At 36.0% G+C, this 60948-nt stretch overlaps 3 protein-coding genes across 10 annotated transcripts in view; 1 reads left to right on the top strand and 2 right to left on the bottom strand.

The window, feature by feature from the left end:
- Positions 1–4397, bottom strand: part of ap3b1a (adaptor related protein complex 3 subunit beta 1a) — a 59852-nt gene extending 55455 nt beyond the window's left edge. For both annotated transcript variants that reach the window (XM_082141578.1, XM_082141577.1), the window contains exon 1: positions 4070–4397. In XM_082141578.1, the coding sequence (XP_081997704.1) occupies positions 4070–4215 (146 nt within the window). In that variant the 5' untranslated portion in view covers positions 4216–4397. The remainder of the gene's footprint in view (positions 1–4069) is intronic.
- Positions 4398–22697: 18300 nt separating this feature from the next.
- On the top strand, positions 22698–39584 carry egfl7 (EGF-like-domain, multiple 7). 6 transcript variants are annotated; one of them, XM_082141784.1, is made up of 10 exons: positions 23342–23646; positions 24426–24532; positions 29337–29512; positions 30465–30590; positions 30672–30784; positions 30893–30988; positions 32058–32249; positions 37582–37658; positions 38901–39087; positions 39166–39584. In XM_082141784.1, exons 3-10 carry the CDS (start codon positions 29433–29435, stop codon positions 39183–39185), a joined length of 891 nt encoding a protein of 296 aa, XP_081997910.1. In that variant the 5' UTR covers positions 23342–23646; positions 24426–24532; positions 29337–29432; the 3' UTR covers positions 39186–39584. The 6 variants fall into 6 exon arrangements, with proteins under 6 accessions (XP_081997912.1, XP_081997910.1, XP_081997911.1 ...); XM_082141786.1 differs by lacking the exons at positions 23342–23646; positions 24426–24532 and adding an exon at positions 22698–23098; XM_082141785.1 differs by lacking the exon at positions 24426–24532 and having other exon boundaries at positions 29341–29512.
- Positions 39585–41078: 1494 nt separating this feature from the next.
- On the bottom strand, positions 41079–60722 carry agpat2 (1-acylglycerol-3-phosphate O-acyltransferase 2 (lysophosphatidic acid acyltransferase, beta)). Of its 2 annotated transcripts, none has more exons than XM_082141795.1 (6): positions 60255–60722; positions 48964–49097; positions 48389–48564; positions 47894–47989; positions 44841–44913; positions 41079–43051 (listed from the first exon to the last, which is right to left on the bottom strand). In XM_082141795.1, exons 1-6 carry the CDS (start codon positions 60431–60433, stop codon positions 42894–42896), a joined length of 816 nt encoding a protein of 271 aa, XP_081997921.1. In that variant the 5' UTR covers positions 60434–60722; the 3' UTR covers positions 41079–42893. The 2 variants fall into 2 exon arrangements, with proteins under 2 accessions (XP_081997921.1, XP_081997922.1); XM_082141796.1 differs by lacking the exon at positions 60255–60722 and adding an exon at positions 54202–54504.
- Positions 60723–60948: the final 226 nt, after the last annotated feature.

Below are 60948 nucleotides of genomic sequence, written 5' to 3' on the forward strand. Positions count from 1 at the left end.
TTGCGTCCTTTTGAGTGCCAGATGTGACTAGCCAAACTAGGAAGAGGGGAAAAGGGAGAAAAAAGTCCAGAGAGGTCAACAAGGCTGGAGGGTGTTCCTGATGTCTGAAACTATCAGGAATGCTCAAACTAAAATGATCAACTAGATCCAGAGGTTACAAGTTGGGTCCCTTTGAGTGCCAGTTGTGAATAGTAGCCAAACTGAGAAGTGGGTAAAATGTAAAGGAAGTCCAGCGAGGTCAAAACAGAAAGGCTGGAGAGCCGACTCCAGCTGTGGTATTTCTTTGCGGGAGCGGTCGTCTCCCGTCAGAGGAAGCATAGAGGCTCTTATCTTCAACCCAAGACTTTCATCACCTCCGCAGAACCGCGTTCTTTGCTTGTGTTTGTAGTTCACGGCAGGTCTGCTTATTCTGATAACGTGAAACTTCCTCTGCCAACCAAGGCAACAAAATATAACAAGTCTGAAACAAAAGTCAAATCCAAATAGTGAACTGGAGGCAGGAACGGGAAGAATATTTTACGCACATGGCCAGGCAATGTGTTTAACTGGCCATATTCAACTGGTTGAAAACGCTGGATAAAATCTGTTGGATTGAAAAAGTAACCACTTTCACACAAGCAGTAATTTAGTAAAAAGTCATTATTTACCCTCATGTCGTTGCAAACCTGTATGCCATTTACACAGGTGATAGTAAACGCAGGCTTTTAAGCTGCAAATTTACACAAGTCATTATTTACTCATAATCTTCCCCTCCAAGTGACTCAATGACTCAGTGAATCAATGAGTTTAACCAGAAAACAGAAGCCGTGAACAAATCATTATTTATTTTGAGCTAAATGTAAGGGGTTTGAGCTAGTTCACAAAATGGATTTAAAGGTGCTCTAAGCGATGTCACGTGTTTTCTATGACGAAACATTTTTTGTCACATACAGCAAACATCTCCTCACTATCTGCTAGCCGCCTGTCCCCTGAACACACTGTAAAAAAACGCGGTCTCTGCAGACAGCTCAGGCTCCACAAACGGCAACAAAAACAAACTGGCCCAGCCTGGACCACGAAACATAAACAGTGTTCCAGCCAATAAATGACAAGAATGATTTGGGGGTGAGGGTGGGGGGTTAGTGCATGTGCACATGAAGGGGGGTGTGGAGGAGAGAGAAGCATGAAGAGGGAAGTTAGCTAGAGGAGAGATGTCCTAGACAACGACAACGACTAACGTTAGAATTATATTCTCTTGAATTTTGGGAGAAGGAACGCGCAAAGTCCCGAATTTACATCGAAAAAGCACGGAAGGGAACGGCATGAGGAGGAGGGAGGGTCGAGCTAGCCTCCGTTTTGTTTGACAATACTTTGAACATTAACAAGAAGTGACGTCACCCAACATCGCTTAGAGCGCCTTTAAATGATTCGTTCATGAACTGATCTGATTTGTTCACAAACTTGAGGTCATCTCACTGACTCACTGAACATGTTTGTGAATGAAAGTGGTCCGTATAATATTTTCCGTCTTCTAAAGTCGTATGAAAGCTTTGTTAGAGGAACAGAAAAAAATTGAAGTTGTTATTTTCGGAAAAAAATTCCATCCAGTGACTAGTTCCATCTCGACTCGAGAACTGATGCAAATGACTTAGTGAATCAAGGAGTTCAACCAGAGAACAAATCATTATTTTGAGATGGTTTTCATTATTGGGCCTGTCCAAATAATACCCTCACTTGAGGTCTGTGCACTTGGCCACTTGTATACTTATGACGTATATCCGGAGTGTGGCCATAGTGTTCAAGTAGGCATGAAGACCGCAAGTGTTTTAAGATTTTTGTTACACAAAACTATCAAATTACTTGAAATACGACGCATGAGTTGTATAGACTACTTTTATTATGTTTTTTGTCCATTTTGGAGCTGAGAGCACAATCAAGCATAATGGAAAAAAGACCCGTATAGATATTTTCTATATCATCACAATTTAAATCTAATATATCTAACGTTTTGTTCCAGAGAAGAAAGTAGCCTAAGTCATACAGGTTTGGCAATTGGCATAATATACGCATATGACACTTTTTATTTTTTTGGTGAACTGTGCCTTTAAGTGTGTGTTCTCGTGTTGTTGTCCCTGTGTCTCATTCTCAAGGCTTCTCTCTCGGTCCACATGACTTCAGTCTCCTGCTTGCAGTCATGTGAGAGAGCCAATTCAGTTAGGCCTAAATAACATTAAGAATTACCGTTATTACCCTCAACATACCAATAACACACACACACACACAAACCCCATCTTAAACATCAGCTATGGCAGAAAACCATGCTCTTGAATTCAGGAAGCAGATATTAGAAAGCAAACAATACCACACACAAACAATGACCCTCTTAACCACAGAAAGAAAGCCATACAATGTAGTAAGAGTGAATAAATAAAGACTAACCAGCAGTGAAGTCTATTTGCGCCATAATAAATGACCCAATTCTCATATGTCTCATCGTATTAAACAATTAACAGGCTCATTAATGCAGGAAACAGTATCAGACTTCCTGTCGAAGGAGGGAAATTTGTCATTCGGTACCATAATCGCAGGAACAGAGCTAAATGGAGTTAAGATCCCATGGGAAGAGGACATAAGGGTTGACGTCAGCCCTGTCTATGGCCTTCACAAAGAGGCTGGAGAAGACAAACACTGAGATAGTCTGGACAAATAGCAAAAACAATACAGTATGTAAATCAATCCAGACAGCACCTTATGAAACACCTCAGTAAAAACAATAATGTTATGACCCAGGCCTAGTTTCACAACTACCTTGATGTGATAGCCTACCCTCACCAGAGGATCAATAGTACTCTAATATTACAGGCATACTGCCCCCTGCTGGAGGAGGACTGCAACAACCAACTGCATGAGTTTGCAAGACAAAACACAAGACTCAAAGGTTATGCTGACCCACCAGAAAATTCAGATATTTTTATTTAGGGATGCACAATATATCGGCCAACATATCGGTATCGGCCGATACAAGTTCGTTTTAATGTTATCGGCCCGATAAGAAAATGTGGCCAATGTATTAAAGCCGATAAATAATGGATTATTTCCTTCAGCTGAGACATTTTTAGATGCGCACTGTTCGCCATGATGGCTTTGAATTGCTTGAAATATGATTGGAATCACTTCAAAAGATGTTCAGCCCAAATTACACAATGAGAACATTTATAATTGTGTGCTTGGGACATGGCTTTTAATGGTGAGAATTTTGTTTTTGTAATCAGGCTCTTCCAAATTGTATAAAAATTTGGATTTAGATTTATCAGCCAATATATCGGTTATCTGCTTTCAAATATAAAGAATGATCTGTATCGGCTGAAATGTTCGTATCGGTGCATCCCTAGTTTTTTAAGCAATATATTTTTACGTTTGTTAGTCTTACTGAAGCAAGACTATCAAACACATAAATTATGTTTGCATATTCCACAAAACCTCATCTATTATGTCAACCAGGTTGATAACAATATTGATGACAACTTTTGCATCAACAATGAAAAATACATGACACAAAAGCAATCATTTAAAGGGATAGTTCACCCCAAAATTAAAATTCTCTCATCATTTACTCATCCTCATCTCGTTTCAAAAAGAGATATTTTGAAGAATGTTGGTAACCAAACATTTCTGGGGTGAACAATCCCTTTAAACTGTATGTACATTTTCAGATGTGAAATTGTTTGTGACGACACAACCCACTGAACCGAAAAAGCAAATGACAGATCTGTCAAACTTACACTGGCCTATCAGTGATGATAACTCTATGAGACTGGCTCCATGCAAATATTAAACAGGCAGTTGATCTTATCTAATAATAATATATATCTGTGGAAACTGAAAACCACAGTAAATAAAGAATTAAATCAACGTTTACCAGTATGTTATTAAGGAGCATACATAAAAACATCAGCTTCAGTAGTGTGAACGACCATGACGTAGACTGCTTCGTGCACATCTGTGGGGGTGTGTGTGTGTGTGTGTGTGTGTGTGTGTGTGTGTGTGTGTGTGTGTGTGTGTGTGTGTGTGTGTGTGTGTGAACTCTTACTTCTTGCAGTCAGCGCTGAAGAGGCTGAACGCGGCCCCTCCACTGCCGCCGCTGCTGATGTTGCTGTTCTCCTGCGCCGCGTCCACGCCGGACTCCACCGAGCCCTGATCGTTATACGACACACTGTTGGCGGACATCCCGAGCATTTACCCCGACTCACAGCGCTCACTACAGCAGCACAATCTTAGTTATCCTCCGGTAAAGGCAGCTGTGTTTAAACAATGTCGCGCTGCTATTTTTCACTGAATGAATCGCACGAAAAAAAACTTTTTGACTCCTGACGTGCAACTTTTTCCTCTCTTCCACGCAGAGTCGGAAGTGAGCTGGAGTCACATGACCGTCACATGACGGCAGCGTGACGTAGATCAAACACACACATCACTCTTCATTCCCTGTTCATTCCCCCTTAACTTTACATTGTGTACAATGTATATTTATGCTTTTTTTTTTATATAATGTACAATTGAGTGTGTGTGGTATATAAAAGGGAGGGAGGAACATTGGAAAAAATAGGGGACTCAAGGCATTTTTCTTTCTTTTTTTTTTCAACCTGAAGAGGGCAACACGTTTTTACACCATATATTGAATTAAAACAATTTATACCCAAATTTCTAAAAAAAATTACTCGAATCAATGAACAGCACTAATAAAGCCCCAGTCTTACAAATCATTAACTAAAAAAAAGTTTTTTTTAGGGTTTAGTTACCCTTTAATATCTGTTGTGAGTTGTAAACGTATGTGTATTTGCTTTTGCATTAATATATATTATTTTTAATTATAAAAAAGAAAATCTTCTCTCCTCGTTCATAAAATGAACATTTTCTCACTTTAAATATTATTTCAAGCTTTATTGTACTGTTTTGCATAATTGCATAAGTAAAAAGGTAATTTGCTTATAACATGGAATGATGTATAAAGTGGCACCCTTTTCCTTTTCTTTATTATAATTTAGCTTTTGTTGTATTGTCGTCTGGGACTGGTTTGTTATATTTTATTCTTTTTATTCTTTACCTCTGAATTAATATTTCTCAGTAGCCTATACTTCTTGGTTTATGGCATTAATAAAGCAATTTCCCTTCTCTCCTGTTCTATGATTATATATATATATATATATAGCCTATATATATAGCTATTTTTATTCCTTTTTTATAGCTATTTTTATTCCTTTGTATACATTTATTTTTCATCGCATTTGTATCGCATGTCATTATCCACATTAGTTATTAATTATGTTATACAAGCTTTCAAACTAAAAACTAAAAGAGCTCTTTCTATTTTTAGATGTTCCTTTTTTATTATTAATAATCTCATTTTATGATCCTAATTAATTATTAAACATAGCCCCTGAACGTTCTCTCTCACTCTTTGTATTTTTATATTTTTCTTTATTAATTATTTAACAGAACATTAACTTTCTTAAAAGACCAGATAATATTTTGTCAGCCCCTTACACACATACAGTACTGTGATGGTACTATGGTATAATGATGTATCAGATGGAAATACCGTGGTACTCTGATGTAGGCTACTGAATGATTGTTTGCCACCATTGCTTTTAGTCAACGAATTTCCATGATTTTTCAAAGACTTTTCCAGATTACTAGTTAAAAAAAATAAAAATAAAAATAATTGAGATAATATCCAGATAATATAATATATAATATATTAATTATGTACGTTCAACGTATGGTTGTTTCGGTAATAACCACAGTGATGCATCATTTTTCTATTATCACTGTAAAGCTGCTTTGAAACAATCTGTATTGTATAAAACACTGTATAAACAGGTGACTTGAGTTGACTTGATGCTCATAATAACCAGCAGAGGACGACAAATCCTTTGTCATGGTCCTGCTTCTGATCCGAAAGTCTGTGTAAGCTATGCTTGTTAAATCCATCTGTACATCAACATAAGTGGCCCATTAACTACTTTCAAACTATGAAAGCTCATTTCTGCCATGCACATATAATCCTTAGACTTCGTATGTCTTAATTATGTCTAAATCAAATCATTATTATGAGATAAAAAGTTGAAGATATAGATATGACATACTAACAACATGCAGGACGGCAAACACCATGCGACACGGAGAGAGAGAGAGAGAGAGAGAGAGAGAGAGAGAGAGAGAGAGAGAGAGAGAGAGAGAGAGAGAGAAATCAAGAAGATTTATGAATTTAGAATACAATGCAGTGACATCACACGCGAGGAGGAAGTCAATTGACATTAAAAGTCATAATTAATATATAACAAGTCAAAATTATGACATAAGGGCCTGGTTGCACAGACAGGGTTTAGATTAAGCCAGGATTAGGCCTTAGTTCAATTAGGACATTTAAGTAGGTTTTATAAACGTGCCTTAGAAAAAAAAAAAAAAAAAAAAACATTTACTGGTGTGAATCTTGAGACAAAACAATGGCACTGATATATTTTAAGATATATCAGTACAAGTTGCTTTCAGTTAAAACAGCTCAAACATGCACTTTAGTCTGGGACTATAAGCCAAATCTGTGAAACTGGGGGGAAAAGTCAAATATTAGAAAGTCATAATTTCAATGTTGTGTCTCATAATTTCACCTGTTTATCTCATAATTATTACTGTCATAATTCCGACCTTATCTCACTTTTTATGTCGACTTTTTAGTCTGATTTTCAACTTTTTATGTTGACTTCTTAATATCATAATTGTGACCTTTTTAAGTCACAATTTTGATTTAGTATGTCATAATTTTGACTTTTTATCTCAGGATTATCACTTATATGCCATAATTATGATTTACCAAAGCATTTGTTTTTCAGCAATGTTTTCTTCTTCTTATGTGGCACAAATGGGCATCCATACAAAACCCTCACCTGCTTATGCAATGTTTTCTTTACATCCCTTTTTCATTTCTCCTCACTTCCACATGTTTGACCCTACACTCACCTTTACACTGTAAAGCTTTTAGAGAAGTCAAGAGTTACTCTTTAAACCAAAGCAATCAGATCACTGTTGACCAGGTCATTGTAAAGGCATATGTTTAAAGTTCTGTGTCTGAGCCTCAGAACATCTGACACAGGAGAGGCGGGATTGGGGGATGTTTCTTCTTTTTCTTGTAATGTTTATAGAGCAGGAGGCTAGAGGTCTAACAGTCTCAGGGTCAGTTAACAGACACATTTACAGTGAGGGAAGACAGCATTGAGACGTACATCAAGCCTTCAGGTTCAGATTTCAGAGTGGGGCATCATGACATCATAGATTACCTCAAAATCAATACTCATGACTGTAAAATATTAGAGTTTTAACTTAAGGGTTCACAAAGACACACACACACACACACACACACACACACACACACACACACACACACACACACACACACACACACACACACACACACACACACAGAGACATAGGGTTTCCATGTTTTATGGGGACTTTTCATAGACATGATTTGTACAAACTGTATATATATATATGAAGAGTTCAGATGCAAAAGTCTCTAAGTGCCATCTGAATTTTTCTTCTAGAATGATAATTTTTATCAAGCTCGTATATTTAAGTTCAATAATTTCACTTAAATTACCTATTAATTGTCATTTAAGTGACATTACTGAACTTAAATATACAATTTGATAAAAATGTATCATTCTAGAAGAAAATTTCAGATGGCAACTTAGAGGCTTTTGCATCTAAACTCTTCATATATAGATAGATAGATAGATAGATAGATAGATAGATAGATAGATAGATAGATAGATAGATAGATAGATAGATAGATAGATAGATAGATAGATAGATAGATAGATAGATAGATAGATAGATAGATAGATAGATAGATCCTAATCACACCTCTAAACCCATATTTTTGATATGCAAAAATATTCCCTGCAGGGTTTCCAGAGTCATGCTTTGAATCTGCATGCTCCTTGTATAGATGAGATAGAAGGGTAGATAAAGAAATACGAGAGAGAGAGAGAGAGAGAGAGAGAGGGAGAGAGAGAGAGAGAGATGGGGGGGGGGGGGGGGGGTGTTTCCTCTGAAAGAAGCAGGAAACTGAGATGCCATTTCCTGATATTCCCGTTCATGCTTGGCAGTTTGTGCCAGAGTGATCTGACTTCAGCACATATAAACACATTGGACATTTTCTTTTCTCTTTCCCTTCAGCAGGGGTTTTCTAGAAAACACGTGAAAGATGATTTCCTGTTGTCAAAGAAATGAAGAACCTTCAATGTTCAGATAGATAAAGTTCACCACTTAATCCCTGGAAATGTTTCATTTTGTTGTCAAGCATGAAAGCCGCCTTTAAAACTTCTGATATGATTTTTGCTGTGTGGTATTTCAGATTCAGTGTTTAATTTGATGATTTATTTAAAAGTCTTGTTTTTGAGAACCACTTAATTTAGATGTTGGATTGATATGTAGGGATTAGATTTCTCTCTCTCTCTCTCTGTGTGTGTGTGTGTGTGTGTGAGGGCTGGTATTGTGTGTGAGCTTGAGTGCGCTGGAGTGTGTTTAAACAGTGATTAGCAGCTGAATGTTGATGAATTCCTGTTCAGAGATGTGGAGAAGAGAGAGCGAGACCTCTTTATCTGTCCCTCTGTCCTCTGACCTCTGTCCTCCCTCTCTTCCTCTGGGGAATCTCAAGATTGTCCCGTCAGTTCATTCATTCTTCGCCAGTCAGTGCTAAAAATCACACTGTGAACACGCAACACTTCATTATGCACACTAATTTTGAATACACAAAACAAACTACTAATCACAACACACTTCACATTAGCGACACTAACAATGACTATAATGAACAATTCTTGCTGCACACTTGCCCTATGCACACTAAAATAAACCACTTTATGCCAAAAAATATATAATTTTCAGTATTTAAATTATTTATTTTTTTAAATACAATTATACATTTAATGGTCAAAAATATATTACTATGATTTTCTCATTTATTTACATAGTGTATTTTCAATAAGTTTTAGTTACTTATATTTGGGCATTTGTATTTAAAAATCGATTCAATCTATTAAATATAAAAATGTTTAAACATATTAATATAGTCCAAAATATTGGGGAAGAAATACTCAAAAAGTATTATGAGAAAGGAAAAGTATATTCATCCTCTTTTTGGCATTTCAAATCAAATAAAACAAACAACATACATTTAGCATGTATATTAAATATAGTTGGCCAAACTTTTTATTTATTTATTGCTGTATTGGTATCTAGAGTAGATGTAGAGTAGAGAAGATGGCAGATTGTTTTTCAAGCTTTTTCTTTGGCAGCCATTCAAAAATGGTAGTTTGTTCTAACGTACGTAATAAATGTTTTTGCAAGCATAAAATAATATAAAATGTAAGGACTTTATTATGTTATAGTAGATGGGTCACCGTTGACATTTTATTGATCTATTTTTGAAGACTCTGTATATTTCCATTTTCTACCAACAGGGGGAGTAATTAATTTAATTATATAAGTATTGAAGGGATAGTTCCACCAAAAATGAAAATTCTGTCATAATTTACTAAACCTCAAGTTGTTCTAAACCTTTATGAGTTTCTTTATTCTGTTGAACTCAAAAGAAGATATTTTTAAGAAATATTGGTAACTAAAGTTTCTGGTTCCCCATTGACTAAAAATTACTGAGGAAGTAAATGGGGACCAGAAACTGAAACATTCTACAAAATATCTTCTTTTGTGTTCAGCAGAAGAAAGAAACTCATACGGGTTTAGAACAACATGAGGGGAGAGTCAATGACGACAGCATTTTTCATTTTGGGGTGAACTTTCCCTTTAAAACTCAACGAGGGAAAAAATCCACGGAAGAAATGTATCATTCAATCTCAAGGAGATTCAAATAGATTTGCACAGAATGAAGTGTGTTTAGTTTAGGAATAACAGCATCTTTTGATCTTAAATCTGCTCCTTAGGGAAAAAGGATTTTCCTTTGGACTCAACCACTGCACCTGTCCTCCCTCTCTTTCACACACAAACTCAGTCTCACACACACACACACACACACACACACACACACACACACACACACACACACACACACACACACACACACACACACACACACACGATCACTGACACTGATTTATTGGGGTCGACTGCTGTGTTTGTAAACACACTGAGGGTCAGGTAACCTCAGTGAGCCAGATTTCTTATCTATACACCACACACACACAGAGAGAGAGAGAGAGAGAAGGAAAGAGAGAAAGAGAAACTCAGTTGTTTTACCATCTCAACGTGGAACACAATCAAAGGGAGTTCACAGCACATGAAGCCTTCAAGACACACATGAATCAGTGAGTCCTGATGATAAATGAAGCTCCGACTGTCGGAAGTGGACATTCGCTACAGATAACCTCACACACCTGTTGGACATATGCACAGAAACACACAGACAACATCATGAAGATCTGCCAAAAAAAAAAAAAAAAGAAGAGAAGTCAAAGACTAAGTTTGGACAAACTGAAACATAACCGATCGAAAACAATGGTTCTCAGTTTTGCTTCAGGACACAATTTCACATTAGACATGAAGTGCTGATCCATCACAGTATCAGGATAGTTCATTAAATCAACATTGAAAGAGAGACTTGGAGGTGGGCTCTGGATCAATAAGAAACCATCAAGCAAACACCCAGAACACAATAAACCACACAGAGTTAAAAGGATAATCCGAGGGAGAGAGATTCAGGGCACTGCAAACTTAATCATTTGGATGTATGTTATGTATTTATATAATGCATTTTTTTATAAATAGCTCTTCGCTCTATTTCTGCTCACTGAGAGAAAATCAAGTTCAAGAGTTCACTTCATTGCAAACTTTGCACTTGGGTACAGCGGTAAAGTTGTTTTTCATACTTCATTTCATTATTATGACTGGTCATGTAGAATCTCATTCTTTGATATTTTGAACAGTTCACTCTTTTTTAAAATTCTGACTGCTAATAGTCCAATAAAATCAGCATGAAATGGAATCTGCGATAGCCTTTTCTTCTCTATACTGACATATATCCGAGTGAACTGGTTCCTTGAACAAGAATAACTGTAGGGCGGGTCTTGATTTTGAGCATCCGGAATTGATTGGATGGTTGTGGTTTGCTATTGGTGGATCTCATGTGATTGACAGGTTGCTCCGCCCTCGCGCCAGTAAACACATCATCAGAGAAGGGAAGAGATGGATTACGAGGGCACATGCATTTCAAATAAATAATGATGTGCACAGATAAATCATTCATAATAAATACTGAAATCTTCTATGAAAAAAATAAGAATTGTCCCTTTTGATTTCATGGTGATTTGCCATATAATTGAAAATAATGCATTTTTGAACACTCAGATCACCTTCGCACATTTCCCCCAGAAAACATACTTAGATCACATCATAAACCAAGACGAGTGATATTAGGATAAATTCCCCCCCAAAAAAAAAAGAAAAAAAAAAAAACTATAGGCTATATAATAGCCTACTCTCTCTGGAAAATCATTAATGAAGCCCATGTCAGTGTTCAGGGCTGACGGATGACTTCAGAACGATGATGTTACAGGAAGAAGTCACACTTCCGCTGACAACATCCATTGTTGCCACGGACAAAAATGAAATACATGCGCATATAAACATACATCCCAGAATGCAGCAGGGAAATGATGTATGGTGCACAGGATGCGAGTAAACCTGCACAGATGCTCCATGAGGAAAACCAGAGGAAACGTTATGGAGATGCCAACCAATAACTACCATCATCAACAGCCACTGGCTAAGTTTACACCTCAGCAGGAAGTGACCTCACGGCCTGCATCCTCTCCTGTCTCGCGGCTCTTCTACCCTGGACAGGAAAGAACCACCCAGCGCACATGACCTTTACGTGACCTCCAGCGGCCTCCGTTCTCTCTCTGTAGACGTCGTGCTCATCCAGGCCTCATGACCACACAATCTCAGGGTCAAGAGAGAGTGTGTGTGTGTGTGTGTGTGTGTGTGTGTGTGTGTGTGTGATTAGTTTTACATCCTGAGGGCCATCAGACAGGATTTCACAGCCCTGTAAATCTTAAGAATGCATTAGGAGTCTCTTTTTCCTCACAATCTCTCGTTTCTCTGTTGCCGCTTTTCAAAATCAGCTGTATGAAAGTCCATGTAGATATTGAATGACAGGCTGATATTAAAACCCTCAGTCACAGTTAGATGGTTTTAACCCTGCAGGCTTAAAAGAAGAAGAAAAAGAAGATGGATGTGACAATGTGTCGAGAGAAGCTCCTAAGCAGCAGCGGGAAACTACAGGGTAAAGAAAGAAAGATTTTTGTATTAAAAATTCAATCTGGTAAACATTAAAAAAGCTGATCGTTCAGGTTCATATCTTTCCTAAGCTGAATTTGCAGGTCGGAGTTTACCAACCATGAACTTTGATACGCAATATGTGAAAGAGCTTGTGTTCATGTTTACATGCTTATCACAGAATCAGAAACATACGTATCATGCTTAATGTATTTGCTTAATAAAATAATTTTTTAATGTTTCCTTAATATGTGTTTATATAATAATAACTAAATATGTAATACAGTTGCTAATATAACAATCATTTTATTTTAATATGAATGTGTATAATAGCTTGCAATAATAAATATTATTAACATCTGTTAAATATGTATTATTATTTAATATAATATGAAAATATAATTAACAGTTTTTTAAAGAAAATTTACATTAAAGGCCGAGAAAGAAAGAAAGAAAGAAAGAAGGAAAGAAAGAAGGAAAGAACGAAATGTATGTAATTTATTTATACATATAAATGTAAAACAAGTGTAAATATAATAAATATACAATAGTAAATATAATTAATATACAATAATATATCATTTTTTTTAGATTATAGTATATGTATCCTTATTTTTATATAAAATAAATATATTTCAAATGTATAAATCTAAACATCTAAATAATATAAATCATTCCACAATTATGCAATGCAAGAGAAAGAAAGAAAGAAAGAAAGAAAGAAAGAAAGAAAAAGAAAGAAAGAAAGAAAGAAAGAAAGAAAGAAAGAAAGAAAGAAAGAAAGAAAGAAAGAAAGAAAGAAAGAAAGAAAGAAAGAAAGAAAGAAAGAAATGTTACACAATGTCACAAATGAAAATAACATAAACGAGGTATTATTCAATATATAATTGTAAGTCGCTTTGGATAAAAAGCATCTTCTAAATGAATAAATAAGCGTCTGCTTAACACACACACACACACACAAACACACAAACACACACACACACACACACATATATATATATATATACACACACACACACACACACACACACACACACACACACACACACACACACACACACACACACACACACACACACTTTATAATCTTACAAATATAATCTTTCAATATAAAATCCTTCACAGTATAACATAATACAACGCTATCTCACGACCAATTCGTACGAATTCGTACGAATGATAAAAAGTTGGCTAATTCGTACTAATTCGTACGACCTCACTCGTACGAATTTGTACGATTTGTCTAAACCCACGTGATGGGTAGGTTTAGGGGCGGGGTCAGGGGTAGGTCATTCGTATGAATTCATACGAATTGGCCAATTCGTCAAATATGTACGATTTTGCAAAAATCGTACTAATTCGTACGAGTCAGGTCGTATTAATTCGTACGAATAAGCCACTTTGTAGAATTTGTACGTTTTCCCGTGAGATCGGGCTGCATAATAACATGAGTAGATAAATCAGTCCACAGTTGCGTAAGAGTCGCTACACTGTAAATGTACATCATGGAGGAGATTTTAGGATGACTGACATCAGGATTGGGTTCAGAGTGTGTATCTGTGGGAATATGTCTGTTTTAAGGTCTTTGCCATCTGGGTCCACATGCTGAGAGCAGGAACAAAAGGCCAAGAGAAGGAAGGACAAGGAGAGGCGACCCAAAATAACGAGTGAAAAGAAAAACAGCAGGAGGGAGTGAAAGACAAATAAATAAATCACAGGTGGAGCTGAGACTGGACGCTACGACATACACCTGACAACACAGAGTCACATGAGAACATGAACACACACTCCTGTAAGTCCAGATCTGTTTTTGTGCTACTGTCACACAGAGTAAATCAACCCACTCCCACACAAACACAAGCGGGACTGTACAGGAACAGAGGTCATTCACCCCAGACAAAGCATTCGGGGTGGTTGTGATCGTGTACAGTGGCCCCAACAAGTATTTGGACACTTGTTATTGTCTGAGTGTCACTGCATTAGATACAAAATATCTGACCAAGTGGCATTTCATTTTAAATAAAGATCGCACAAGTACAGTACGCTATTAGAAAACAAATCGTGGGTTTCTATATACAACCCTAGGGTTCTTGACTCAAACCCTTTATGCCAAAAAGTTTCTGAAAAGTCCCCCTGTAGTCAATAATTCGTCCCCTTAAAACTCATCTTTGATCACCAAAATGACACATTTAAACATTTTTTCCTTAAAAAAAACAAAAAACTTCATGGCTTAAAATAGTTTAAATGTATCTCTACACCTCATTTAGTATATAATGTTCTATGAATATGCAAATTAGCCCCGCCTCCACTCACTCACACCAGCTGAGATCCACTGGTTGGCGATCACACGTTGATCTGATTGGTTACACGGTAGTTTGTGTCAGAAACACCGTGTTTTCAAACCGTGTTTTTGAGACTGTCTTTGCAGTTTTAAGGGGAATATTCTCAGCAATGGTGTTGAATGGTTATGAATTTGCACATGGTTTGTCTTAAAGCATATTAAAAACACCACAGACATAATAAACAACATTAAAAGCTTGATTTTCACCACACAGGGACTTCAAATTATTGCAAAATACTCAGTGCTGGGTAAATTACTTTTGTAGTCTGTTATTGATTCCAAATGTAGGTCCATTACACATGTTAGGTAATATAATCAGACTAGATTACTTACTTTTAGATTACTTTTGACCTAACTCGTTTATCACATTGAATTGAAAAGGTTAACACTATACCATATTAATATAAAAAAGCACAGAGAAAGAAACTATATTCCATTTCTATCAACATTAAGTGCATTAAACATTACAGCAGGGTTTCCCACACTGGGGTTTGTGAAGCAACTGCAGGGGGTTTGTGAGTTTAATGACAAGCTAAATAAATAAATAAATAAATCATAAAAAATGTAATTAAATTATTTTAAAATAATACAAAATTATAATAAATGTGTATACGTGCAACAGAACTTGCAGACTTTCTAAATATTTATAAGTGATATGCTTTCTCAACATTTAAAACATAAAAGTAAGAATTGGGGAGAGTTAATAAATTATAAATGATTTACTGTCATTATGTGAATAATATGTAATCATGCAATCAATTAAAAAGTAAGTATTTTAAAACATAAAATAATTTCATTATAAGAACTTAATTTATGGAACACGATTATGTAATCCAGATTACATGTAATCATTTAATACCTAGCATTGATTAATGTTTAAAAGGATATAAAAAAAATTCTAGTGGTATAATATGTTTACTAACTGCTAAAATGTATAAAAATTTCATTCAAATAAAAAATGAATTAAAAGAAACTTAATAAAAAAATAAATCCATAAAATGATCCCATGATGGGACCCCCTAAAAGGTTATATATGAAGTGACTGACAGAAGCTTTTCAGGTTCTGAATAGAGTGACTTATTTCACACAAAAAATAACTTAATGATGTTTAAAGGTATAAAATGCTGTTCACCTGTGTGAACCTGAGGAAAGATGACTTCAAGCCCTATTCGGACGGGACTAGTTTAACATGGAGAGGTGGGGTAAAGTGATAATTACCAGAGATGTGTCCGAATGTGCCATCTCAGTAATCATTACGGACAATGTCAGTAAAGATTACGGCGACTTTTACCTTCAGTAAAGACGTCCGGAAAAATTACCTCAGGTTATACTAATCCTGTGCGAATAGACTCGCTGTAAACATGTACGTAAATATTTCGTCATTTCCTGTTTAAAAGTAGTTTCCCGCTGTTTTTCAAGTATGGAGACGCTTGAAAAAGCATTCAGTTGCGTTCTAGACGCTGGGATGAGTCTGTGGCAAAACTCAAGTGTTTTACTGAGATATATCGTATCCCGTGCGAATTTACAATTAGTATTACAGACGTCCTGTGGTAAAATGACATCACTCCATCTTCCCTTGTACAGTTAATCCCGTCCGAATAGGGCTTATGAATCACCAAAACACCAGCCGATTCAAAGACATTAAGCACAAATGATGAAGAAAAATTAAGTTAGTGAAGAGAACAGCTGCATTTGAGCAATTTAATTCACACACACACACACACACACACACACACACACACACACACACACACACACACAGTTCAATATGAAGCACATTTTTAGATCTGATTCGTTTTCTCTGCTATGACATCACCATCTTTGTGTGTTTGACAGCAGTGTGTATCACAGTCGTTTACTTTTTGTGTAATGTTAGCTGTGTTTTGCCGTCCTGGCTGAAACTCTAGCCTGTTCACCCTGCTCCATATTACTTCTTCAAATAAACTGCCTACAGCTTCTTCCTCTACGCCTCATTGCTGGCTGGCTTAGCTGGGGACACTTAATATTCAGCGATTTTACAGATTTGACTGCACTGACACTATTGGATGAGAATTGAACTGAGCAGGATGATGACATCACTGTTTTCTACAGAGCTGCTTTATAGCTGAACGAACTCATTTCATATTTGATGCTATTTTACACAGTTATTGAACAGAATCAACACTGACTTCAGCTGAACAATGACACTATTGTCTTTTTAGAGATGCTTTACAGCAGAGTTGAACTCTGTTTACATCATTGAATCATTCCTGTTTATTTCTGTAAAGCTGCTTTGAAACAATCTGTATTCTATAAAGAAAAAAATCCATTGGTTTGGCTGTTCGCAGACGGCGAGAGCTGAGGGATTTGAAATGTTGTAAAAGAGACACAGAGATGAGTAAGGTATTTTATTGAACAGATAAAGCTCTCTAACAGAGTTCATTGTAAAGCATATCTATTGTGAGGGTCATTTCATTATGGTTGTTGTAGCTGTGCTGGAATTAATTTTCAAGGAATAGCGTGTCTATGAATTCATATTAGTTACAGTAACATCTTCAGTCAGCTTGAGATGCTTTCCATCTAAACTGGTTAAATCTCTTACGCCTAATATTGAATGTTTTATGAGCAGTAGGAGAACCATATTCAAGCACACAGTCAAACACAATGTTTTTTTGTTTTTGTTTTTTTTGTTAAACAGCAAATTCCCTCTTCTTACAGTAAACTGATAATGTGGACTAGAAAGCGATTGGCCGCAGATCAGTGTGGGTGTGGTTTAGGGTGCAGGACTGTTGGCCACGCAGGGGAGCAGTAGCCTAATGCTGACCTCACTTCCCATCTTTGTTCCTGACATTATTTTCAGGTTTAGGAATGTAATTCCTCAGAGACTGGATGTGAGACTGGATGAGGAGTCTAAACTCTATGAACATCTTGTTTCATTCTTGTCTACCTCATTCAATACCTCATACAGTTGTCATGTAAATAAAATATGGTGTTTGAAGATGTTTAGGTCAGCATGACTCTTCATAGTCTGCATGTGTGTGTGTATGTGTGTGTGTGTGATGGTTCTTTCTCAGTAGGAAACTACTGTCAGCAGTGAAAGGATTTGTGGGTTTCAGCAAATTTTCCACCCAACATCAAAATCACTGTGTGTGTGTGTGTGTGTGTGTGTGTGTGTGTGTGTGTGTGTGTGTGTGTGTGTGTGTGTGTATCTACTTAACTGTATTGTGGAGAAATTTGTACCCAGAAGACCAAAACCTGACAAAATCCAAAAACCTCCATTTAGGGACGTCCTCACATGAAAATTTGGCATAAAAATAAAGTAAGTAAAGTTTCTAAAAAAAATAAAAAAATGCTTTTTGTGATGGGTATGTTTAGGGGTCAGGTTAGTGTATGGGGGTAACAATATACAGTTTGTACAGTATAAAAACCTTTCTGTCTATGGAATGTCCCCATTTAGATAGCTAATTAAAGGAATACTTCACTGATTAACATTAAGCTTTGTATCAGTAGAAACCCGGTAGTATTTTCGAATGTCCGTGCTTCCTTCCCTCATGTCCCCCTGAGACGAGAGATTTTCTGTATTGTGTGTCTGGAAAAAAACCTCAGATGACGCAAAAAAATCGACATTTTGCGTCATCAGAGGCTTTTTTGGCCAGAGGCGAGAGATTACAGTCATTTCTTCCGATACTGCCCTCTGTAACCGGTAGGCGCGGCCTGGGAGTGGCCTCGTAAAGGCAGCGAAGCAAGTGCATTCTGGGAGTTACATTACAAAATTACATTTTCTGGCTTTTCTCAGTCTAGAAGGCACCAACTTCTAAAATAATTTCACATTTCTACTATACAGAAATGACCCAATTTAAATACACATTCATCTTTCCAGCGGTGAAATATCCATTTAAATGTGTGTGTGTGTGTGTGTGTGTGTGTGTTTCCTCCTGGTAAACCCTACGTCACGGGGACATTTCCCCACAAGAGGACAATATGAAAATGAATGAAAAAATGCAGAAAGTTTTCTGAGAGTATTGGGGGTAGGGTTAGGATTAGGATTAGGGAACAGAATATACTGTACACTACCGTATGAAAATCTTTATTTACTGTATATATACAGGGCTTCACATTAACTTTTTTTTTTTGCTCACCGGCCACTGTGTTTAGTGGTTTTCCAAAGTTACTAGCCACTCAGCATTTTTACTGGCCACAATTTTGACATTGATACCATGGGAAAAAGCTGCTAAATAGATATTTAAATATTATCTCATAATTTGGAAGCAGGTATATTAGGCTGCTGTCACTTTAAGACCTGACACACATATCCATTATACTGTTACACATGTTTTCTTTCTCAACTGTTTATGTTCACTTAAAACATAACTGACTGTGTTTGCATAAATACCCGACAAGATCTTTTTTTTTTTTTTTTTACATTATTATGTGTGTATTTGACAGTTTAAGTGCAATAAGCCACGAAAAAGAATATACAACTTTAAACAATTTTAATAATATATATTTTATGTATTACTATATTGTAATTAAAATTTTTCATTGTTGGTTTGTTAACTGATGTAGTTACCAAATGCAACCTTATTTAAAACAAAAAAGGGTTTAATAATTCTGTCACACACACACACACACACACACACACACACACACACACACACACACACACACAAAAACACCAGAAGAGTGATTGAAAAATAAGTATGCATTCCCCTAGCATGAGCTAACTTGTTAAAACTACATGTTATTTGCTATGTTTCTTCATATAGTTGGACTGATGTAGTAATTCAACACTGGCAGCGCAAACTGAACGCAACTGAAGACCATCAATACTAATGTCCCTCAAAAACACATTCACACACTGTGCACCTCATGAAGTCACATCCAGGGTGCGAGGTTCATTAAAAACGTGTCAGAGCTGTCACCATGTGTGACTTTCTGTCAGCAGAACTATTAACTAAAATAACACGCGTGCACTCACACCTGGGGTTAATTATGGTAATACATAACATACATCACAAACGCAAATACACAAATGTTAATATCAGTTGTTTAACTGAATAAAATGAATGACATTACAAGTCCAGTCAAGCAGATATTTGCATAAGAACACTGATGAACCTCTGATTGGTTCTTTTTAGAACTCACAATAGTGCAGTCAGCCAATAATCTGTGAGAGTTGCTGTTGAGATGAAATGCCTGACCTCTGATTGGCTGTGTCAATGAAAAATTGCCATTCTCACCCTTTATTCAAATATTATAAAACAAATCTTAAAGATTTTGTATTGTAAGCATATTATGGAGTTGTGCTTGAAGTCAATTGTTTTCTTTATGATAATGCAATGACACATAATTATAGTGCGGACATATTTTTTCAAAGAAAAAACGAATAGATGCAAAAACGAGAGAACCAACAAAATATTAATAAGTGATATGTTGTAGTCATTGTATGCTTTTTCCTGTGAACGTTTTGTTTTTCTATGCATTTATTTTGCATTGTAAAATAAAACCTGTATCTGTCGTTTGCCTTTTGTCAGATAAATATATATTTTGTCAGATAAAATACCTTAACCAAGTTTAGTGTTTTGTTCTTTTCTCGTATGTAAAAAATTTGTAAACTATTTTCTTTTTTTAAATCTGCATATTTTGATGGTTTAATCGAACTTGTAAACACTCCAGACATCCCTTTTGGCCACTACTGGACTCAAGGGATGAAAACTGAACTAAACATGTGAGATCATGTGACAACAATTCAGCATACTGTCAAAAAAACTTCTATACTAAGTACTGTTTTATATAGTATTTAGTAGGCAGCATAGCCACAATGTAGTATAAAGTACAGTAAATATGATGCCCGTTTTTACTTCAGAACAAGTGAAAGAAACATTGAGAGAGTTCAAAAACCACACTTTAATGGAAAAATTGTGTGTGTGTGTTTGTTTTTGAAGGGAGTTAGTGTTTAAACAATATTCAATGTCTCTAATGTCCAGGAGTCAATATGAGTTCAGGAACAGCCGACACATGTTCTACTGTATTTAACATAGTTTGTTTCTCTTGTCTCCATCTCTCATTTTCTACCGTCCTCTCCCAGAGGATCATTACTCAGATGTTGCTCTTTAGTTTAGATAATGACATTGAGGAAAGTTCTCTATTCCTCTCTGAAAATCAAAACTGAGACAGATTTTCAGGTCATAATTTGAGGGTATCAGCCCAGATGACTGTGAAGTATTATAAGTGTATTTTTGATGTGTGTGTGTGTGTGTGTGTGTGTGTGTGTGTGTGTGTGTGTGTGTGTGTGTGTGTGTGTGTGTGTGTGTGTGTGTGTGTGTGTGTGTGTGTGTGTGTGTGTGTGTGTGTGTGTGTGTGTGTGTGTGTCTGGTGTTCCACTGCTTCCCTCAGCACTGAGGAATTTTTGTTGCTACAATAAATGAGCCAATTTGACATCTTTCCACAAACACACTTACACATGTAAAACCATATGTGCCATCACACACACACACACACACACGCACACACACACACACACACACACACACACACACACACACAGATTTCTCTTTTCCAGCAGTGACACATGACAGCAAGTTCCTGTTTTTTTTCTGTTTTACGGGATTGTGCAAAACTGCTGAATCCTGGAGGATATGTAAGGAGTTTAAACAGTCAGATAATAATAAATCACTAAAACGAGATCTTAATTATATCTGAATGCAGTCCAAGATCTATAAACATCATTTATAAACTATACCGTTCAAATGTTTGGGGTCGGTAAGGATTTTTTAAAACGTTTTGGAAGTCTCATATGCTCACCAAGGCTGTTTTTATTTGATCATAAATATAGTAAAAACTGTAATATTGTGAAATATTATTACAATTTAAAACAACGGTTGTCGATTTGAATATATTTCAAAATGTAATTTTTTCCTGTGATCAAAGCTGAATTTTCAGCATCATTCCTCCAGTCTTCAGTGTCACATGATGCTTAATATTTTTTTGTGGACACCGTGAAACTTTTTTTCAGGATTGTTTGATGAATAGAACGTTTAAAAGTACATAATTTATTTTAAATATAAATCTTTTGTAACATTATAAATATCTTTGCTGTCACTTTTGATACATTTTTGCATCCTTGTTGCATAAAAGTATAAATCTTTTTTTAAAACATTGACTTTTGAATGGTAGTGTAGATAGAAAGAAAATATTTGATTAAATACTTATTTCATTAATAATACTCTGATTATTTTAACAAAATGAATTGCATATAACAGTATATATTTAAATTTGCTAAGAGAAGACCTCAAATGAAAATCACTGAAGACATTGTGGCAATATAAGTAAATCACTGAAAAGATTTTGGCATTCTGACAAAAAACGAGCTATTATCTGTAGTTATTATAATTAACCATATTAACATTTAGCCCAAGTGAGCATCTATAGCATGATCACACTGAACATTAAAACCATACAAAATCTTTCTTTTCAGCTCTCGCTCTCTAAATCCCAGTCCGCCACTTTCCCGCCCTTCTCTCACGTTGACGCATGACTCTTTCCTTTAAGTTCTTACTCTCATTGTTCCCTGTGACCCAAAGCACAATCTTCCTCTTCCACACACTTCCTGCTTCCTGATTCACAGGAAGAGCTGTGCAGAGCCATTTCCTCAACTTATTTGGACTAATATATTCACAATCAGTCTTTCGTTCTCTAACACGCACTTACTCACACATAATGTGGATCAAATAAAAGCTGAAATCTTTTTAATACGGTCTAATGCTGTCACACATAAAATACTCATTTTGTGTGTGTGTGTGTGTATCAAAACACACACTTAACAAACATTGCACTACTATGTCAATATGTCAGGACTGGAAGCATGAATGCAATGTCTACTAGACCCCTTTTCTGGTCGGATTTAATCTGATGGTTCAAATCACCAACCCATAACTCATAACCCCCACCCACATCCATTAAACCAGCCTGAAAAGAATAGCTCGCACAAAAATGGAAATGCTGTCATCAATTACTCACTCCTTCAGGTCGGTATGACTTTCTTTCTTCTTTGGAACACAAAAGAAGAAATTGAGCAGAATCATGGGGACTTCGCGGGGAATGATGTGGTCAAGAAAAAAAGAAGACAAAATAGCATCATAAAACAGTCTAAAAGACTTGTACATTATTCTCTGAAGCCATAAAATATAGCTTTGTGTATGAAGCTAAGATTTTTGGAAAGCTGTATCTGTTCATCACACAAAGCGGTCGAGTCTCTTCAGAAAATTTGGACTAAACCACTCAAATATGGATTAGTTTTATGATCTCTTTATTAACTTTTTGAAGTGGTCAAAGTGGTAGTTGCGTAGCTGTCAATGGAGGGATAGAAAGATCTCAGATTTCAACAAAAAGAAATTCATTTGTGTTCTGAAGAAGGAAAGTCTTACGGGTTTGGAATGACATGAGGTGAGTAAATGATGACAGAATTTTAATTTTTGGGTGAACTATCCCTTTAAGGTTACACCTGCACCGTTTCACTTTCCATTTTTGAGTAAATAATCCTAGTATATATTTCTAATATAATGGGAGCCTAGTTGAAATCACAGGGCCAAACTCTCGCTGTTTCTACAGTTCATCACAGTGTGTTTGCGGTCCTAGATAGAGACGTGATTACCCGTATTGGGACTTGAGGGGCACGAGGGGAGTGTTTGTGCAGGCCAGAGAGGTTTATCAGCTCCAAACACTTGCAGGATTTCCGGTTTGGGATTGTCCGTCCAATTCCTGAGTTCCACAGGAAGCGCAGAATAAAAAGCAGGAGAAAAACGCCCAAAAGCATCTCATTCCTCGCCAGTCGGTTCACGGGGAGCATCGAGACGTTGACCACACGCCGCTCTTTATCAGAGAGAAGAAGAGTTTATAAGAAATGCAGGCGATGGAGAAGCGCGTCAGAGCGCGCGACAGGTGGATCGAATGGCCTCGAGCTCAGCGCGAGATCACGTGATTTTATTAACTGGGTGAGTGTGAGGACATTACTTACATTACTTGGCATGGCGATTTTCTTTGGTTACACTTCAGTAATAAGCCATTCAACATTATATATAGAGTATTTCACTTACAATCAAATGAGGAGATTAAAATTGCTTGACATAATGAACGATGTAAAATAAAAAAAATGGGGAAAAATGAAGGTGCAGAGTGTTCTGTCTTTCTGGCAAAACTTTATAATAATTAATTGTATATAAATAATGTTTAAATTCACGACAAAAACGATAAAGTTTTTCCGGCCTTTTTACTGGTAGTAATGTAACGTTAGCCTACTGATTTATTAACAGTAAATAATATTTGGATCAGGATGTGATTTTAATTTGAACTACTGCGTTGAAATACGCGTTAAACAGACAGGGTTTAGCTTCATAGCATTTCTATTTTTTTCCCCCTGCGTTCTTACACGTTTCCCTTTATTTCTGTGTTTTACGTGACCCGGTAAACTGAGCCGTTGCGCTTGAATTCCTGCAGCGATGACGTCACGCGGAGCGAGGGAGAGCTCTTGCGTGAGTGTTTCTCTCGGGACGTCCCGGTGAAGGAGGGGCAGTAGTGGTGTGGTTACCCCCCTGCACGCTTTGACAGTTGTGAGGGAACTCAACTGAGTGCGCAAAAAAAAAAAAAAAAATAGACTCCTAAACACGGAGAGCTGAGCTACGGGAAGCGCGCGCAGGAGTTTCGTGCCAGTGCAAATTTGGGCATATGCGTGTTTTTTGGACTATTTATAAAATTATTCCACGTCTGTCCTCAGAGTTTGCTGGGAAACTTCGTTTTTGGGAACCGCTGGGGGACCACTCTCTTTCTTTCCTCTTTTGCATCCACGCACGAGCGGTTAATCTCGTGAACAGGAGTAATCCAGTGAGTCATTGAACAATATATTTTTTATAGTTTATGTAAATTCATGCGTGCATCATGCATTTCATTATTATCTATTTGCTAATGCAACAGTTTGGTAAGGGGTCATTATGTGTGTGTGTGTGTGTGTGTATTACTATAATTGTCATTAGATTAGACTGAACTGGATCAACACTGGAATCTGTGAATGGTCGCAAATAATGTTGTATGAAAACAGCGCCACCTGCTGGTCGTTTACCGTTAAAGCGGCCAGACTGCAAACTGTGCTTAGTATACACAATGTTCAGAATAGCATACTATATCTGAATTATTTAGCATGCATACAGTGCATAATGTGCATGAAACACTCGGATAACCTAGGCCTACTTATCCAAAATGCTTGATCTTAATTTTCCAGTGTGATGAAGCAAAGGTAATTGCTTTTTTAGGTAATGGAATACTAGTTTATGAATACTGCTCAGTACGTTTTTTTTTGAAGCGCCAACACTTTTTTTTGAACCCCCCACAGTTTTAAAGTAAACAAATATGCCAAATTTATGATCACTAGATATCACTTACTGAATTGAACATAGGCATTTCACTGTAGTGATAACATTGTAGCCAACTACTTTTACAAATGCGTAGCGTATTGCATGATATATTGCACATTGTTTCACATACTACTTTTTAAGCAGTAGTGTGCAGTATATACTGCACACTAAGCAGTAAGCTAGCATTCCATTCCAAATATAAACACACACACACACACACACACACACACACACACACACACAGTCACACACACACTAAAGGCTGGGCCTCCATTAGTCTTAACTGCTTCCGTTTCTAATTAGTGCCATTATTTGTGATTATATGCAGTGATGTGGATCTAAATGTCAGTGTGTTTATATACAGAGTTTTACATTCATGTTGAGGCTTTTTTGTGGTTTAGCATTTGTGTTTAAATGTACACTTTGCACGTACGCAAATGTACTACGCGTTGCTTTGTGATTCAATGATTATTGTTTGGCAGAAAGTGCTGAATGTTTGCAACACTAATATCCTTTTTATTGTCCTTAACCATAACTAATGGATAATTATCTTCATGCAACATCACTAGCAAGTAAACTAAAGTTTATTTTTGATGTGTTACGCACACGTCTGCTCAGAGACCGGGAGTCCGAGATCTGGCAGCGTTTATATAAGACACGTGGCAAGTGTTTACATATGACGGCAATCAGATGAATTGTGAGAGACACACACATATACAGTTTCTGTAACTCATACAGCCTGCAGGTACAGACCTGTAGAAACCATTAAGTGTTTGGCTGGAGATCAGTGTGAAAGTCATCCAGAAGTCTTAAACCACTTTACTGCCTCATTGTGGTGTCAGACGTTCTGCGGTGGGTCGTCCGACTCAAACTGCAGTCATGTGAAAACACTATCTGACCCACAATCCTTATGTGGAGATTTCAAAGCTCACCAGCTGCTGTAGAGGATGCTCATTGCTGTGGAAAGTGTTGTTATCTTAACAAATCCCATATTAACAACCAAACACAGTAACAACAGTAACACACCTGAGATGAGAATCGCACATGATTGGCCAGTTGCGCATCAGTCCTGGCAGGAACATCAGACTCAATTCATTTTCAGTTAAATTTCTGTGAGAATGTTGCTAAGCTAACACCACAATGCTCAAACAAGCATTAAATGCAGGGTATGATTTGTTACAGAAACATTTTTGGTTATGCTGGTTGAAAGTGTCCACATCCATAGCAATCACTAAGTTATGGTCTAAATGTATTTTATATATGGTCTGTGGAAGACGTAGGACCATAAAATGTTTGTCTAATCATTTAATTCGGTCCAAATGCAATGATACAATGTCCTACCTGCCTGTCAGCGTATGTCCCAGACATCACGCGTCACTAGCGCGTTTCATGCTCTGCAGAATTAGACAGAGTTAGACAGACGTCAGTCGCCGAGCAGCGCAAACGAAACAGCAGCCGCCTTTTACAGTTCCTCCTGAACCAAAACAACCAGCTTATGCTGCGTTCACACCATAACTACTGGAAGAGATTAAATGCAAATAGTTTAATTTAAGAATGTTTTTTTGGCACATACGGACTTAAAGGGATAGTTCACCCAAAAATGAAAATTAGCCCGTGATTTACATCCTAGGTGTGTATGACATTTTTCTTTCAGACAATTATAATCGGAGTTATATAAAAAAATGTCCTGGAAAAAAATATATATAAAAAGTCGATGCGTACGGCCGTTTGCCGGAAGCTAGGGATTTTAGTCGATAAAGTTTTATATATTAATATTTTTGTTACACGAACAAAAGCTTCGTGTGGAGCACTTTTATCAGGAATGGATGCGCTTTGAAGGACTTCCAAAAACAAAAACCCATTCACTCCCATTATAAAGCTTGGAAGTCTGAAAGAAGAATGTCATATACACATAGGATGGCTTCAGGGTGAGTAAATCATGGGCTAATGTTCATTTTTAGCTGCACTATCCCTTTAAGTACATCTTTATTCATAATTTCATAATTCTATTGTCTTTGAAATATCCTGCGTGGGAAACAAAAAATGTATGTAATTTCTATTGAAACTTGTATGTCATGTATTTAAGTATGTTTGTAATTACACATTTGCAATGATTAAGTTGCAATTTAGTACATTTCAAATATATTTAGTTTAAATGTAACATTGGATAACACACTAGAGTTGAGCTTCTTGCCTTGAGATTCTGAGATTGTTTTATCTGTGAATTATGTGATTCTGCCCTAGCATTTGGTCAAAATGTAGTATCTTTCAATTTTGCTGTCTCATCTGAAACAACCTTTACATCAAGAGCAGTGATGTCTAACAAATTCTGTAGAACTTTAATTGGGTTTAATCTTGTTAGTCACATTTGGACAGTATCTTTTTTTTTAAATCCAAAAATAGTTTTGCTTGCTAACTTGCTCTGTCACTGAAGGTAAAAAAAAACTAAAAAAACATTTAGTGCCAGATCCAGATTTTACCAGCTTACATGCACACAGGTCAAATTCATTAAGCATAGATCAGAGGTAAAATGGGTCATTAATCTCCAGAAAATATGACAGACCTCGTTTAAAGTGCTTCTTACACAAACACACATGCACACTCATATTCACAGCCTCTTTTTTTCACTATTAATGAGGAGAACGTTGCATAGACTTCCACTGATTTTATAACAGGTTAATGATATTTCCTATGACCTAACCCAGGCCCTAAAAGCCCTACCACTAGATTTAAATAAAAACATGTTTTTGGCTGATTTATAAACCTTTTTAACTAGTGAGGACCTGTAAAATGTCCTCACTTGTCGGTTGTCATAATGTTTCACTATATAAGTGAGGAAATTTGGCTCTCTCATTTATCACACACACACACACACACACACACACACACACACACACACACACACACACACACACACACACACACACACACACACACACACACACACACACACACACACACACACACACACACACACACACACACACACACACACACAGCACACACACAGGTGTGGTATAATAGCTGTTGTCAAAAGCTCTCTAGGGAACACTGAGACCTGTTTTACACCGCGCTTTAAACCTGAACTCATTAAACCAGCCATAACCTAATGATTACTGTAAGCTGTTCAAGATGAGAGAACACACACGTGTGTGTACATGTGCATACAGGTTAAAATGAACTTCAAGAAGAGAAATGACTTTTAATATAGTTGACTTTGTAAAGTCTCGTTTTCATCTGAAGCAGAGGTTTGTTCACGCGTGTGTGTGGCGGGACGACATGCTAAGTGCTGTTTCAGTAATCCAAGCCATGTTTTTAATAACATGTTCTTATTAAAGTTATATTTAAAACCTGTGTAACCTGAAATCTCCATGTTACAGATGGAAACACAGAAATGTATCTTCATTACACCCAGATGAAAATGAAACCACTTTATCTGCGTTATGAGTTATGATCTGATTTTAAAGCGTCAGCACTGTTATAATGCATGCGAATATGTGTGTACTTATGAAAACACACATTTCTTAGAACCGTGTTTGATTCAATCAGCTGTGATCTGTAACAAATGCACTTATTAATGATGATTAATTTTCTGCCTTTAAAAGTGCATTAACTCTCATGTTTAAACATGAAACAGGTTATAACTGTGCGCTTATGGGAAATGGTTACAAATTGCATGTTTTTTTTATTCTTAATGTCTGTTCTGTGTGTTGTATGTACAGTATGATGGGATCCAGCTGTTCAGTAAGGAAGTATAGCAGAAATAACATTTCATAAAGACTAGTTCAGTGCTCTGTGGGCAAAGATCTTAGATCTGAGGTAAAGACAAGACACTTATTTCTCAAGTTACTTTAAACAGGGTACATTCTTCTTAAAATAGATTATTAAAGTGTCCCATGTTTTATTAAAAAACGATTTTTATTTATTATTACTGAAGAGGGTGGATTCTGGAATCCACTGCCGTAAAAAATCGTACAAACTTTTTTTGCAAACTTTTATCAGCATTTGCAAAAGTGAGAAAGTTGGCCATTTAAACCTTCTATATACAAAGAATCGGATGTGGTTTCAAGAGGAATATTTGTGATAAATACTATTTCCCCTGTATCGATCATCATATACTATTGCTATTATTATACTGTATATTGATTTAAATGTATTATTATGGATTGGTTTCTATTATTAGGTACTATTGTATAAGACTCTGTATATACTGTAATGTTTCCTTTCTCTCTCTCTCTCTCTCTCTCTCTCTCTCTCTCTCTCTCTCTCTCTCTCAGGTAGCTGATTGACCTGGGTGTACCTGAGGGGGACAGACACTCCTGAAAGACAGACCTGAGAGAGAGTGACAGATAGACGGAGAGAGAGAGAGAGAGATGTACACAGCGGTCCTGCTCTCCTCTTCTCTGTTTCTCCTGCATGTGACCTGCACGCCTCAGATTCATGGTCACCACGGGTAATGGCTCACATACACACAAAGTAGTCACTGTACGCTGCGTCCGAAATTGTATATAGTACGTGAAAAACAGTTCGCCAAAAGAGTAGTATGTCCGAATACATAGTATTCGAAAAAGAGTGGGTGAGAAGTACCCGGATGACCTACTTCTTCTGCCGAGATTCTGAAGTGCGCATCCGCTGACACTTTCCTATCCCATGAGGCCACGGGAGAGGATTTATGAATGGCAGTGAAGCATCATAACTGATGCTGGTAGGTCACATGACAGTTATAGCAAATGTAGTACGTCCGAATTTCATTGATACTAGCCATATTCATACTAGTAGTATTAGGACGTGTCAATTCACATGCTCTTGGGCCTCATGGGGTCATGGGTCACTATAAGGTTAAAGGTCAACGCATATAATAGCAGCTAATTACATCAATCAGCCACGTCCCATTAGAACTGATGGACAGCAAGCTTTTGATACACAAACGACAATATAATGTCTTTCCAAGCATTATATTTAACACACACTTTTAAGATATTTTAAAGGTATTTATAATGTTGCAAAATATTTTTTTTTATAAATATGTATAGTTTTTTTCACAAAACTATTAAGCAGAACAACAGTTTTCAACATTGATAATAATAAATGTTTCAGCATATTAGAATGATTTCTAAAGGATCATGTGACACTGAAGACTGGAGTAATGATGCTGAAAATTCAGTTTTGTGTCACAGGAATGAATTGCATTTTTTTATATATTATTTTAAATTGTAATAATAACATAAACTATATTTTTGAATCTATTTTGATCAAATAAATGTAGCCTTGGTGAGCAGAAGAGACTTCTTATTAAAAAGAGTTCAAAAATCTTACCGAGCCCAAACGTTTGAACGGTAATGAATAAGCAATATTTGTGTGTAGGAGTGTGTTTGTTTATAACTGTGTGTCTGTGTGTGTTTCAGAAGGAGAGTGTGTGTTGGAGACGCATGGAGTCATCGTGTGTCCTACAGCACAGAGTCGTTCCTTCAGCCTGTCCACAAACCCTACATCACCATGTGCCAAAACCAGCGCATGTGCAGCACATACAAGTAAGATCACACAAAAACACAAGAAATATTATATTACACTGCATATAGTATCAGCATTTCACTAGACTATGTGTTTTACAGGACAATCTACAGGGTTTCTTACAGGCAGGTGAGCAGAGCGGCTCCTAATGTACACATTTACCCAGAATGCTGTCCGGGGTGGCGACGCATACATTCACACAACTGTAACCAAGGTAACCGGAGGTCTACAAGTCATGTTGGTTAACGTTAGCTCTGAATGGGTTTTCACATTTGAATTCATACATGCATATGTGTGTGTATTTCCACGTCTCTCTCTGTAGCGGTGTGTGAGAAGACGTGTGTAAATGGAGGGTCATGTATAAGGCCGAATCACTGTTCGTGTCCGAGAGGATGGACGGGACGATACTGTCAAATAGGTACTCACAAACACACACTAACATTCATTTACTGTTATGTTCATGGTGCGTGCTTTATAAAATGTGTTGCATGCACAAAGAATTGCATGCTTTGTGAGTAGGGATGCACAATATATCGGCGATATATGATCGTTTTTAATGTTATTGTTATCGGACTGATAGGAAAATTTGGTCACTGTATTAAAGCTGATAAATAATGTATTATTTCCTTCAACTGAGATATTTTAGATGAGCACTGTTCGCCATGATGGTTTTAAATTGCTGGAATTATGATTGGAATCACTTAAAAAAGGGAAAATACAGTTAAGAGCAACATGTGCTGGACAAGTCTGTCATATAAGCTACATAAAATTAAATTGAGAACATTATAACTGTGTGCTTGGGACATGCTTTTAATGGTGAGACTTTTGTTTTGTAATGAGGCTCTCAAAAATGACATAAAAATTTGGATTTAGATTTATTGGCCAATATATTGGTTATTGGCTTTCAAATATATAGAATTATCGGTATCGGACAACATTTTTAAATCGGTGCATTCCTGATTGTGAGCCGTATATACAGTTAACACCTAAGGGGACAGGTGGTAAATAATAAATAAAAAAATTTAAATTTAATTTAGGACTTTTCACTTTGTACCCTTATTTTAAAGAGCTCATATGGAAATCAGGACTTTACAAAAACATATATATATATATATATATATGTGTGTGTGTGTGTGTGTATGTGTTTTATATTAATATTTTTTTGATATTATTACATTTTTAATAAAGAGCAAGGAAAGTCCTGTTTCCTGTTTTTATATAAATATAAAAATAATTATGGGTGGAAAGTAGTTGCTTTGTACACATTATTTTAAAGGGCTCATTAAAAAAACCATTTCACTGCTCCTTAAAATCATATTTTTAGAATATATTTGTAAATTAGTTTAAGGGTGGAAAGTGGTCATGAGATTTTTTAATGTTTTTTAATTTTAATGTTATTGGTGCACGACAGCTTTAACAATATATATGGGCTTTAGGGGAAAAAGAGTGGTTCTTTTAAAAGAGTGGTTCACATCTTTCTCTCTCAGATGTGGATGAGTGTAAGGAAGGTCATCGCTGCTCACAGAAGTGCGTGAATACGCTGGGGAGTTATCGGTGTGTGTGTCAGGAGGGATTCAGTCTGGCTGAAGATGAAATAACGTGTTCAAGAAGTCTTCCCCCCTCCCCCCCGCCCACCGCTCCTCCAAAACCAGACGATCGCTCATCCAGTAGCGATGCTGGTAAGACATATATACATTATAATCAGCCGCAGACATACTGAAGTAGATACTCATCATCAGCACTCAAGATTCAAGAACCATGAATCTCCATACACACACACACACATGATGACATCAGGACAAACTGCACACTTTAGCGTATATAAGCATTGGAACACACTACTATATCTTAAAATTGCATTGCAATACCACAGATCCCTGTCCGCATCCATCTAAATTCATTATTCATTATAAGTTCCTACATTTATAAACTACTGTGGCAGTTTTGGTCTCACATTCCTGACCACTTTTCTGCAACTGAAAATGTAGGAATAGGACGGTCTCAGATATCCATTTCCATTGCACAAGAGGGTTGTGGGCAATATTAACCAAAAAAGCATGAACAGATGCATACTTCACAAATCCACTAGAAAAACCCGGCACTTTTGGCATACTGCTTGCAAAAATGCAATGAATAGAGACATATTTATTCTAAACTCGCAGACTATTTAGGAAGAATAGTACAGAAAAAGCATTTAGAAAACAAAACAAGTAATGGGCTTAAGTGGTAATGCAATTACAGTGTGTGAAAATATGTCATAATGGGTAAGTGTGGGCTATTATAGCGCAGTATATAAGTGTGTTTCCTCTCTAGCGCCCCCTACAGGTGGAACCCTGACCAGCCTCACGGTTCATTATTACTTTTGGTACGCGCTATGCCACTCTCAACTCGTACCGTGAGTAATAGTGCACTGTGACTGGTGACCACAGCGACCACAAACCTGGACCACATCCGTCTGCCTCCAAACAGACCACCTGAACAACCAGTATCTTACGACATATGTGACCCTGGACAAACAAAACCAGTCACATGGGTACATTTTTTGAAATTGAGATTTATACATCATCTAAAAGCTGAATCAATATGATTTCCATCGATGTATGGTTTGTTAGGATATGACAATATTTGGCCGAGATACAACTATTTAAAACTCTGGAATCTGAGGATTCTGCAAAAAAATCGAAACATTGAGAAAATCGCCTTTAAAGTTTTTCATTTATGTTGGCGATTGTGCTGCATCCACTCACAAAAATAAATGTTTTATATATTTACGGTAGGAAATGTACAAAATATCTTCATGGAACATGATTTTAATGTCATTTATATTTTTAGTTTTAATGAATTATAAATATTTTAATAAAAACATTTATTTATTTATTATTAAATGTTAATTATTATTAAAAAAATATAATGTTACTCTATGACAACTACACTAGTTTATTTATAAACGAAACATTACTGATTTGCTTATAATTTCCAACCAAGTGACTCTCTTGTACTAGTGTTATTTTTTAATATTTTTTTATATACTATTATTGTTTTGTTTATTAATATTTCTGGATTAGCTTTTATTTGATATATTTCACTTTTCATTTAAGTTTAAATTTGAGTAATTTTGTTATTTTACTTTTGTTTTTTTGTTTTTTGTTTTTGGGCTTTTTAAATATTACCATCTAGGATTAAATGATTTCTTATTTTAAGTTTTAGTTTTAGTTGAATTTATTTTATTATTATTTTTCAGTTAGTTGCCTTTTTTCACAATAAGTTTTTCATGTAATATTTATATTTTATTTTAACAATATATATTTTTTTTATATATAGTTTTAATGGTATAAAATAATAATGCTGTTTTTGTACCAGCAATAACGGAATTAAAGTCACAGTCCCTTTAAGGCAAGTCCTTTCACTCACAGCCAACATTTCCAAAGCTATTCTTCAAACTTACGATTAAATTTCATATTTGAAATCACGGATGAAATCTGACCACAACTGTCTAATAAATTTGGTTTCTAAATGCTCAAATCATGACAAAAAAACCCTGCATTTTTCAGGCCGGAGCTGTCAATGTGCCAGTGATGCAACTTTACCAACTTCTGATTGGCTCTTTTATTTTGAAGGCGGGATTTATTCCGCCATATTCCGAGTTGCACTTTCTCTTATTCATATTAAAATGTCTTCTTTGTATATCTAAAGTCTTTGTTAAAGTTTGAGTTCTTTAGTGAAGTCCCTATGAGAAGCTACTGAACATTATACTCTCCCCTTTGTCTGTCTCTATATTCTGCCAAAACTATCTTGTGTCTTTAAGCCTGTTGGCAGCGCTCCTCTCACTCCTCTCCTCTGTTTTCTTTCCCTAAACTATTTCATATCTGTCTACGATTTAAAAATAACAGCATGAACAGAATCTCCTCTGGCCCTAAATAGTCATGTTCGCTGTTTCCTAGCGACAGGCTAAAATAATCGCCACTCGTTCTGATTGTTGGCTGGAGCTCAAACACGCATTCCTGGAGTTTGCTTACTAGAAAGTACAAGAGAGAGCAGCACATTTCAAAATCTCAGTAATAATGTATGAATCCAGGCAGTTGAAAGCTAGCAAGGCAATCTAAATGTTGTTGATAACCTTGTTTCTATAGGACATGCTTAGTTTCTTTATTCATTTTTAGATATCAAAGGAGAAATATTTCAAAGTAAACCTTTAAGTGACCCCACACACTAGTCTCTCTGTTCCCACACTAGTCAGACCTCAGCGTTGTTGAGTTTGACCCTGTGCCACATCTGTCTGGTGGGACGTCCCCTGAGACTCGAGGTGCAGAAGCTCAGTTTACTCTAAACCTGTCATCAGCCTCACTCACTGACCAGCAAGAGTAGTTCCCCTACTAACATGTACCATGGTAAACACAGTTTACACCAAATATCTTACTTGCTACAGTAAAAAAGAAAAGAAAAAAAAAAGCATTATTTAAACTAATAATTATAATTTAAACTAAGAATTTATGCTTAAACTACTACTAATAATTAATATAAATATTAATTATTTAAACTATAATAATTTGAGATGTCTTTCAAAATGTAAGCTTTTTTTTGTCTTACAGACCAGCAAGAGTAATTCCTTACACTTAAACATTAAGCACAACCACAGTTTATGTTATTTGCTACGGTTACTATAAAAATAATTCAATTAAAACAAGATTATTAAAAAAAATAATTAAAATATTAATTGTTTAAAATATTTTTTTTTATTAAATGACAGTGTAATCTTTAAAACATGTGTCATCAGTCTTACTGACCAGCAAGAAGTTTCCTTACAAACATTTACACCAAATGTTATTAACCAGTTACTGTTACTACAGTAAAAATGATCAAAAGTAAATGATTTAATAACAAATACAATTAATTAATTTAATAAAAATATTTATTTAAAGTATTTAATAAAAAGCTTTTTAAAGTATTTTTTTAATGACAGTGATAGCTAATAACAGATGATTAGTTTTCTGTATAAAAATCTGTTTTAAAATATTTATATATTTATTATAAAATAAAATAAATATTATTTGAGGTTTTTATAAATAATTTTCAGCATTCATTTAGTGTGAGCATGTCAACAAACATTTTAAAAAGTCATGTTTTTCTAGCATTAATTGGTTTTTAGTTTTTCATCCATTGTTGTGCCTTTCTACAGCTTGCTGATTTAGCATATTTTTCCTTTTATTTATTTTTTTACTTAAAAAAAATTACATACTTCCCCTTTAAGTAAAATGTTTCATCATTTTATTTAAGTCTAAAGGATCAGAGAAAGACAGACATGGAGAGCGAGAGAGCCCTGATCAGTTAAAATTTCATTTTGACCTCAACTATTGGACAAATACTTTGTTGAGTTTCTGGGGCCCAAAGTCCCTAAAACCTTGAGTTTAAAGCTACATTAGTGTCATCAGATAGAAGGAGTGTTTAGCTGTACGATGATGGTGATTTCGCATTTAAAGAGGCCACTGCCGGACACGATTTGTAGCCGCTGTTCCCGTTTTCCTTTTGGCTCAATCCGTAGCTCGCATTCCATATCTATCAAACTCAGACTGCTGGGGGTCACTGTTTTCCCTCACACAAATCTTCTCTCGCTCTCTCTCTCTCCCACGTGTCTTCATAACACACACATCTGGGACAGATTGACTGAGCTTCAGTGTGCGTCTGTGGAAACAGCCAAATCAAACGCTGAGGAAAAAATGTGTGTGTGCGCGACCCATTGACTAGTTTTAAGACTGATAGGGCTCATAACCTAAAACATTCAGAAAAACAGCCAACGGGCGGGACTTACTGGGCTGAGCTCTGATATGATTGGGTCTTAATCACGTCCATTTACAAAACAACCAATCACAGTCACAGTTATCTCATACTGAAGCTTGTGATTAAATATGACCTGATTTCATCTATTGTGGAGTGCAAATGTCTCAGAACACTGGGATTTCTTGGGACATGTACAACGTTGTAGTTTAAAAAAAAAAATTTTAAGCAAAGAGATCTAATGTAACATGAAGAAATATTTCAGATTCTGCACTCTTTCTTGGTCACAATAAACCAATTAGTGACATGTGACTCTTTGCAAAAGCTGTCAGATGTTCCTGCTGACACTGACGCGCGCACAAGATGCTCTTTTGGACACAATCATGCTGAAAAATAAGATTTTGACCATCAGATCTGAGTGCTGCTGTCATTAAAGCAAAAGGGGACATACAAATAGCAAAATTAGTCAATCAATAAAAATAATGTATTATTAATAACAAATACATAGCAAATCAATAAAACAATTTATTTAATGAATAATTTAATACATAAAATACATTACATTATTTATTTAAATAAGTGAATAAAATAAACAAATAAATAAATAAATGGAAAATAAATAAATAAATATTTAAAATAAAAAAATATACATATACATATTTAAGTTAAAACTTTTACTCAAACTGTATAATATATAATATAATTTGAAGGAACACACACACACACACACACACACACACACACACACACACACACACACACACACACACACATATATATTGTATTCAATTGAAAAACAAAGAACAAGAATTTTCTCTAGTTGTCTCAGACTTTTGGACCCGAGTGCATATCAAAGTATTTGCATCATATTCTTGCCAAACCTCAAACTTTCCTCCTTTGTCACCCCCAACACTCAATTTCTCTCTTTCTCTTTCTATTTCTGTCTGTCTTTCTACTCTCCTGTGATCTTTGGTCTGCTCTGGGAGCGCTTTGGATATTAATCATGGATTCATGCAATCAGAGAACATGCACAAATATAACCATAAAACACTGTCTTACAAAAGTCAGTTTGTGTGTTTGCATATTGTCTGAATAAAAGCGTTACTTATGTTCAAAGCCTGGATCTTAAAACATCAAAAATAGAGTTGTGCACTGCGTTCTGGGTTTTAATGAAGGCTGAATGTCAGTGTGTGTGTGGTCCGTCTCTAATTTATGTGTGTTTTTCTTTTGTTCTTAAAGGTGGAGGTTTTGGATTGGTGGAGAACGTTACCGAAGAAGTTCAGATGCTTAAAAACAGAGTGGAGCTCCTCGAGCAGGTCAGACACACACACACACACACACACACACCCTCAGGACACATCCTACTTCAAACGACAGGAAACTGTAGCACGTTTGCCAAGAGAGGTTATTGGTTCAAAGCCTTGCTAATGGTTTAATTAAAAGCAGTAGTCAACCTCACACGTCACAGGTTTGGAAACATAAAACACACATACAGGTTTTAACCGTCTTTGTTTGCCAGGAAAAGAGTGTGTTCGGCAGATATTTCTAGTAGATAATAGTTAGTTTGTTTTTCAGTCAGCACCACAGGAACAGGAGGTATTACATCACATTATTAACAACATTAGTTGGCAAAAAACGTTTTTCAGCACTTCCAAAAGGTTTATGTGTAATTTAAAGTTATTGAAAATGTTAATAAATAAGTTTGCACTCATTAACCTCGCTCAATTAAGATATAAACAAAACAATATTCATATACTCTAGAGAGACTAGAGTATGTACTGTAAAACACTCAAATGTAAATGTAATAACAGTATGTGAAGGGTATGCATTATGTAAGGATAAAACAGTAGTATGCATATTCAATTTCATATTCCTCATTCGGTGACAAGCAGTTTTCTGTATTATATTTTATAATAATATATTTTGATAATAAAATATAGACTAGATCTGCTACAGTATGCATTAGTGAAGACATGAAGGGTGAATTATGAATAGCTAATGAGCTGCTGCAAGTGAAGTAGGGAGAACCTCTCACAGATTTAGGCAGGTGGTGCTGGGGAAGGAGGAGGGCTAGGAAAATTCCCATGAGCCGGTTCGGGACGGAAATAAAAAAATGTTATGTTGATAAAACAAACAGATCGATTGGCTTTAAGAGAAGCAGTCAGCTGCTCAGAAGAGTTTCATGACTAAATTATGTATACATGTTCAAATGTAATTTATTCCTGTGATCAAAGCTGAATTTTCAGCATCATTACTTCAGTCTTTAGTGTCACATGATCCTTCAGAAATCATTCTAAAAGATGATTCGCTGATCAATAAACATTTCTGATTATTATCAATGTTGAAATCAGTTGTGCTGCTTAATATTTTTCTTTAGAAACCATACGTTTCCCCCCCAGAATTCTTTGATGAATAGAAGCTTCAGAATAACAGCATTTACCTTATTCTCATATTTGCCGTTTTAGTCTCACTTAAAAAAATAAAACAAAAATTTAATAAAGACATAATTTCAGTGTCTTTAAATGTAAGAAAACCTTCCTCTCTCTCTCTCTCTGCAGAAACTAGAGATGGTTCTGGCTCCCTTCATCACACTCTTCCCGTTGGATGGCGCGGGAGACGATAACAGCTTCCTGTCCGAGAGGACCAACTTCCTGTCGCATTCTCTGCAGCAGCTAGACCGTATCGACTCGCTCAGCGAGCAGGTCGGGTTCCTGGAGGAGCGGATCGGAGCCTGTAAGCATATATGTATGTTTATGAAACGTATCTGTACAATCTGTTTCTATAGATAATATAACAAAAACATCTTATGTGTGTCTTTATCAGGTGCCTGCCAGGAAAACTAGACGATCACTCAAAGATGGGCTGGATCCAAGTGAAACCAATATCTGATGTCTAAATGAACAACTGCAGCACTGATCAGAGGGTCTGAACCATGTAAACATGTTCAATCCACTTAAAGAGCATGTAGGGAAGCGCAATGTCAAACTAACAAAATTCTCGGAGTTTTATGGTGGATGACCAGGTGCTTTGATTTTTTCATAATGTTTTTCAATGTATTTCTCTCATTTAATCTTGGTGTAAGTGCAGCTGTATGGGTCTCTATGTGTAGGTTTGGGTCAGGAGATATGTAAATTTATATATTTATAATTCCATGTTCTTCTCCTGAGTATTTCTATTGGGAAAAAACCTTCAACATCATTTTTATGTTTACATTTTTTAAATAAAATTGCTTAAACATTGAATGTTTCTATAGTTTGTTGTTCACAAATTTTACAATTTGTTACAATTTATTTTTTTACTTAATATAGTTTTTTTTGTTGTTGTTGTTGCTTTTTACTATGGAGCTACAATAGTCTCAAAATGAATGACAAAATTTTACTAAATATGCAAACAGTAATTCAAAAACACAATTAGGTTATATATATATCAAAGTCCGTTATTGTGGGAAGGAGGAGGCGGGAACCGCCGAACATTCACAGACTTTAATAATAAAATGAACAAACACAAAATGAAAGTAAAAGACAGCAGACCCTCACGGATGACTGCTTTCACATAATAAAACAAAGAAAACATAACATAAATCCAGGCCTGTTCCTCTCTCGATCTTCACTGTCGTCGCTCCTCCTTTATGCTTCTGCTCCTCCATGAGAGATTCGAGACCGGAGCGTCGTGCAGGTGTCGCTCATTATCAATCCCTCGTCCTGCTCGCCACAGTGTGTGTGTGTGTGTATATATATGAAAAATTATATAAACTTTTTTTGGGTGAATATGAATTTAGCATGTTAATCATATTTTGAAAGTATGTTAACTCATGTTTGCACATGCACAACCAAACTGACATTCAACATTTATCTGCATTAGGTAATAAGTTTGTAAATTGATGTTTGCAGATGTATAAACTATTTATGTGAATTAGCTTGCACATTTGTGAATCACATTTTGTAAATGCATTAATTTTGAGACCATTTTAGCTTCATACTTTACGTGCATTTTGGAACATCCTCAATTGGAAAATAATTTACTATATATAGAATTTTTTATTGTACAATATAAAAACCATGTCTGTGGAAAGTCCCCACAAAACATGGAAACCTGTGTGTGTGTGTAAAACGATAACGAAAAACAAAGAAAAAGATACACACACAGATGACATCAAAAACAAATCCTAACATTTATATTGGAAAAAACAGACGATTTTATTAACTCTTTGTCCTAGATGTGTTTAACAGTTCGCATCCAGATTCTACCACAATCAACATTTTTATATATAATCATCGTCTTATATGACTTTACAGATTTTACAATGGGCTTTAGCTCATTTGTGTGTCTGGTCACCATACACACACATTCAGCACACACAATGGACCACACACACACACACACACACACACACACACACACACACACATTCATACACACACGTACACAAGGCTGCCCGTGAAATGTCTGACAGGTTCGTCTAACGGATCTTAGAATCAGAGCTTTTACAAGCTTTCCCCTGTTATACATCCTTAATAGCTTTGGTGAAAATCACACAACACCTTGTACACCCTTTCGTACATTGATTCGTGTACGCAGCACGGTTTTCAGTCAGCAGGGCAGAAATTACACTGAAAACAAAGGAAAAGGCCTTATAAAATCTGTGACCTAATACACAACATAAAAGGGTTCCATAATTGCATCAGTATTTAAATTTGTACAACTAGTGGTAATAATTATAAAAATAATAATAATAATAATCATCACTGGGTTTTATTTGGACATTTAGCAATAACCAACTCAAACATTCGTTCAAATCAAGTTTTGAAAATGTCTTTCAGCTCAGCGAGCCATTATAATGTAAAGCGTACAGTTCAGTCCTCTTAAATAACATTGTACATATTATATCAAAGATGTTATACATTCTTAAACAATAAGAACCGCAACATCAAGCATTAAATATAAGATTCAAAAATGCAGCGCGATTAGAAATGTCTTTGAAATAATTACAAATATTTATATTATCATCCTGCCATAAGCTGGTGATACAGTCTGGTCTAATAAATAGATGTTAAATAATTGGTAATTTTGAGATTAAATTGTGAACATTTTTCAAATATATATTTCATCATTTTTCATATGGACTTCCTTGGTAAAAACTTAAAGTTTAAGATAAAGTTTAATATCTGATCTGCGAATATGGTTCATTTCTAGAGTGCAATTTAGCGGCATCATTCTTTCTATACGTCAATATCCACTTAAAACATTACAAACCTCAGCGATTTACATTAGAATCATTTCTTGGGATCATATTATAAGAGGTGTTGGAAGAACAATCCAGGTTTTGATGCTACCATCTGCTAACATATGTAAAATAAATTCTCATTTTCGATTTCGTCCATCAAAAGTCTGAATAATAATGACTCTTAAACACATTTTAGTTAAGTTGGCTCCTTGTGCCATAGTCTATATAATGTGTTAGATAATACTTATTCGATCAGTTATTATAATAATAGTTCACTTGTAAATGGTTTCTACTTTAAACAATAGGATTGAACAATGTTAAATACATCTGTATGAATGAAAATCTGATATTTCGTAGCTTGAAAATAAACAAAAACAAAAGAAACGAGCAAAGCAATGAACTTAAGCCAACCGGAACATATTTCTATCCCTAAACGCCAATCAAACTGATCACAGATCAATAATCAATAGCGTTTCTCACAATATTCTAGCATTACGCAGCCACCGGCTGAGACACTTTGGACACATGGCACAGGAAGAAGCCGCACTTGATAAAGCTTCGTTATGAACTAACCTTGAAAGCAGCGAAACGATCTCTTGGCATTTTTTTCAAAATCCTTGGTTGTGACGACACAAAAAGCTTTACTCTGGAGTGTATTGGGACATTTTTCCGAATTCACTTTTTGGTCAGCAATTTTCCTTTAAATCAATTATCTAAAACAATAAAAGGGCATCTCTGAGCGCTCACCCTTGAAAAATACTCTGGCAACCAATAAGACTTGCATACGAAAAAAAAAAAAAAAAAAAACGAACAGATATTTGTCACCGATTTCCCATAATGCAAGCAGAGTACCTCGAGAAAAAGCGAGCTACACGAACCAACGAAACGAGTCCTTGTAAAATCAGTGAAAGGAAGAGAAACAGAGAAAGTCAAAAAGGCATGCATGTCGAACGCACATCCGAGACGTTCTCAGGGCGTCGCTCCAAAACTCAACCCGTCGCCGACAAAAGCAGTCCGACGTCGAAAAGGACACGGAACAAAGCGTCGCACCAGGCCAGGTGAAAAAACAACAAAAAAACACACTGTTCCGCTGCTTAGCGCCCCCTGGAGTCCAACGGGAGATCAAAACTTGGCTAAAATGACATCTGTATGTAGTCAACGTGAATGCTTGTGTGTTTTTGTTTGTATGGACATGTGTTCCTGCTTCACGGGGCCGTCGGAGAGGATACTAAAGCGCCTGGTTGTCGTGGTTACCGTCACCGCGGCAACGGCGTAGTCTCGAGCCATCCTTGTTGTCGGAGCGAAAGAAAGGGCGCGACGGCAGCGCTCAGTGGCTGGAAGGCCCGTTGCACTGGGCGGCTTGGCTGGAGATCTCCAGGAAGGCCGAATGCATGACGCCGAATGATTGGTCGGAGAGAGCTGTGACATCATCTGCCGTCAGTCCCTTTGTCTCGATCTTTGGAAGAATTTTCAGAGTGATGGTTCCTGTTAGAAACAATGTGGAAATGTTCATTAGTCATTAAATTGCCTAAATGTTTTAATTCATGTTTTAAAATGTAGAAATGGCGGCGATAATGGATGTAATGAACATTTAGAAACTGTTTAATTTGGAGTTTCAGCTAAATATATGTAAAATATTTAAATATGTGAAATATCTGCAAAATATTTGTAACCTTTCAACATGCATTTTAATATTTACACTTTAATTTATAATATATATATATATATATATATGAAGAGTTCAGATGCAAAAGCCTCTAAGTGCCATCTGAAATTTTCTTCTAGAATGATCATTTTTATCAAGCTCGTATATTTAAATTCAATAATTTCACTCAAATGGCAATGAAGATTACCTATTAATTGTCATTTAAGTGAAATTACTGAACTTAAATATACAAGCTTGATAAAAATTATCATTCTATAAGAACATTTTAGAGGCTTTTGCATCTGAACTCTTCACACACACACTTCTTTTTTTTCTTCTTTTTTTTTAAATAAAATAATAATATGAAATAATCAGCTACTAATTTATTAAAAAATTCCAAATAAACCAATACATATTTAAAATGGTTTAATTCATGTTAAAAAATATAGTTAAATATATGATACATGCATAAATGCATACATGCATATGATAAAATGCATTTCAAATGTATTAATGATTTAACGCTGTATCAGCAATGGCTATAAAATGCATTTTGAAAGGTTACAAACATTATTTCACATATTAAAATAAATATTTTAGAAATAATTTGCTGAAACCCTAAATTAAGTCATTTCTAAATGTCAGCCATAATCGCCATCATTATCATCACTCATAAACACGTCCCACAATGCATTTCAAGGACTAGTTCTTAAAGTAATAATTCACTAAATAATAATAACAACAACTGATATTTTAGTTTTCAGAGGATGTGGAATAAAGTGCACCAGTCATATGGACTACTGTTTTTATCCTTTTTCATGAGCATACAGGTTTAGAACGACAGGAATATGAGTAAATTATTTTTTAGTAAACTATTTCTTTAATTTACAAAAAAAGGGCTAATGTTTCCAGGTTATTTTTCATTTCAAAATTCCATACTTTTTCAGACTATATTTAACATCTGATAAATGGTTTTAAAATCCAACTGTTAACATGGATGTTACATTCGGAAAATGTATTCTATTACGTTGCCAAATAATTGGTGGAATATTGTTCCAAATAACTGCCAAAATATCACACTAAACCAATGCCCAGCATTTTATTAAAACTGCAATGCTAAAATACAGGATTCACTGAATAATGTAAATTCATACAAGTTATAAAATAATATTGTCAAAATAATAATAAAATAATATTGATTATATTCACATTTTCAATGACTGCATACATTATACATAAATGTAATAACATGTTAAATTGTCTCATACATTTTAAAATAATACCAGCACTGATTACATTAATTCTGAAAATATCATATTCAAAATATTATATAGCTCTTCTATTAATTTACTGATGAAATAATGTATTATTATTTATTTGTTTAATGAAGATGTGCGTCTTGAATTCATTCAGTCGTGTTAAACAGCCACTAAACTTTCGGCTGCCTGCTCGTACAATACATTTGTTTTCAGAAATTCACATTTTTTGAGTTTATAAATCAGAATAGGGACAATAGTCTGGAAACACGAATCATTTCAAATACTTATCCAGAACTGGAAATGACATTCCATACTTTTCCACACTGTGCAGGAACCCTGTGTTTCTCTGTAACATTGTAATGTGCATTACCTGATTTGAACTCTTTCTGTTTTCGTAGGTAGAAGTTACTGTAGGACGAGAACACGATGGGTATGATGGGAGCCTGAGAGAGAGAGAGAGAGAGGGATGATTGGTCGATGTGCAGTAGACAGTAAATCAGCAGGGATTAGAAACGCTCTCACACACAAAAATATGATCAGACACAGACTCAACTATCCTCCCAGACTAATAATAGACGCAGAAAGGGTCGGTTCTCATGACGACACAGCTGGACCGTGTGTGTAAACGGGTGTCTGATAGTGAAAGAATTTACTACTAATTTATATTTTACAAATATAAATAAATATAAAATGACAGATACATAATTTAAAATGTTCATGTTTTACTTAAAAAAATTGTTTTTGTTTATATATATATATATATATATATATATATATATAAAAGAATATGTATAACATGAAAGAAGAATACATATACATTTTAAAATACATGTTTAAAATGTAGCTAAATGTAACAAAATTATATATATATATATTTTTAATATTGATTACCATTTTGAGGTAAAAAATATTTTGCATATATTTTTATAATTTACTAATATACACATATAATCAATAAATGAAATAATATGAATCAACTAATTGATTAAAAATGCTAAATAAACATAAAAGAAACACATATTTAAAATGTTTTACTCCATGAAATGTTGTAAAATAACAATAAAATTATAAATTAAACATTTAATAGCATTTTTAAAAGGTTAGCAATATTTTGCATGTATTTCACATTATTTATGTAAATATTTAGCTGACACCCCAAATTAAACAATTTCTACTAAACATCTCAAAGTCTAGACCAGGTATAAAACTCCGTCAGGTCACATGTGGTGTAGCTGCGTAATGCCAAGATGTTAAACACAGATAAAGAGAAGAAAAGCATAGACTGTTCACATATTTTGCCTTAACTAATGAGAACCATCAGGGCTCCATTACTCTGGTCTAGATTAAGTGATGTCTGTCCGCCTTCACGCACATGCTCATCTGGTTTTGTTTATGTCAGCCTGCCATTTTGATATCAGTAAGCATCATCACACAAATGTACACACACACGTAGTGACTTTAAGTTCAGAATAAAGTCAAATGACTATTAATAACAACTACACAGACTCACAGCCACATATACATACACGCTTTCCAAAATATTCGTTTACTTGCACAATTAATGTTACCTCACATGAACTTGTTGCGATTAGAATAATTTCACGTTTCTAATTAATTCCAAAACCTCTTTACACCAACAACTCTGAGGGGAAAGTGCGGACATAAAACCTTTCCAGCCCAAAGTCAGTCTCAAATATAAATATAGGTTTGTCTCAACATTACAGCAATTATCCAAAATATTTTTTTGTGGCCATACAAATGCAATTTTATTATTAGCCTTAAGGCTTTGTTAGCATTGAGCCTAATGTATATGCTAGTTCACTCCTAAAAATGGACAAAATAGCATTTTAACAGATATACAGTATGGATTTAAAATGTACAGTCTTCCCGCTTCAGAGAAAATAACCAAAAATATTGATTGTTTAGAGGCATGCAAAAAAAATTTGGTTCAATCAAATGCTCTCTAGATTGACAACACAATAAAGTAGTTTAGCTATTACAAAACAGGATTTTGTTAACATGACTAGCCTAACTTCCTGTTTCGATAGAAAGAAAAAAAGGGAAGAAAACTTGCTTTAAAACCATTTCATGGGGTCTATAAAGTAGTAACTCAGTGGGAATTAAAAAATAAAAACCTTTGTATAAATAACAGATTATTAATAAGATAACTGGCAATTGCCTCTGTTTAGCACTGCATAGCTAACTAGCAAGTAAGAGACATTTTCCAAAAACATTCAAAATCTTATTTATTAATTAATATACAGAAACACACACACACACAACTTTCCCTATTCAAAATAAAGCCTATAAAGTGAAACAGGAAGTAGTTTAAGTGACCAAACCGCCGTGAGTCTCATTCGCCCAATACAAATATAATCCAATTGGCTTCAACTTTTTTCACAAGCCTCAAAGGAAGAAATGCTGAAGGAATGTTTCATGTGGCTTTGGAAATGAGTTTGTGCAGATCAATTGCATAAGAGTAAAAGTTTCTATGTGGCTGCACTTGAACAGGAGCGAATATAAGACACAACGGCTCCCTCTGTTGGTGAAGATAACACACGACACTACAAGGGTAAAGCCAGAGTCTCCCTTACGACCTCTGACCCGTGACACAGGTTTCATGGGCTGATGAGGGACCTTTGAGCTCAAGCTGGTAAATTACTCAAGCTTTGTACTTTGCACCAACACGTCAGGTTAGATCAGGTCTTAAAACTCATCTTTGACAATCAAAATGACATATTTAAAAGTTTCCTGTGAAAACAATTGCTTCATGAGTTCTTGAACTTTAATGTAACTCTACACCCTTGCCTTGTTTAGTATACGCGGAAAAATGAAAAGGCAAATTAGCCCCGCCTCCACACACTCACACCAGCTCAGAATACCTGATCCACTGTGATAAACGTTAAACAATGGCAAGTGGAAATACTGGTTTAATTCAGCCATATACTGTATGTTTGAACCAGAAATTGACTCAGAAGAAGAGGAAGAGTGAATTATACAGGCTCAATGTGAACGGGAATGCGCTTTACTGTATGTATCGCTCTTACAACGTGACACATAACGGTAATTCATATGATTAGCCTTTGCCTTGTCTATGCTATCAAACGTCTAATAGTGGGTTACCCAAACCATGTTCCCGTTCACCATCTCAGAGTCAGACCGCTGCCTTCTAAAAAAACTGAACATCATCGAATGTCAGTGGAGAAAAGCCATTGACGGGATTGGTTACATGTTTGTAACCGCAGGAAACAGGGACGTTTCAAACCGTGTTTTTGAGACTGTCTTTGATACACTGCAGTTTTAAGAAGAAAATACTCAGCAATGGTTTGTCTTAAAGTATATTTTAAAACACCAAACAAACATTAAAAACTTGATTTCCACCACAGGGGTCTTTAAGCACAGGTGTTCAGGAGTAACACTCACCTGTGCTTGAACGGCCAGATGAAACGCTCCCTTTTTAAACGGAAGAAGCCCGCCGTTCTGATTCCGTGTGCCTTCTGGAAACACCCACAATCGGATCTACAGAAAGTTTCAAACACAAAATGAGATTCTTTGCAGCACCCACTGAAAATGACTAGCAATTAATATATCGATGGATAAATAGATGCAACAAAGTACCAAACCACAATTTAGTATGCAAAATATTACAATGACATCATCGCTGTTGTTAGAATGTTTGGTATTCAGAGAAATCAAAAGAAGTATTTTTCCTATTCATTTTCTCAATATGGATTTTTTTTTTAAACAAAGAGGATTTGTGGATGAAGCGACGCAACTGATGCTGGTGGGTCACATGATAATGACAACATGTAAATGTGATTTTTTTTAAATAAAAAAGGAAACTACACCTCAATAGGAGCATATTATACCATCAATTAACATGAATGAATTGTCAGGAAGACTTAGTAAAGACGAGACCTGGTCGGCTAACATGGTTTTAGCAGCTTCACTCATGACATTCTTGGCGTCTCTGGTCTTTTGGCGGTTGATGAAGACGATTCCTCCCAGCCAGCAAATCATGCCCACCGTCCCGGCCCATACCAGCTCCTTCTTAGCTATCATCGTGCAGCGGTCCGGCAGTATCTCCATCATGCCTGCAGAGATGAGGAGAGCATGTAGAGGGTGTGCATGTAGAAAGAAGCTAGTTCATCAGGTCCGGTCATGGTGGCAGAGCTCTTTAAACAGGATTTTGACCCAGAGCTTTTTTTTGACCCAGATTGCGATCCCAAACCATGTTTTGAAAGGCAAGAGTGGGTTACTTGACTTGACTAAGTGTTGATTGGTTGTGTGTGTGTAGAGGTGTAAAGTCCAGGGGTCAGAAAGTAAAAGTCCTGCCATATGTTTATTCCACCCTGATTTCACTAATTAGTTCTGTCTCCTGGCTGAAAAACTGGGCTAATTAGCAAATCCAGGTGATTGGAACAAAAATACTGAGGAGGACTTTTACTTTCTGAACCTGGACTTCACACCTCTGGTTGTGTGTATTGGTTCACCTAGCACGTCGAGAGATGATTGGTGGTTGGAGATGATGACGTAGGGTCCTTCTGTCTGTAGATGCTCCCAACCGCTGACCTGATAGCGCAGACCCAGGAAATACTTCACATGACGAACCATGAACCGGATTACCCTGCAGGAAGTAAACAGACATTACAATCCAGAGCACGACTGATAACGGTCACGCAATCCATTTTCACAAATATGGCTTCTATATCTCTTTCAGTTCAAGACATTTTCCCACCATTTTATCATTCACCAGGCAGAAATCAAACGTTTTTAATAGTAGATTGTTTTCTCGATTTTAATCGTAACAGCCCATCAAAAATGCCCATTTTGACATACTGATCATGTCCGTAACTTGTTTTTCGAATCACTAGCTTCAAGTACAAACATAAAGAAGACTACAACACTAATAATATGTTCCGTGTCAAGCACCATGTCATTAATTATACAGATTTTCTGCATTCCAAAATGGATTGGTCAGAAAGTTTATTTTAAAGGGATAGTTCACTTTGAAATAAATTTTTGGTATGTTTTAGCTTACCTCAAGGGCATCCAAGATGTAGGTGTCTTTTTTTCCGCAGTAGTTTCAATTTTGATATTTTTAGGTCAAACCGTTCTTGTCTGTCAGTCATATAATGCAGGTCTATGGTCACTGTCTCAAAGAGCATGCACAGAGTCCAAATTAAAACAATTCCCCATCGTAAGTACACATTGATGGCCTAAGACACGAAACGAGCGGTTTGTGTGAGAAAACGAACAGTATTTATATCGTTTTTACCTCTTATACACAGCCATGTCCAAGTGATCTGATCTGACGTGTACGCAGACTGGTGCATAGATATATACACACTAGATGTCGCCTTGTCTACGGCAGTTCATTGGAACGAATGTCTTTAAGGCGACATCTAGTGTATATATCTATGCACCAGTCTGCGTACACGTCAGATCAGATCACTTGGACATGGCTGTGTACAAACCGCTCGTTTCGTGTCTTAGGCCATCAATGTGTACTTACGATGGGGAATTGTTTAATTTGGACGATGGGGAATTGTTTTAATTTGGACTCTGTGCATGCTCTTTGAGACAGTGACCATAGACCTGCATTATATGACTGACAGACAAGAACGGTTTGACCTAAAAATATCAAAATTGAAACTACTGCGGAAAAAAAGACACCTACATCTTGGATGACCTTGAGGTAAGCTAAAACATACCAAAAATTTATTTCAAAGTGAACTATCCCTTTAATCTAAAAAAAACCCCAAAAAAACATGTTTTGACAAACTAAAGTGACCAAGATCTTGTTTATAAGTGCAATAATTATCCAAGCTAACATGTATGTGTGTGAAAGACAAGGTTCTTATAGTTAACTTAAACTAAAACTATTTTGTTATAAATATAAGATGAAAAGCTTTAAATGAAAATTGGCAACTAAGTGAAATTATGTTGTTGAGTTGACATTGAAGAACTAAAATGACTAATTGCACATACATACAAATGAAAAGTAAAGTTGATGTGATGTTGCGCGATAGAACAGAGAGATTACAGATGTAGTATCTGTGAGACCTTTGAACACATAAGAGCTTCATATCCGTAATGTGAATAAGTGGAGCAAATGTGGGCTAAAGACATCTGCGGTTATGCAACACTGCAGCTGAAGCGAGTCAACAAAACTCATTCATTCAAACATTTCCGGATCCTGAAAGATGATACAATGAATCGTGTTCAAATACTTAGGGTTAGTGGTTTAGCACAACACCTTCACCCCAAGTAATAAGTACCAAACACTAAATCAGGGTTTCTGCAGGTCTCTTCAAATCAAATTTAATGCTTTTTATTGCCTTTTTTTTTTAATGCCATACATGACCCATGACTAACCACAGATTATATATATATATATATATTGTGTGCTGTCAATGAATCGATAAAAATTTTTTTTAACTCTATTAACCACAATTTTTTCTAATTAATCGCAATTAAAAACACTTACATTTTTGTATATATTTAGTTTATATATTTTATTATGTATTAATTTCACAGTTAATCTCCAAATTAATGTAGAACCAACATAAAGACAGTATATTAACTAGCCTTAAAAAACGGATGCTGCGTTAATAGCGTTAAATATTTGAACGCGTTAAACTGTCTTCCAGCCACTTCTGCTGGAATTTGTACTTTTTCCCATTTTTCTGGTCTAGTTTTATTCCTGTCCACCGCTGTACAAAAGGCCCGCGTCATCTCCGCATCACGGCAATTTTGCTCCAGGCGGAAGCAATTACCAAACCGGTTCCGCGTTGATCACACTATCGTACATATTTTGCAACAGCAAATAAAAATGATTAAAGGAACCGTAAGATTGTGGCCAAAACTGGTACTGCAATCACTTTCAAATTACTGTAGAGCGGTGTATCCCCTCCCCCTCCCCCCTGACTCGAGGTTGCCAGATAGGCTGGCATTTTTTATCCGACACGTTTGTAGCTGCAGCTGTGGTAACTAGAGCAGAGCTGGCAACCCCGATGCCGAAACACTACTGACTTCGTGATTGGTAGATAGGTGGAGGGTGGAGCTTCAGGCCAAAACACAACATGACAACATCAACATCAGTTGAGGGCTGCAACTTCACTTTTAAATGACAATATCCTGGCCGGACTACTGTTGTCAGTGATATAAGTATTTGAAATGAACATGATTTCTTAATGTCTAGTGACATATCAGGGACATTTTATGATTAATTGAAATACATTTCGTACATACGGTTCCTTTAATTATGAAGGCTATATTCAAATAAATTGATAATATAACCTTTTCTTCAAAACTATATCTACATTTTTAATGCCTGTAGGATTCAAATTTAATGCTTTTTAAATGCCATTTAAGGCCTTAATTTTAGCAAAATCCATTTAATGCTTTTTAATGCCCCGCGAAAACCCTGCTAAATATAAACATTTACTGTTCATTTGATTTGATTTAGCTCTGGTTCAATAATGCACAAAAATGCATGTCTGTCTCCAGAGTTTACACAGGCATTTCCTCAACAGTGATGGTTGTGAAATTACCCTGAGGGTTTGAGTTTGACATGTTGTGAATGGTAAACAACAGCTCTCGCTCTTAGCAGTCACTGCATGTGCGTTTTGTTACAAGAATCTGAGCCAGTTCTGCAATAAATCTGGACTGCTATTTTTACTGTAAGTTTATTTGAATTGTTTGAATTCGTTTAGCTTAACAATCTACCTCATGATTACACAGAATAAAAAAAATTGGAAAAAAAAATTGGAAATATAAAAAATATACAATATATATATATATCGAAAATTTCTATGTCATAGGAACTGTATAAATGTGACTGTATAAAGAACAAGAAGAAAAAGAATTACATTTATTCCATTCAAACATTTGGGGTCGGTAAAACAATTTATCTTCTGCTCACTCAGGCTGCATATATTTGATAAAAAAAAAAAAGAAGGATAATTGTGAAATATTATTACAATTTTAAATAACAGTTTTCTATTTTAATATATATGTTAAAATGTTATTGTGATGACAAAGCTGAATTTTCACCCTAACAGCATTAACTTGAAATAGATTTTTTGTAACATTATAAACATTCACTTTTGATCAATTCAATGCATCCTTGCTGAATAAAAGTATTAATTTCTTAAAAGAAAAGAACTTACTGACACCAATCTTTTGAACTGTAGTGTACCATGTAAATAGCATAGCATATGAATATGATAATCAATCAGTACAATGATTTTTTTTATTTATAAAAATGCATTTGCATCTTATACTTTCACTGCACTGTGCATTATGCATTCTTATTCAAACAACAAGAATGTACTCTAACCAGTACTACCATGGTACTACCAAAGTAACACCATGCCACATAGATTTGGTCATCGCACATTGGCACATATTTACATGTTCATCTAAACTTCGCTCTCAGCAGTGTGGTCGGAGTCGTATGTTCGCCATCACTGGTCACGTATTTCGAATTTCGTTTTACCCCTAAACGAAGAATGAAAAAACTAACGTGAGTATATCGGGACATTAAAGGAAACCACGGGTATTAATATAACGTAAATGATGTCTCTTACTGAAATATGTAGTAGAAAACCCATGAAAGATTTACGTTATTTTTAAAAATCCACATCGTTTTATACATATTTTGGACAATGGGGGGCGCCATTTCAGGTGCGCAGTGCATTCTGCGTCGATGACGTCAAACGGTTGCACTTGATGAGCTAGCCTACTTACTGTTGCTATTTTTGCCGCAACACACAAAAAAAATTTAAATACTGAAATCCATCGCGCTCTTTAAGATCACTAAATTCAAGGCTTTTGGTCATACCTAGGATATCCAGAACCACCAAAGGAGGGAGAGCATTTTCACATTTGGCTCCAGAACTCTGGAATAGTCTTCCTGATACTGTTCGTTGCTCAGACTCGCTCTCCCAGTTTAAAACTAGATTAAAGTCGCATCTCTTCAGCCAGGCATTCATATAATCCTACAGTTCAAACTACAATCCGGCCTCTATCCAATGCCAGAGGAGAACTGGCCCCCGACTGAGCCTGGGTTCTCCCAAGGTTTTTTTTCTCCATTAAGGCACCTGATGGAGTTTTAGGACACCATTAGGTCACTTGATGGAGTTTTTCGGTTCCTTGCCACTGTTGCCTTTGGCTTGCTCAGTTGGGGATATTTTGGGGATATTTAATTTAATTTATCAATCAATAAATTCCTCTTGAAACAAACTTTGTTGTATTATTTTAATTTAATACTGTGAAGCTGCTTTGATGCAATCTGTATTGTGAAAAGCGCTATACAAATAAACTTGACTTGACTTGACTTGATATATATTGGTTGTAATTTTCAGTCGAAGGGCAAAGTAAGTCTTCGCTGCTTTCCTAGAGATAAAAGAAGAGGAGAAAACACACAAGTGTATGAAACATAAAAATCCTCCCTAAAGTGCGTTTTGGTCTAATAAGAAAAGGTCAAACTGAATGATCCATTGTGTCACAGTGGGATATTGACAGCTAGGGGCTTGTGACAGTTCACTGGGACCATTGTAAAGAAAAAAAGTGATGAAACTGTTTTCATATCACAATACATATCACAGAAAAACTAAATTATTTTCCAATAGCGTTCAGCCTTACACCACAGACTGTATTTCAAGCATTTAACCAAAAACACACTGACTTCAGGATGACGGAACAGGAAGTGCTAAAATGCTTACTTGTTTCTAGGTTTTGGTCTACAAAAACACATCATCCCCACACTCTATGACCACCAGCTATGGAACGGCAAACATATTTTATTTGTTACTACACACATCTTAAACTCTTATCATAAATGTCAGCCTGTCCTCTGACACGTTAACCCTAGTACACAAGCACAGAGGAGCAAGAGTTTAAACCCTGCCAAGCTCGGCTGTTATCATAGATGTAAAATTCACGAGTAGCTTATCAACAACACACAACAACTCCGATTGAAGGTTATACTACAGTCTTTTTGAGAGGTTTATTTTGTCTTCATTTCCCCTCACGTATTACTGTTAATTACTTCATTTCTATTGTGAAACATTAAAGGAGATATTCTGAATAATGCACCGGCCAGGGTTATTACAGTTAAACCATACAAATCATATTCTTGTTTGAAATAAAATAAATGTTAACTAAAATATAAAAAAAAAAACTTTAAACTTATTTTATATCAAATAGCTGCAACATTTTTCATCTTCATTTAGTTTAACTACTATACTAAAATAACTAAAACGAATTAAAATTATAACTAATTAAAATCATAAAAACACGACAAAATTACTCAAAATAAAAAAATAAAAATTATACATTTAAAAATTTAAAAAACTGTAATAGTATCTTAATGATACTACGGTAAAACTGGTACAGGCCACGATGAATGGGGACTGGAGTTTAAAATCACTGAAGTATTATAATACAACATGTACAACATATTCCCAAGTCTTCCGGAGTTATAAAATGTGTGACTCATGTAATAGTCATTTTTGAGTCCGATCTTACCAATTTCTCTATTACAGTCATAAATCAAACTCATTTGGTTCTCAAACTCACTGACTCGACGAACAACTTATTCAATACTAAAAACTATTCAATAAAAATAAATAAAATTATCTGGTCGCAGCGTTTAACCAGGTGAAAATAATCAGTGAATAACAAATAAAATTTGTTCTTAATCGCATTACTTCATAAAACTTGAAACATCATTTTTTGTGTCCATTTTGAAGTTTTAAATCTCCGATCCACATTTACTGTAAGCACATGTAAAAGAATAAACTGATTGTCTCTAGATGGTGTTGTTGGTGATGATAAATCAACACATTTTCATATCGTCGCTGAAGGGCGGAAACCTCGTATTGTTTAAATAATTAAACACTGTGCCAGTGTGTCGTCAAAGTTGGTTTTGTGGCTTTATATATGGCCAGACACTTACACTTGTCATTATAATATTAACATTTGATGAAAATCAAGATCAAATGGAGTTATGAGGTTTTTGGACAGCGAATGACAGAGATATGCGTTTCGTCCATCATTAGAACGGCCGCATCTGACGCAGTGAATGCATCACATTAGGTTTTCATCAACTTACAGGTTATAAAGTTTATTGTTGATATGTGGGCGCTCAGCTTTTCTTGTTGAATACTTTGGACAAAATAGTATGATATAAAAGATGAAGGATATATTGGCTACGCCATCAAATACCAGACTAAGACTCTTCTCCATTCTTTAAATACAAAAAAATACAAAAAACATTAGCCTTTATAGACAGTATAAGTATAGACAGTTTCTTGAGTAAAGAAAATGCTGTTCTTTTTCAAACATGTTCTGTTTACCTTTGCATTGCAAACAAGAAGCGATCTATCTCCACCTGTGTGCATCACTTCATTCATAATAGATGTAGGTGGAGTTATGAGGTTTGACTGACAGTTTGAGGAGTTAGCCTACTTCGTTTAGTCACAACAAGCTCATTTTAATACTTTTCATTGGTTAATTAATTTGTAAAACCCACATACAGGCGTAAAGGATGACTAGTAGCATTGATTCTTCAAATAAAATAAAATAAAAACGACGGAATTTAGAGTTACAAGGTTTCCGCCCGAAAGCGACGATATATTCTTATTTGTAGCATTTATTTTCATTTACATTTTTCTTCTTTTTTGGGGAATTTGATAATTCTCCACGGCACACCTGACAACCTGTCACAATGGTTGGGAAACTACTCTACTGACTCTCTCTCTATTAGCCTTGTCAGCTCTCCCCTTTCACCCAATAAGTTCAGAATCCTTGCATCATCTCTCCATGTGGCACAATCACTCTTTCCTATCACACTGATAAAGAGAGAGAGAGAGAAAAAGGGTGTTAGGTCATCCTGTTAAACTCTTAATTGCCATGGCCAAAACACTTAAGCTTGCATTAATTAGTTTCCACATATTTGCCACGATCAGATTCTAGTATGTACAGTGTTTTGCACGCATGACAACACTTCAACACTCGATAGTCGAGGTACGGTAAGTCAACACTTGACACATGAGCTCACACTCTCCTGGCCCAATTACCGGGTAACGTCGCACCCCCACATTCAAACACTGTCCTGAGCAGACCGGCTCACCTGGGAACTACAAACCCTACACATGGCACTGATAGCTTGAATCACTAAACAGGCAGTATAAAATATCAGTGAACTTCCACTTGGGAAAGATGATTGCATTAATGACTGCAATAAACCGATGGCTGTTATTCTACGGCGCCCAGTGTGTGTTCATTGTACCCTGCGCGTGAATGAACAGACTGTTATGAAGAGCAGCAATAGTTTTTCGTGAACATGTGAAATAGTCTCTTTCAAACATATTTAAAAGCTGCAGAACATCGGGACAGGCGCTGACGGGAACTTTTGTGCACATGCAGTCGGACCTCAGGTCTCTGATTTTCATATCCCATGCACACTATTAGTGAAGGCCACAAACACAAGGCTGCTTTTCATATCACACAAGAGATCCTGTCTGTGCCAGTCTGGCTGGCTTAGCTGGGGACACTTAATATTCAGCGATTTTACAGATTTGACTGCACTGACACTATTGGATGAGAAGTGAACTGAGCAGGATGATGACATCACTGTTTTCTACAGAGCTGCTATATAACTGAATTTAAATCATTTGTCTTTTTTTATTTGACGCTCTTTAGTCTTTACACAGTTATTGAACAGAATTAACAATGACTGAATTGCTGAACAATGACACTCTTGTCTTTTTAGAGGTGCTTCACAGCAGAGTTGAATTCTGTTTGCATATTGATTTTAATGTTTATCACTGCAAAGCTGCTTTGGAACAATGTGCTATATTGTATACAATACAGTGTATTTATATTCACTGAATATTTCAGTATTTACTGAAAGTATATTACTATATAAATAAAAGTGAGTTGACCATGTGTGCCGTTGACATAAACTTGACATGGCATATGGTGTGTGATAGGGCATACTCCATTTAAAACAGCTTTTTGATATTCTTTTTTAATCATTAGCATGCATGCAGGAATATTTTTAATTAAAAGTTCGCACTCATGCAGGTTTATATACAATTTCCTGAAAACATTAATATCAATTGTAATTTAACATCTTGATATTCATTATACACAATGATTTTGCTATTTTTGTAAGGGCCAAATTGCAAAAAAAAGGAAGTCTCCAAACTTACTTCTGTTGAGAACCCTACCTTGTAAAAATGCTTCAATAAAGGACTAAATGTCCTCTTTAAATGAATGTTCCAGATTCAGTTCTAGATTAAGAAAATAATTCTGACCCACACCTCAGTTTGTAACTTACAAAGGAAGTCTACAGGACAAGGCATTCTGGAAAGTTAAAAAGCAGTATAAAGCTCCCAGACTTATAATTTTCCACAGCTCATGTTGTCTGAAGTTTTTTTGTCTACTGAAATCTCTTGGAAAGATATTTTTGCAGTGTTTCGTCAGCAGAACAATCCAAAAACACATTAAATAATAGTACAACCCACTGAAGTCTATCCCTGACATCCTCGCTTTCATACCCGTTAGAAAATCAAAGATGGCGCAGCAGTGAATAATGTCTATGGGAGGCCAAAAATAATTATAATCAAAATATTCAATGAGATGTAAATGAGAGTTACTAATACATTCCTATTTACATGATTCCACGGCTGCATTCTAGAACAGTGGCTCCCAAAAAGGGTGGCCATGCTATAGTAAAATAATTATTAATACAATTAAATCAAGTAAAATAGCTAAAAATCACTTCAGCGGTCACTTAATCAAGAAAACCACTAAGCTAAAAAAATCTTTTTAGGTATTTGCTTTATTCTATTTATGTATTAATTTCATTGAACAAAACTACAAACACATAATCACACAATCACAGTTAATTTTAAAGGGTTGGTTCACCCAAAAATGAAAAGTATCCCATATTTACAACTGCAAACACATAATCACACAATCACAATTACTTTTAAAGGGTTGGTTCACCCAAAAATGAAAATGATCCCATATTTACTCACCCTCAAGCCATCCTAGGTGATTCTGTATATGACTTTCTTCTTTCAGCCAAACACAATCGGAGTTATATTAAAAAATATACTAGCTCTTCCAAGCTTTATGATAGGAGTGAAAGGTACCTTGTTTTTTGAAGCCCAAAAAAGTGCATCCATCCATCATAAAAGTAATCCATACGGGTCCAGGGGGTTAATAAAGGCATGCTGAAGCGAAACGATGCGTTTTTGTAAGAAAAATATACATATTTATAACTTTATAAACTATAATGACTGGCGTCCGGTAACGGCCGTACACGAGTCGATTTCCAGCCGTAGCGTGACCTCTGACCCGACGCATGGCGCATTGACGAACACCGGTCACAAAGTCTAAAACAAGATTTTTTAAAGAGAATGTCAGAAGAGATTTAGTTTCTTGCCCAGGCCGATTTGTTTGAACCATGAGAGGCGTCCGTCTACTCATACCTAAGTTTACGCTAAGCCTTAAGTCCAACATCATACGCCGGAACTCAACTCTCTTGTGAACGTGCGGACGGGCATTACCGAAAGCCAGTGATTACAGTTTATAAAGTTATAATTATGGATATTTCTCTTCAAAATCTCAAGTACCATTCACTCCCATTATAAAGCTTGAAAGAGCCAGGATATTATTTACCGTAATAAAACTCCCAATAGTGTTTGTCTGAAAGAAGAAAATACACCAAGGATGGCTTTAGGGGGTGAGTAAATTATGGGATTATTAATTATTTCATTTTTGGGTGAACTTAACCCTTTAATGTATGGACAGTCCTAGTTTATGTTAATCAGTTTAAATATTGACTTTGACAGGAGGACCTAGGAGATTCTGTGTAAACATCCGATGTTCTAGAACGTCCGTTACCATGGCAGCGACATTCTAGCCCGTTACGGAACGGTCATTCAAAATTATTTTCGGCGCGAACATTGATTCTAAACTGATGGCATGGAATCCGCAATTCCATCGATCAACTGTCCACTGTGTGAAACGTGTGACTGTTGGTTTAATCTAGCACCATCGACCAGGATCAACTCTGCACCAGCTGAGCCATGAAACCAATCCATCATGGCCTCATTAATACAACTAGGAAGTCTTGTATCTGACAGACTAGACCATGTAACTAGTAAAGCAACCGTTTCACACCTTTCCACTACATCATCAGGAAACAAACACACGCTGGTCGCCATCTCTGGCTTGCACGAGACGCTAAACCAGATAGCCTTAAACACATACAAGTGGAATATGCTCGCATATTTACATTATCTTGTGTAGATAAAACATACAGAGCTTAATTAATTCTTATTTCGAGTTAAATATAAGATACATAGGCCTGTTCTCTCTACATGTGTGTTCTCGCGTACACTGTTCTTAGCGAGCTGGCTAAAGATTCACTACCGTGATCCGAACATCTGTCCGGGGTAAACGGATGCAATGCATTCCTTTACAAATGCATTCACATCTCAGTCATAAAAAAACACATGTGGGTACATAAACAAGCAATTTGACCCATGCATCGGACGTGTAAACGATAAAAAGGGTGATTGCATGTATATAGCAATATGTTCCAGTCTTAAAATACAATTTAATCTGTATTATGATAGCCAGATTTTCGGTGTAACATCCAATAACCACATATAATGGCCGCCCAGTGTTCTGAATCAGTGCACGAGTGTAGAAAGGAAACATTGTGTGACTTAACGTTACGTTGTTGACAACTCACCTCATATTCTCAATGTCTCTGCCGCCGCTTTTCAGAATGCACATCGGTATGGTGGCAACGGCCAGCAGCATCATGTACGCCACATAGAAGCACTTCTTGAAATAGTAAACGAACGTGCTGCTGGTCCATAACAGAAGCGGGAGCACCAGCAGCACAGGCAGCATCCACAGGGCATCCATACCCGCGACCAGCGCCTCTTTCCCGGCTGTCGAGAAATTATACAAGGCCAGCGGTGTGGAGCGGAGGGAAGACCGTACGAGACCAACTCAGAACCGAGTCTACATCAGACACCACGTCCAAGTCGCACACTTGAGCAACTTTACCGATCCTCCTGCTTGTCGTTTACGTAATATAACGCGACCGAGGGGGATGTCAACCAGAACCGGAGGTTTATGAAGAGAGCCAGGCGTGGGTTATCCACTGAGAGCGCCTCTGAGTGTAACCTTTGGCCGTATGGAGTGTGTGTCACTAGCTGTGTTCGATTCGCGAATCGTTCTTTTGAACCGATTCTTTGAAATTATTCTGTCTAGAGTTTAATGACTCCCATTTAACATCAACTTTCCAACAGTATTTTAATTACTGTAATTCAATTACTCTCCCGTGAAAAGTTGTACTGTAATTGAATTTTTCTGTAATTGAATTTGTTACTTCTGATGTAATTGCATTAAATACTGTATAGACAACAACAATTCTA

The sequence above is a fragment of the Leuciscus leuciscus genome (genome assembly GCF_965113295.1).
Source record: "Leuciscus leuciscus genome assembly, chromosome: 16".
NCBI lineage: Eukaryota > Metazoa > Chordata > Actinopteri > Cypriniformes > Leuciscidae > Leuciscus > Leuciscus leuciscus.

Bases quoted from the DNA above. Each gene is read 5' to 3' on its own strand.
- agpat2 (XM_082141795.1), bottom strand. From the start codon at position 60,433: ATGGATGCCCTGTGGATGCTGCCTGTGCTGCTGGTGCTCCCGCTTCTG. The intron at 48,565-48,963 runs GTGAACCAATAC...TCATCTCTGCAG, and splicing joins ATCATCTCTCGACGTGCTAG to GCATGATGGAGATACTGCCG. The intron at 43,052-44,840 runs GTAATGCACATT...TGTTTCTAACAG, and splicing joins ACAGAAAGAGTTCAAATCAG to GAACCATCACTCTGAAAATT.
- egfl7 (XM_082141786.1), top strand. From the start codon at position 29,433: ATGTACACAGCGGTCCTGCTCTCCTCTTCTCTGTTTCTCCTGCATGTG. The intron at 30,591-30,671 runs GTAAGATCACAC...TGTGTTTTACAG, and splicing joins CGCATGTGCAGCACATACAA to GACAATCTACAGGGTTTCTT. The intron at 37,659-38,900 runs GTCAGACACACA...CTCTCTCTGCAG, and splicing joins GAGTGGAGCTCCTCGAGCAG to AAACTAGAGATGGTTCTGGC.